This window comes from Bidens hawaiensis, unplaced genomic scaffold (assembly GCF_021521415.1).
Source record: "Bidens hawaiensis isolate Kalapana, Puna unplaced genomic scaffold, B.hawaiensis_p1.1 tig00024469_1, whole genome shotgun sequence".
Taxonomy (NCBI): domain Eukaryota; kingdom Viridiplantae; phylum Streptophyta; class Magnoliopsida; order Asterales; family Asteraceae; genus Bidens; species Bidens hawaiensis.
In genome coordinates, this window is record NW_027493868.1 from 202390 (window position 1) to 274478 (window position 72089).

A 72089-nucleotide genomic window follows, 5' to 3' on the forward strand; every position below is an offset into this window, starting at 1 on the left:
ATTTGCTGTGTAGCAAGGTGCACCAAGAAGGACATAGACATTGCATGGGGGGTTGTCAAATATGCAAAGTATCCAAGAATAATGATGTTTATAGCAACAAGTGAGATTCATATGAAGTACAAGCTAAATATGACGAAAGTTGAAGTGCTTGAAAAGGCTAAAGGTATGGTGCAATATGCCAAGAGTTTAGGTTGTCATGACATTCAATTTTGCATTGAAGATGCTACAAAGTACGTGCATTATTATATTTACTTCACTTATTTTATTAATTAACTTCACTTATAATAATTTGAATTTTGAACTATGATCCATTTGTCAATAATAATTCGTACCGACAATTTAAGCAGTCACTCTTAATTTTCACTTTCATTGGATAATATAACTCACGTAATAATCATAGATTTACACTCCATTTACACTTGATTTCAACAGAATTTTACTCATAAGAATGATTATGAACGAATCTGAGTGGTTAGCTATGAAAACATTGGAAATTTAATTGTACGTTTACTTATTTGCATGATCCTAAAAAGTATAAACTTTTATTGGCAGATCTGAAAAAGAATTTTTATATGAGATTCTTGGCGAGGTTATTAACGCAGGTGCAACGACTGTTGCCATTGGGGATACTGTCGGCTACAACTTGCCAGGCGAGTTTGGGCAGCTCATTGCTGACATAAGAGCCAATATCCCTAGGATTGAGGATGTTATCGTTTCTACCCACTGTCATAATGATCTTGGACTTGCTACTGCGAATACTTTACTCGTAATATATTGCATGCATGCATATGTGTCTTTGTGTTCTAGTAATTTATGTGCCTTCTATCAATTCCAGGGGGCTTCTAATGGTGCAAGGCAATTAGAAGTAACAACCAACGGAATTGGAGAGAGAGCCGGTAATGCTTCATTGGAAGAGGTAGGTCGATCGGTTAATATTCTTGTTCTTCAAAGATAATTTAACCAAATCCATGCATGCGAACTTTAAAACTATTAGATATAATATATCAGTTAGTGTTTATTTAACAATATTCAGTCTAACTAGAAGATATGATTTAATTAATTAGGTATATAATTATCCTCATTGTAATTTATTAAATAGTTGATCAATATAATAAAATGTAAGACCTTGTATTATTCTATAAAAATTATACTAACCTTGTTAAGTGTATATGTATAGGTAGTGATGGCTATAAAATGTAAAAGAGAGTTATTGGATCAACTCTACACTGGAATAAATACAAAACACATCATCATAGCTAGCAAAATGGTATGTGGTGTGTGTGCGGTGATAGATTTAGAAGAAAAGGTTAGGGGTATCCCAAAAAATTTTTGAGACCTCGGGTCGGGGTATCACAAGATTTGCTTAGGGGTGTCCATAAAATAAAGAAGAAAAAAATAGCACTAATTTTACACTTTGCCATGAAAGTTGAAAGGTATCCCGGACACCCCTTAGATCCGCCCCAGTGTGTATGTATAGTCTAGCTGTGCATGTGTCAACATTAACTAACTATATCTTTGTGCCTTTGGTTATTATAATTACTTAGGTGGAAGAGTACACTGGGATGCAGGTGCAACCACATAAGGCTATTGTTGGTGCTAATGCTTTTGCTCATCAAAGTGGGATCCATCAGGTCTTTCTTTGGTCATTCACAATTCAAATAATTAAGCTTCCATTATTTGTATAATTAATCACCCACGCATCATGCTTTCGGTGTATATAGGATGGTGTCTTAAAGAACAAAAGCACCTATGAACTCATTTCTCCTGAAGATATTGGACTTCACAGATCCAACGAGTTCGGACTTACACTCGGAAAACTTAGGTTATAATTTACTTGATCTCTTCTTAATGACTTTGTTCTATGACCCAACTTCTTAATGCTAGCTAGCACTTGCCTTTTATTTTATATACTTATATATAATTTCAAATATATATTGTTATATGCATGCAGTGGAAGCCATGCTTTAAAAATGAAACTCTTTGAGGTAGTATGCAATGCTCGACCCATTTTGATCCATTAGGTAACCTATATTAATCTTTAATGTTTCTTTTATTTTATTTTTTTTGGCTGTAGCCTGGTTATAACTATGACGGGAAGGAACTTAGTGATATCTTTGCACGCTTTAAATTATTAGCCGAAACAAACAAGGTAGTCACAGTTTCTTTCTTATGGTGATCGATATTGTGTTTAGAATGTATACCTTTAGCATCCATGCAAGATTTTAAGGCATCCACTTATTGGGTCCTTAACTTATATATGTCTCTACAGGTTATCACTGATGATGATCTAATAGCGTTGGCGTCAAACTAAGATATTAATCGGGGTACGACACGCACATCTCTCTAAGCCTAGAAGAATAGATGCGAAGGTCGAGTTCTTTGTCATTTTTTTACCTATTTAATTAATTTGTATTTGATATTGAGACCACTAGCAAACCGTCTTTATTTAATATTTTTATTTAATTGTCTTCATGGAGCATAAAGGCCAGTTCAATCTCATCCCCCGGGTTAAGCATGCGACCACACTTCCTTATTAGTTATATCAAACGTAATTAGTCGGCAACTTAATTAAGATGATTAATTAAGTTAACAAGGGCAAAATGGTTTTGTTAATTCTTCTGTGGACTTAAATGATTCTTTTCGGCCAATGAGGTTTAAGCTCAACTGACGTTGGAGGGAAAATGAATATTTGGATTGGAGGATGTAAAGTCTTAAGTTTGAATCTGGTCATAACCGGGTTTTATTATAGGGGGCTTGGGGGGGGGGGGTGTTCTAGAACTAGGGGTGTTCAGTGATCGGTTTAAAACCGTGAAACCGCCCAAACGGTCATCGGTTTGGCTTCGCGGTCGGGTTTTTTTTGCGTACGATCGGTCGGCTTCAAAATTTTAAAACCGTAATGAACGGTTTGGCTTACGGTTTTTATTGAAAACCGGCCGTAAAAAACCGGACCGGACCGTAGTCTTGGTTTAAAAAAGCGCACTTAAGGGGATGCGAGGTGAGAAGCGACCCAAGGCGAGCACCTCAACGCTTTTGCCTACCCAAGGCGAAGTCTGTTAAAAAAGCGAACGCTTTTTGCGGTTTTGTGCGAAGCGAAAAAGCAAGGAGGCGAAGGCTTTATATACAAAAAGCGACCAGTTAACCCATTTTCAATTTAATCTTTATAATTAGCCATTTCTGGACTTTTCACATTTGGTAATAAACTTTTGAAAGTTGAAACAAATTTGAATAATGTTATTTTGGAAACACTTTCAAGTAATTTGGTACTCGATAACTTGAATTTTTATGCTACTTTGATATTTTGGGCGAGTAATATGGTACTCGAAAAAATGTTATATACTACTTTTGGAATTTTGGGATATATATACGTTGATATTTTAGACGTTTAATATATATTATAATGTGGTTTGTATATAATATGTGGCTTATACATAATTAAATATTTTTTTTAAAATAAGGTCGCCTCACGTTCAAAAAGCGTTCGCTTTTGCGCTTTTTGCTTTTCACCTCGGCTGAGTACCTCTTCGCTTTTGTTCGCCTCAGGCTTTTTATTCCAAGACCGTAGGATTTCTTTATATATAAATTTTATTTTTTTATATTAGATTTATATAACTATTTATAATATATCATATGTTTTGAAAATTGGGCTTCTTATCTTAACCAACTATAAGAAGCTAATGTGTACTTTAGCCAACTTTACTAAAAGTCCAGTATCCGTCATGTTCTAGGCTTAAATTCTAGACAATATGATTAATTATGGAAAAATTGCATTTTGGTTATTTTATTTTTGGACAACTTGAAATATGAAGTTGTGAATTAGAGTTTAAGTTTTTGATAGCAGCATATTAAAGCCTAAACCGTGAAACCGGCCGGAGCCAAACCGTTAGTAACGGTTTGGTTCGGTTTGGTTTTTATTTTCAACGGTTTGGCTTCGGTTTTTTATTAGCAAAAACCGTACTAACGGTTTGGCTTACGGTTTAACCCAAAAAACGTCAAAACCGGGCCGTGAACACTCCTATCTAGAACAGGAGATGGTGGGCTTGGTCTACCCACACTGGCTCCCTTCGCGACCGTCTGGGGTTGCCTTTTGCATTGGATTACCCTGGGTAGTAGTCGCGGCTTTATTCGTTGGTTGTTAAAAAAGTTTCTTCGTAGTGTTTCGATGACATCCAAGGTAGTTCAAAATACCTTGTAAGATCTGCAAGACTGCGCAAAGTAAAAATTTGTTCAATTTGAATTATTATGACTTAGAGTACTAATTAGTATGGGAGATACGGAACACTATTATATTTATCTTTTTATGTAACAAAATACGATGAACGTACAAACATAATAAAGTTGAGACTTAAATTTATAGTTTCGTATATATCTTGAATTAAGTTTTTTATGAAATAAGAGATAATTATAAATTTTAAATATTTGAAAAAATAAACAAAAAGCAAATATTAAATTAACAATTTTGAAGCATATATTTTAGCAATGGTACTATTGTTATAAGTTTATTAAAAAGACTAAGGAACAACATGAGAGCGGTATATAGTCTTTATGTATTTTATCAGTAGGTATTTGTATCTACTTCTATTTGTGTAGCATGAGTACCGAAGTGACTCCCGGATTTGCGAAAGATGCAAACTTATTATGTTGATGCTCAAGAAATATTTTTAATTATAAGAATTAAATCAAAGTTTTATTATATATATAGTGTTAAGTGTAAATTGCATCCCTTAGTCAATGCCCAAGTGTTATGAATCCTATGAAAACACCCTTATACCATTGCACTTTGTGTCCATATGGTTGTGTAATATTTATATTTTGAATCCCATTTGTTTTATACTTCCTTCCAGAACTAAAACAAACCGATTTTTGACTTTATAATCGACTTTCGTTGTTTTTCATTCTAAGATGCATAGCAACTGATCAACAAACCTACCAAGCTGCATACTAACATGATTAAGTAACTTATGTTAGTTATTTAATATAATAAAAAACGGTATGGGTTTATATATTATCTAATTAGTATAATTTAGAATTTTGGTGTTACAAAGTAGTTTCCCTATTTTTATGTAAGATATAGTTGTAGATTCAAGTCGTGAATTAACTATTTGGTAGCATGGCATTTATGCAGGGGCGGATGTACTTAATATTGAGGGGTAGCATCCGCTACCCCTTAACTTTCCGTCGACAGTGTAAATTCTTTTCTTTTTGGATCGGTTTTCGTATTTCGCTACCCCTGAAAAAAATTACGTTACCCCTATTTGTTTAAAGACCAACCAGTTTAAAAGTTCAAATTAAATAAAGCTCAAACAAATTTATAGCCCAAAGCAAATAAAAACAACTAATCATTTTTTTTTTGTGTGAATGAGAAACATTAAACAGAAAAAGGCTCAACGAAATTATCGTTTTTTTTAAAGTTCAAATCAAGTAAAGCCCAAACAATGTTTATAGCCCAAAGCAAAGACAAAACATTAACTTTTTTTCCTTTTGTTTGAACAGAAACACGTTCAACATAATCATCATTTTGAGGTTGAAATTTTTAATACGGTTTTGGATATACAGATTGAAGAACTTGAAAATACATTTAGTGAGGTCTTAACTAGTTTGAAGAACTTGATATTTGTTTTCCAAGTTTGACATATCTAAGATAGTGGCATTTTTGGAAATGTGTCCGATTGATTTTAGTAATGAAGAAAGATGGTGTATTTTGGTGACCGTACGGCTTTTTATCACACTTTTAATGAAGATGATAAATTTTCAAAATTGGGCGAATGTGTAACCTTGCTCGTGTTGTGACATTCGTCAATTTCGGGTCTTGTTTGTATTCGTTTTTGTATTTGTTTATTATGTAAACCGACCCGATTTGTAAACCGAAGCTTATGTTATAATCAAAATGATGGATTTATGTTACAATATTGTTTCACACTTGTTGGGTCTTGAAAACATTCTATTTTTATTTTTATTATTATTTATTTATTATTTATTTATTTATTTTTTGTTGTTTTGTGTTTTTGTCTTGATCCATTTTGCATGAAAACTCTTGTGTCTCACACCCATATTTGACCACCAACATTACCCTATATATACACCACATTTCCTCTTCATTTTCCCTTGCTACAACTCCAAAAAAAAAAAAAACTCTCTCAAATATCAAAGATTCAAGGTTTTCTTCTTAAGTGTTCTTGAAGGTTTTTAGTCTTTCATCTTAATTAGTTTATGTAGCCTTATTAATACTTGTTTATGGTTGTGCAACATATATATAATACACACCCCTTGTTTACCTTTGGTAGTTAGTTCTCCGATTCCGGTTGGTGAGGTTTCGGACCTCATAAGGCAAGGCTTCATGGAGGACTTCGTGTCCTTGATATATATACATCTATATAACTTGTTCATACATATTAATCTTGCTTATTTTAGTTTGTTGGTCATGTGACAAGTTCCATGGTTATGGGTTTTTAAAAGTCTATGCTTCGGTTTAACCGTAAATAGCTCTAAACCGTAAACCGAACTTTGTTACTAGTTTTGTTAAATAATTGTTTAAACATACTTATTGTTAGATCTAAGTTTTTAAAATCATTTTTACAAATTCTATGGTTATGGGTTTGTAGAATCTTACCTCGGTCTTAACCCGAAACACGATCCGAACCGAAAACCGTACTTTTGTTTAAAGACTTTATTGTTAACTTTTGGTATTTTTTATTTGTACATTATTATCAAGTTCTTTAGTGTTTGGACATGTGGAAACCATCTATGAACTTGTTGTGAGATGAAAACCGAACCAAACCGATTCTTGCTAGCTTAAGACACACAGGTGTATTTTTTTAGCCATCAAGACTTGTATATTTCTTTAAAAATAGTTACAAATTGATTTTTAAATATTTTCTTAAGTACTTGGAATTGTTGGATCCAACTTGATCTCATAACAAAGTTTGGACCGACAAAACCGAACACTCGCTTAACGTGCGTTGTTAGTTCTAAAAAAATGGAACTACATACTTGGTTAAGTCTTATTAAATTTTATTGAGTTATCTTATAACATTCAATATTTTGGAAAGTTGACTTTGGATTTGACCAATTATCAAGACCCGAACCGACAACCCGAACACTCGATAAAAAAAACCCGTTTTAGTATCTTTATTCCAAAGGGATTTGCATTCTTGCATTTTATCCACCTTATTACTTAACATAGGTTGAGTAAATATTAAGGTTAGATATTTTAACCCTGTTTCGAGCAAACTTACATTTTTAAAGGGTTATTATTATAAATTCTTAAATAGTTACATTTTAAAACCTTGAACTTTAATTATTTACATTTCACAACATTTATTTTGTTTAAAGACCTTCAAGACAACCTTTCTAAATTCAAGACTTCTTTTCTTTTTAGGCATTGTGCGTTAAACTCGTCGTTCCGACAAATCTCCAAATTATCATCTTTCAAGTTTACTACTTGAAGGTGAGTACTTCATACCCCATTTTCCATCTTTTATTTTGGGGGTGACATTTCATACTTATTCAACAAAATGCTTTATATTTGAATCTTAAACCACAAACGTAGTTGTATACTTTACCTAAATAATTGCTCGATTTAGTGTTCTATGCTTATATGCCTATGTGTTTATCGCTTTTGGTTGGTGGAACTATAAAATCCTAGACTATTTGGCATCCCCTTATAGCAAGGTGTCGTTAACGTAATGCAATTAACGATAACTATAAAATCCTAGACTATTTTGTGACATTCGTCAATTTCGGGTCTTGTTTGTATTCGTTTTTGTATTTGTTTATTATGTAAACCGACCCAATTTGTAAATCAACCCGATTTGTAAACCGAAGCTTATGTTATAATCAAAATGATGGATTTATGTTACAATATTGTTTCACACTTGTTGGGTCTTGAAAACATCCTATTTTTATTTTTATTTTTATTTATTTATTATTTAATTACTTTTTTGTTGTTTTGTGTTTTTGTCTTGATACATTTTGCATGAAAACTCTTGTGTCTCACACCCATATTTGACCACCAACATTACCCTATATGTACATCACATTTCCTCTTCATTTTCCCTTGCTACAACTCCAAAAAAAAAAAAACTCTCTCAAACATCAAAGATTCATGGTTATCTTCTTAAGTGTTTTTGAAGGATTTTGGTATTTCATCTTAATTAGTTTATGTAGACTTATTAATACTTGTTTATGGTTGTGCAACATATATATAATACACACCCCTTGTTTACCTTTGGTAGTTACTTCTCCGATTCCGGTCGGTGAGGTTTCGGACTCCATAAGGCAAGGCTTCATGGAGGACTTCGTGTCCTTGATATATATACATCTATATAACTTGTTCATACATATTAATCTTGCTTATTTTAGTTTGTTGGTCATGTTTACAAGTTCCATGGTTATGGGTTTTTAAAAGTCTATGCTTCGGTTTAACCGTAAATAGCTCTAAACCGTAAACCGAACTTTGTTACTAGTTTTGTTTATTTAAACATACTTAGTGTTAGATCTAAGTTTCTAAAATCATTTTTACAAATTCTATTGTTATGGGTTTGTAGAATCTTACCTCGGTCTTAACCCGAAACACGATCCGAACCGAAAACCAAACTTTTGTTTAAAGACTTTATTGTTAAAATTTGGTATTTTTTTATTTGTACATTATTATACAAGTTCTTTAGTGTTTGGACATGTGGAAACCATCTATGAACTTGTTGTGAGATGGAAACCGAACCAAACCGATTCTTGCTCGCTTAAGACACACAAGTGTGTTTTTTTTAGCCATCAAGACTTGTATAGTTCTTTAAAAATAGTTACAAATTGATTTTTAAATATTTTCTTAAGTACTTGGAAATGTTGGATCCAACTTGATCTCATAAAAAAGTTTGGACCGACAAAACCGAACACTCGTTTAACGTGCGTTGTTAGTTCTAAAACAATGGAACTACATACTTGCTTAAGTCTTATTAAATTTTATTGAGTTATCTCATAACATTCAATATTTTGGAAAGTTGACTTTGGGTTTGACCAATTATCAAGACCCGAACCGACAACCCGAACACTCGATAAAAAAAACCCGTTTTAGTATCTTTATTCCAAAGGAATTTGCATTCTTGCATTTTACCCACCTTATTACTTAACATAGGTTGAGTAAATATTAAGGTTAGATATTTTAACCCGGTTTTGAGCAAACTTACATTTTTAAAGGGTTATTATTATAAATTCTTAAATAGTCACATTTTAAACCTTGAACTTTAATTATTTACATTTCTCAACATTTATTTTGTTTAAAGACCTTCAAGACAACCTTTCTAAATTCAAGACTTCTTTTCTTTTTAGGCATTGTGCGTTAAACTCGTCGTTCCGACAAATCTCCAAATTATCATCTTTCAAGTTTACTACTTGAAGGTGAGTACTTCATACCCCATTTTCCATCTTTTATTTTGGGGGTGACATTTCATACTTATTCAACAAAATGCTTTATATTTGAATCTTAAGCAACAAACGTAGTTGTATACTTTACCTAAATAATTGCTCGATTTGGTGTTCTATGCTTATATGCCTATGTGTTTATCGCTTTTGGTTAGTGGAACTATAAAATCCTAGACTATTTGGCATCCCCTTATAGCAAGGTGTCGTTAACGTAATGCAATTAACGATAACTATAAAATCCTAGACTGTTTGGCATCTCCTTATAGCTAGGTGTCGCTAATGTGTTTAGCGATATCTATTTATCAAAATTACCACTTTTATTTATCGTTTCGTATGCAAGTGTTGTGGCTATCTTTATTATATACTAATATGATTAAACTTATGAATTGCTCACCGACCTTTGTGTTGACAAACTTTATTTTATGAAATGTTGCAGGTTTGCATCTTGGTTGATTTATGATTGTGAAGAAAACGACATCAAAGACCTTAGGATATTAGTAAAAATGAACAATATCAATTTGCCATATTTTGTGATATCTTGTTTATGATTATTTTATGGATAATTGTTATGTGACATTTTCGATGTTGTGAAATGAAATGAGTTTATTAAATACTGTCACTTTAATTAGTGTCATGTGCTTATGGACAATCGTTACACCTCGGCATGTTCCGCCGCCTTTGGTCGGGGTGTGACACGTGTAATAGTGGAAACCGGAAAGCACACCACCTTTTATTTTGTTTATCAAATACTAAAGTTGGCGTTGGTTTTATCGATTGCAACAGCAACCGTTGAAATATGTTTTTCTAAAATGAAACTTATCAATACGGGTTTACGTAAGCGAATGGGTGATGAGTATTTAAACAATGCTTTAATTTGTGCAGTCGAAAAAGAAAGGTTCGATAAAGTAAAAGAACATGGTGCATTGGTTCAATTTCAAGCTTTCAAAAACTGAATAGGAGAAATTTGCACCCCCTGTATTATGTTTCTATTTTTGTTTCGTTTACATAGTATGAAATACCGTAAAAAAAGAAAATTTTAAACGTTACCCCTGAGATTTTTGTCTAAATCCGTCACTGCATTTATGGATTTCATTAAGTATGTTGTGTCCGAAGTTGCTACAAAGGTTCAATTCCCCTTCCATACTTACCATGGGAAATTTTTAATATTATTTTCATTGTAGTGCAAACTTAAATAAGAACTTTAGGATTTTGTTTTTTGTTTGTTTATTTTTTTAGTTTATGTACCAGAACGAATGTGACATAAATTGACAGAATTTGCGTACGCTCACTGTATCAACGTCCGGATTTTACAAATGCTCGAGTTTTACCATTTTACACCACCACACTTTTCCACCTCAATTTTAACATTTATTTTGTTTTAGTTGCGGTACCATCAATCAAGTAACCGAAACCGACCAAACTCGCGTCGGCTAATCACCCTGCAACCGACAACGCTTGGGTAAAACACTGGTTTATATGTATTTTAGTTTTTAGTAAATGACGAAAGTACCCTCCCATTCTGTTAAGTTTTTAACGGATGATTAGACCAAATACTCAACTTTGTTAGGAAATTGAAAGTTGAATACCTACAAGTGACTTTTAAATGTTAATACCCAATGTTTTACTTTCATGAAACGTTTAAAAATAAAGAGATAATAATAAAAAAACAAATTCATATTATGGCAGGTGTCCTTTTATATTCCTTCTTCCCGCCTAACCTATCATCATCATCTTGTAGTTGTAATTACTATTACAAACCCAGTTCCTTTTCATATCAGTCGCAACCACCACAGAAATCGTCCGCCATCAATTAGGGTTTCAGAGTTGTTTACCGTTCCACTGTTCATCGATTAGGGTTTTCAATCGCACAGCATTCTTCGTCTGGATCTTGATTCTCATCGAGGTATCTTTGATTTATACTACTCCTTTGTAAACAAATTTTCATCAATTAGGGTTTTCAATCGCGAATCAAGAAACAAACCAGTTTGTTTGTCGATTCTTTGTTGTTGATTATTATTCACTTCACAATTCTTGTTCGAAAGCTGATTGACATGTGTTATTGTAAGTCATTCTTGTTTGACATTGTTCACCGGTCATGTGCTAATAATTAATAATTGTTTAGGATTCAATCAAAGATATTCATTCCAAAAATGTAAATCTGACTGGAGTTAGTTTTGACTTTGACTGTATTTGACTACTGGTGGATGTGGAATGAACTGTTGTTTATTGTTTAAGATTTATCAATCACAGATTCTAATTCCAAAAATGAAAATGATTGCTTTGACTGTTGGTGTGGAATGAACTGTTTGTTTATTGTTTAGGTTTTAATCACAGCACAGATCATCCTAATATTAGTGAACTACTGTTACATTTACATAGAATTTTCTATTCAATAGTTTCCTATAATGTTGTTATTTGACAGGATTGTGATTGGTGTTTATTTGCACATAGTATTGTTAATGAAAAAAAAAATCAATCTGTTGCCTTTTCATACCTAATTCCAAAAATGAATTTGACTGGAATACTTTATTTATTTCGACAGATGGAAGAGGGACTATTAGAAACCTATGAGTCCATTCTCCTTAAAAACCAACAATCTCTTAGGGACCTCAATATCTACAAGAAGCAGCTCTGCGGGAGACTCATTTGGGGAAGTTTCTACGGATATGTTATCCTTTCAAGTCATCTAAACAAAGATAGATGGCATCTGTGGAACCCGAACACCTTTCAGATGACTTCTCTTCCTCAGCAGCATCATAAAGGAGAGTACAGTGACTGTTGCTTGTCGGGTCCGCCTCATCAACCAGGCGCGGTTATTATGCTGTTTAGGCACGATTTCCCGGCCTTGGTTTATTGTAGGCTGGATAGGCTAGTGACCTGGGTCGAGGTGAAGTATGCTGCACAGATTAGGCGCCTACCCGGCTGCTATGAAACAAATTCCATCCTAGAACGCCCCGCTTCCTGCAGCGGTAACAAAGTATTCGCCTTGTGTGTTGATTCTGTTGTGGACGTTAATATTCGAGTTCGAGACGACAAGTTAGAGATAAATATTCTACCTTTTGAGAAACTACCTCACCTACTCGGTTGTGATAGTCCAAGTTCAACATGGTACACCTTTCTAAAAGGATCCGGTATGGATCTGTATTTTATTGGTGTGCGTTTTGTTAATCAAAGCCGTAGTATTAAAAATATAAGTTTGCACAAGCTGGATACAAACTGGGGAGCTGGGGGGTGGGAGGAATTGAAAGATATCAATGATTCTATGTTTTCTGTTGAATTTGCTCCTGACCATCTCAAGTCTGATGCGAACCGGGAGGATAGGGTAGATCTAGACTTAATTCTCAAAGAATATACCTCAGATCCACTTCTTTTTACCGTGTCCCTCTACAAGGCCCCGGTTCCCAAACTTGAGGGTTCTGTGCATGTTATGCTTCAACAGCTGTACCAGTTGTTATATTCTTACAAGCTTGGTGGTAAATCCATTATGATAAGCGATGTGATGTTTTAAGAGAATGGCAACAGTTGATGGATGTATTGTTTGAATGCAACTCAAGCACTGAGAAAATTGCTGGTATATTTAAGATACACTTTCTTCATTTTAGCTGCAAAATTTTTTACTTATCATAATGCTTTGTGTATCGTGAAGGGAGACAGAGTGCTTTAACGTCATCATCATCCCGGAGGGTGGTTTTGCTATAGACTGCTTGCTGGTACTTATTTCTTTTTTATTTTAGCTGCATTTTTTGTTTACTTATTATAATGCTTTGTGTAGGTTATCAGGAGGGAGAGGATGCTGCTTAATTTTTGCTGATGTGGAGAGATTGACCCCTAGTCTATTCTGTTTTGACTTTAACAAGTCTTTTCTGTTTGACCTACATTTCATATAAAACTGCTGTATTCACTCTACTCTACTGTTTTGACCTACTACATTTTGGATTGTTGTGTTTTGACTTGGTTAAAACCAGTGTACTATATTTGACTGTAACTTTGAAGAATCATCTATGTGTTTTGACTTGGTTAAAGCTTGTACATGATGTAACAATTTAGATGGGTGGATAGGTTATCTTGAATTTTATGATCACTTGAATGTGGTGAGTTTGTTTACTATCCATTGAATAATAGTGGAGGAACAATAATCCAGAAGACTTCTGGAGATTATGCTAGGGCACCAGTTAACTTTTGATCATGTAGCACTGCAGCAGACGCATCATCAACACAGGCAAGTTGATCATCGTTACCTTTCGGTTTATGTCTCTGTAAAATGTATCAGATTTTATGATTATTGCTCAAATTCGTGTTTCAGATTGATATATTCCAGCTTATGGGTGCTCCTCTTGTTGAAAATTGTCTTGCTGGATTTTGCAGCTCATTGTTCACGTATGGGCGGGCAGGTATAAATGAATGCAATTTTATCGCCATTATTTTATATGGTTTTTGACTTTTTTTGTTAGTTTAATACTTTTTAATTTGATTTTTCTAGATTCGGAGTGGTAAGACCTACAGGATATTGGGACTGGCCAATACATTGTTAGAAGAGTTCTCAAACAGAAATATTATTGAACAAGGATTGACATCTCGTGTTTTTGCAACATTATTTTTTCGCATAAACGGGGTATTTTTTTTAGTTTTTTATATCATCTGTCTCATAGTTTCAGTTTGTGAATTTGTCTCATGAATTACTTGGGGTTTGCTTATTTCTTGTAGGAACAAAATCTCCATGCTGGCTGGCTGATAAACAGCTTACATATGAGTGTCGATGTTCTTTTCTCGAGGTAACATCATGGGCTTTTATCATCAATAACTGAACTTTAGGTTGTCACTTTTTTATTGATACCAAAACATATTACATACAGATCTGTAATGAACAAATCACTGAATCTATCTCAAAGAAATCTTCATTTAAAAGAGGATAGCAAAACCGTGGTTTATGTTGAAAGTTTGACCGAGGAGACTGCTTGCAGTATGAAAAATGTGACTCAAAATGGTTTCTTTTGTATGACTATCTCTTGCATTTGACTAATAGTTAAAACAGATGTATTAAACTATGGGATTATATTATTTGATAGGTTTTTAACAAATATGCAGGGTTCATCAAATCTGAGGACCGGATCTACAAGTTTAAACTCCGAGAGTTCTTGCTCGCTCAACATGTTTACATGTGTTGTGGAGTCGAGTTGCAAGGATATATATTATAACAGAAGCTAATAAATATTATGGTTACTAAAGGAATGCCACAATTTTGAATTCACAATTCTATGAAGTGTCGATGGTCTGAGATGCTTTAAAAAAGGAGTCAAATGAATCTTGTTGACCTTGCGGGGTCAGAACGACAAGAGTCAACTGGTGCAGCCAGAGAGCGTTTGAAAGAAGCTGGTAATATTAACCGTTCACTTTGGGTAAGCCATTTCATTTTCTTACATATTTATTATTTGATCGCATTCATAAAATGTTACTCTTGTTGTTATTGGATTTGCAGAAACTTGATTAACATTTTATTTGAAGTCTCGCAAATCGGAAAGCCAAGGCATATTCCCTACAGAGACTCCAAATTGACATTTTGTTGTAGGAATACCTTGGTGGAAATGCCAAGCTGACAATGATTTGTGCCATTTCTCCCTCTCAAAGGTATTTGCCTTTTTTTGTAACGGGTCAAAATGGTTAAAACACAGCAACTAAAAAGAAAATAAACGGTCCGGCGAGTAAAAAGTTGGCTAAAGCGTATCTTTGTTAGATCACAGCTCCAAAATCATTTTATTCAAATACATGGATTATTATTGGACTACTATAATTTTCATAATCACATATGGCATGCTAATTGTTTATAAACAGTTTAGGCAAAAAGGTTCTTGAGTCAAAGTCAAACCGGCCCCGCCGACTCATTTCAAAAATGGCCCATTAATAAACAAAAACTCACCTATTTCAATCAGTCATACATCATAAAAAGAATTTAACAAATATACAAGCTAAAACATCTTGTTGGCGCCCTGGCAAGTTTCTTCATGGTTAACATTTTGTTTAGCCACCGAGCACCTCCTGTAACAATTTATGGAAACTTGAAGTTTTGTAAGTAGAATTTTGCATAGGAAACTTTTAAGAGTGCAGTTAGAGTTATTTTGTTGGAAACACCATCATCTTTTACCAGTCCATTTGACTCCCAAATGTCAAACCGTACATTTTAAAAAAAAATATATATTCTTGCATGTGCACTTTTAGCAACAGTTGTGTTTACAAAATACCTAGTATTAAATAAAAACAATCAACAATCAATTGTAAACGCAACTGTAAACGATCGCCAAAAGCCTATTTCCGAACAATACAATATTATTTTTGCCATCTGAATCTTTTGACTAATAAACACCAGATTCTATAATCCAAATGTCATAGTACATGGTATTCATCCAAAACAAAGTCACTCATAACATAAAACTAAGAATATGAGCTAAACTTATTTCTTGAGCTACACCCCAATATGTGTGTTTTACAAATGCATAAAGGAGTTGGTTTTGGTATTGAGACGGGTAAAAATTTGATCCACTTATGCATATTGCACTTGTGAAGAAACACTAAATTGACCCCGGGGCAGATTACGGATAATCTGGGGGTTAAATAGATGTTTCTCACGAGGATGAGGTCCAACAAAGAGAATTGTTCTTCAGGTGACCTGCAAAACAGATACCGTAAGCTCGTCACTGAGAAGGGGGGGGGGGGGGTTCCTCCTTGTGACCACCCTCCGGTGTGAGAATCAGACTAGATTGCTCTGAATATAAGTGTATATTAAGAGATTGCTAGAGAAGATAAGATAATGAGGTATCAGATCATGTCCTTACCATCCCAAGGTGTTAGAGTATTTATAGCCAAAGGTAGGTTTCCAAGAAGGTACAGCCGGCTGAATAGTATTCCTGTTCTACCAACAGTGGGTTACGCACAAGCCATGCTGGTTGGTGGATATGCTGCGGCTGATAGTGACAAGGCCGGCTGTATACTGTTTCTTTACTGCCGGCTATGCACTGTTCCACCAACTGTAGGCTACGCACGTCCCACAGTGAGGGTTGGTGAGTAGGCAGCGGCAAATAGTGACAGTACTAGAGAGTGCTCCTCGTACTGTTGTCGGTGAGTTGTCACCCTGTGATTGGTTCAAGGGCTGTTTTGGTCAGATCTTGTCTATTTTGCCCATACCTTGGCAGGTATAGTACAAAAAATCTTCCAGAAGCATACAGACTGGCTCATTTGGGCGGGAGTATTCCCGCCTTGCTCATTCTTTCAGGTGACTACTGAAGTATCAAGAGTTAGTGCCTTGTGCGTGTAGGCTTGCTATTAGTGCGGGTAGCCTTCCCTGATGGCTTGTATCCGCAGCTGCGGGAACAGGCGGGGTACTTCACCATTGGGAGGCTTTCCCTGCGGGAACAGCTGGCGTACTGCGCGTAAGGTTTTCATCTCTGGGCATGGTGGGTCCTGCGGAAGCAGTTGGTCCTTGCGCAGACGTCCCTCTTCAAGGTGAGTCTTGCGGGTCCAACCGGGCTCTGCTGGGACCTACCTCTTCAACTTGTTTTTGGCAAATTCTTGAAGCAAGAACCTTCTTTCCTGGTCTTGAAAGAAACGTGACTACAAAATAATTTAGAACATCAATAACCTCATAATTATAAAGATTTTCTCAAAGATAAAAACGGTAGAACCGAATTATAACACAATATAGCATATCTGTGTATAAAAAAGTATATTTTGAAGTATGGTTACACCAACTTTGATGCATGCATAAACTTTTTAAATCTTTTTCAGACTGAGATCGAGCTTAAAACAAAAACTCATGAGCCGAGCTCGAGCTCTTGAAAATAACTCTATATGAGCAAAACTCGAGCCTAGTTAAGCTCAAGCCCTAAGTCCTTAAGTTTTTACAAATTTAAGGTCTCTTACATAAATTAGCCTCTTGAGTACACCTAGCCTTAAATTGCTTCCAAGTTCTAACTTTCCAATCATCTCCGGTTTTCATGGAATCCAGTGTGCACCAAGTATCCGATCAAATTGAGCCCATATCCTATGGTTAATAACTTAGTACCAATCATCTAGTACTCAACAAACCAACTAATTTCTTTAGATTTTTATAATCCAACAAAAATCACATTACATAAAAGCAACATGACCATCTGAGATGAAGTAAACTAATGAACTTGGCTAATCACTTTATATTCCTATAGATATTTACAAAGTAGCTGTTTACAATGAATCTTACAATTAAACACAATCGAGCGTAAGAAAAGGTTGTTTACTTCTATGTGAACGGATCCTGATAAAACTGAATGAATTGCAAACAAGTATATTATTAATTTTAAAAATCTAAAACGCCTACAACTAAAGGAAAAATGATATATACTTTGAAAATATGAAAAACAAATCTAGTAGTTCACGTAAGATAAGAAACTAATGTAACTTTGACTGTACATGCACTTTTCATCGTTTGTCGTACTCAGTAAATCTCACCATATTTGAATTAATGTAAATTAAATCCTGTATCTAGACTAGCAAACAACATAACAAAATGTTGGCAAGCTTGTTTGACAACTCAATTAGAAAAACCATGTGTTAACTTTCAATATGATAACATTTTTGAATAATTTACATGAACTACAATTTCTTAATCTTGACAACAATATACTATTGATTTATTTTTACTTAATAGCTTAGTTCAGACATGTGCTAAACGTACATAGGGGTGAAAACAAACCGAGCTCGAGCTCAAATCGATTTAAAAGAAAAAAAATCAAAACAAGCTAAGCTTTTTCAAGCTTGAGCCGAGCCCGAACTCGAGGCTTGTATGGGAAGCTCGTTTAAGCTTGTCGAGCCTTAATGAGTCTATGTAAAAAAACTAGGATTGTAAAAGGTTAGGCTAAACGTGCCCCCCATTGTGTACTTGTCATACCCCCTCCCATAGACTTTTATTTGGCATATTACTGCCCTCTAATATTTTTTGTAAAGCTTATTATATTGATAATATATATTTATTATCATTATAAAATATATTTAAAGAATTAATGATATAATCTCTTTATAAAAATGACAAAACGATTTGTATATTTTTATCATATTATATGTCTTCCGCCTGACAAAAGAATCCTTTGAATCTATTTTATAAGGTTCGGGCGTATAAGATTATTGTCAAATTAGAAAAGAGCCAACTTGTTGATCAAGTCGATGTTGTTTAATCTCTTTTATTGATTAAAAAATAATACGATTTTTTTTAAAAAAATGTAAGCTATCACTAAAAACTATTAAAAAAACATACTCTAAAAATATTAAAACGATTATCAATCAATTTTTTTTCTTTTTAGATAAAAAATGTTTTTTACATAACTAAATTTTTTTTCATTAAAAAAGGTTTTATAATATGAAGAAAAAAAAAGAGGAAAGGAAAAACTCTTCAAAGAATATTTTTTTTTAAATAATCTTTATCTTACAATACTAATAAAAGAAAATGTTAAAGCTTAGGTGTCAAGCCCACATTTCATCTAATTTCTAATCTCTCATCTCATTCATTCTAGCTATTCATGGGTCATGGGTCAAAACCATTTTATCAAATGGGTTATAACATAATGTGGATTATATTCATTATTGAATCAAGTGTCATTTTCATATCTAAGGTTTGACCAACTACACAACTTTAATATTTTTTTTTAAATTTCTTGCAAATTAACACCTGGTGTTTCCAAAATCATGTTATTTTAATATTTTTCGTTAACCCTGTTTGTTTTTTTCATTAAGTCTACATTAAATTAATTCACAAGTATTTTGAGAATCACAACTGAAATAACAGACCTTATTTATCTTTGTTATTTGATAAAACCCGTGTAATACACGGGTTCAAAAGCTAGTAATGATAATAAAAGATAATAAAATGGTAACGGAAAAACAAAAAGGATTAAATCATATTAATGCAAAACTTAAAGGATGGGGTACGTTTAATAAAAATGAAGGGGAGAGGGGTATGTTTAACAACACCCATTGTAAATTTAAAAATTAAAATATTGGTGCTATTTTCTATATATTGCCATCACTTTATTTGTCACCCCATCAAAATAGAAATCATGTTCGTTGGATTACATCGAAACAGAAGGTAAATGGACAACAAGCTGCGCCGCTACCCCTCTCCCATCAAAATAGAAATCATGTTCATTGCCATTATATCATAATAACATAATACTTTGCCTAAATTACCTACAAACGACACCAATCAATGTTAAACGACTTAATTAACATAATACAATGATTTTAGTAACTTACTTGGCTAACCCATTAAGAACTACATTATCCCTATCGCTATTGACAATGAATTATTGGCTTACAAGAAACTTTTAGAACAAATTTGAAACTGAAAATTATCAATAAAAACCCTAATTAAGAACTAAAATCACACACAAAAGCAGACAATAGAAGAAATCGATTGAAGATAAGCATCCAACAGTGAAGAAAACCCCCACCTGGTCTCGCTTGTATAATTAGAAGAGGCTAGGGTTATGGGCTGAATTTGAAGATGATTTCAGGGGTAGCGAGACATATTCGTCGGTTTCAGTTCGTTCAGTTAAGATGGATTGTAACGGTTGAAGATTGTTAATAACAATGTTTTGAAATCCGGACCGGACCGGCTGGTCGGACCGGTTTGACCGGGACCCGCTATGCATACCGGTCTGGTTCACACTATATAACCTATTTTCTAACAACCCGGCCGGGTTTGGCGGGTTGCAGTTCAACCGGAACCAGTGAACCGGCAAGCTCTTGTTTTTCATTAAATAAAATGTAAATTTCGTCTTCAGGGATTCGAACTTGTGCATTTCCGAGATGAAAGTCTTTATGAACACATCAAGAGAACCAACGAACCATTTATGACGTCTTTCTAGATCAAAAATAAGTCCTACATATTTAATTTGAAGCGCATAAAGCATAAATGGACATTGAGGAGGTTATTATTAATATTTTTGGTTATACGTTTTTTATATATGCATATAATTTTTTTATAAATATACATATAAATATTTATATTATTTATGACGTCATCCGGGTCGATGTCCAGGCCGACCTCCCGGGTCGGTCCAACCTGTGACCCGGTAAGACGTCCGGGTCGATGTCCGGTCCGGGTCTGAAAACATTGGTTAATAGCAATGAATGAAGTCGTCGGAGTAAACTGAAGTCACCGGAAACCGAAGTACTGAAGTCGCCGGTGTGAAGTCCTCATAAATATACCGGCGTCTGATGGAGAGAGAGTGTTGGAAGGTAAAAGGGTATCTATCTATATTATAATCTACCTATATACCAATAAAAGAAAATAATTTTGAACACATGGCATTCTGGTGTTAATTCTCACTATTAAATTCCCGCCTAAATCACTTCTCTTCTATTGATGGAAAGAAGAAAAAAATATCTTGGTTATAAATATAGTGTTGATTATAAATTTAACATATCGTGTTAATTGGTCAATCTCCATTGATTGAATTATTAATGTTTTAAATTATGTTGTAAACATACTTAATATAAAAAAAATTAATATATATAATAATTACGTGTCATAAAGATATTTATTTAAAATTAAAATGTATATAAAAGAGTTTATGTTTAAAGAGTACACCAACATTTAATTTTTGAGACATCTTCGTATTGAAGAAAACTATAATAATTTTGTTTATTTTTTACAAATATTCAATGTTTAATAAGTATTAAAAATCATAGATATATTTAGTATAAGAGACATCATGAAAGCTGTTTAAAAAGGAAGATCTGGTGTCTTTTTTGATTTATGGTTTAGTTTTTAGGGTATGGAGTGAAAAATATTTTTGTGAAAAACTTTAACTACATCTTTTAGATACGAGGTCTCATTGTTTTAAATGTTGCTTTCAGTGGCATTGCTTCATTATTGTATACTGATGGTAGAACAACCCATTCTCGATTTAAAATTGAAATGCATTTGGTGATATAAAGCGACTATATTTGTAATACGTTTTTTACATAATATAAAGAGACTTAATTATCTTTTATTTTATTTGTTTTAAATTATTCATTGTAATTTATACCGTGTAATACACAGGTTTCTAAAACTATCTACCTATTCTAATAAAGTAAAATAAATGTGGACTGATGGTAGAACAACCCATTCTCGATTTAAAATTGAAATGCATTTGGTGATATAAAACGACTATATTTGTAATACGTTTTTTACATAATATAAAGAGACTTAATTATCTTTTATTTTATTTGTTTTAAATTATTCATTGTAATTTATACATTAACTTATACCGTGTAATACACGGGTTTCTAAAACTATTTACCTATTCTAATAAAGTAAAATAAATGTGGACACTTGTCATGTTTTGGTTAATTCTTACAATTTTTCCCTCCAAAACTAATATACTTAATACATGTAATAAATCAATAATTATTTACTTTCCTTTTACACTATATTTATATAATATCCATATATTTTTATAAATATAAATATTAACATATTATTTTACTATATATTTCAAAATACTTTGTGAATTTCAAAAATCAACAACAAATCATGTTTCTCAAATGAAATTTGTTTCGGGTTTTTTTTGGGAATTTAAATTTGATTTTATAGGTCAAAAGTTGGTAAATAGATTATTTGATACAAGTTAACTATATTTGGGTCAAAATTTGTTATAGATCAAAAATGAAAATTTTGAGTATTTTTAAACGTTTGAGAATCCAAAATAGATTTATCATCAAATTTATTATGGGTTCAAAGTGTTGACTTTAAAATGTCAAAAATATGAAAGTTGGAATTTTAAACATGATTCGGGTTTCAAATTTATTTTTAAGTGTATTTTTTGAAATAATCAAAGGGTTCAAGATTTGGCAAACTGACTATTTTTCTCTCAACTATTAAAAATTAAGAAAAGATTGCAAACACTTTCGACATGTCACCCGCATACCTATCAATGCTTAACTTTTATCAAATTTGAAATATTTATGTCAACATTAATTTTTCCTTCAATGGTGATCAGAACGTTGTATGGGAAGCACGTCATGCAAAACTATGCTTAAATAAAACAAAATAATCACAAAACTGAATGGGTTAACATGTTATTTTTTATGTTGTCATTATGACAAAGTCGAGAAGCCATCTGAAACTTATTAAAATCTTTTTCATGGTGTAGCTCAGAAAAATATAGTTTTTGAAGAACATCAATTGTTACAATTTAATGTTCTACTTTGCTTTGACGAGTGGTAAATTGATAAATATATCAATATAGATAACGCTCATTTTGTATTTAGGCTGAGTGGTTAGAACTACTATCGTTTGAGAAGCCTTATTTTTGGTTCATAACCAAAATTCTTTCAATTATACATATATGACACCGAGAATGAATTTTTCAATAGAAAGAAGCATTATCGGGTACGTTTTTGCACGTGTATTTTTTTATTAAGTTCGTTTAAAAAAATCATTTTGTGATATAAATAAAATCAATTTATGTACACATTGTATAGATACAAGCATAGATGTAATACATTTTTTTTCATATACGTTATGCAATTATTTGCTTTACTTCTGATTTTATAATTTGAATTATCCCGTGTGTGACACGGGCTCTAAAACTAATTATTATAATAATGTGATATAGATAATATTTGATTGGAATTTGTTATGAAATCGAGAATTGCGGGCCAAGTTTGATGGGCTTTGACATCCTTATAAATATTATTATTATGATTATTATCTTGGCAGTTGAAAATAATAATACTGAGTCACGAATTAGGTTTATTTGATCTATCTGCTATAAAATCAACCGCTGGGATTCGGAGGATCTCTTAGTCTTCTTCTCTGCCATTGCCATCGGGTTGCTTTTCTATTATTTATATATCTCGTTACTGTTTCATATCTGAATTGAAAACGATTACAAGTAATAATAATAATAATTATTATTTTAATGAACATCTTAGATTAGATGGAGATGGAGGCAAAGCAGATATCGTTTATTGCCGAGGAACTGGAATCTTATAATATCAACTTGAAGTTTTGTCTGCCATCTCCTCCTCCTGATATTTTGGTTAAAGGTAAATAATTAGTCCACCAAGGATAGATCGAATTTGTTTAGAAACAAACAGGTGCTTAATCCATAAAAGTCACATTCACTAAATTATTATTAATTAGCCATATATCTATTTTAAAGAGTATATGACCTATCTAGACACCACACCACACCACACCACCTGATGATGATTAACACATCAAACCCGTTCCCTACGGCAGGGGCGGAGGTTGATGGGTAGCCCGCGCTACTTCTCAACTTGTAAAAGCTTTTTTTCCCCTTAGTTTTTTCGCCAGTGCTACCCCTCAATTTTTCTTATAGATCCACCACTTAGCGTGCCGCTGCTTCTCCTTTTACTTCTCACACACTCTATTCCTTTTTGTTAGGATGTTCTAAAGAATTGTTCTACATTGAATTACATGCTCATAATGGAACGAGAATTGCTGAGGTGCATTTGTTGAAACCGGATATGACTCGTATTATGATATGTGAGGTTAAACTGGCCGACATGACTGGTATGATATTGGAGAAAATGGAGAATCTGAAAAATGCAATATTTTTCATGAAATTATCTAGTGATTACTCACACTCGGTGTTATTCTGCAAGTCCGCGAGTGCCTCACAGATTGAGGGCTGTGCTCATATTCTTGGTGGGATGGGCAGCTCCTTCCATGTCAAGGATAGAACCATGCCTATATCTCCAATGATTGACTGCAGGTATTGTTTGTGTTTATTTAAGTTGCATTTTTTTTTGCAGGCATATGTTTACTTATTGTGATATTTTGTATAGGTTAGAAGCCGACTATCTTATAGCTAAACATGACAAGGACATTGAGATAATCACAGCATCCACTAACAGTGATGAGACTGAATTTGATAGCACAAATGAGGTGCACCTGCTCAGTATTCCCTTTCATATTTTGGAAACGATTATGGAGAGTTGTTTTGGTGTTGAATACATGAACTTCCGTGCCACATGCAAGCGTTGTTATTTAGCGGCACCCTTAACGAGATGGCAAACTTATTCACCATGGCTGATGCTGTTAGACACATCCCGAGGCAAGATCACTTTTATAGATCCGATATGCGGTGACAAATATTTTATAGAAACACCTCAAGAACTCAATGGTAGTTGCGAGATATTATGTTCTAGGTTTGGTTGGTTGATGATTAATGTTAATGATTGCGAGCTGTTGTTATTTAACCCATTTACAAGTAATATCTGCAAGCTTCCAGCGGCACCTTATTACTTTGAAAGCCTTTGTTTTTCAGCACCACCTACTTCCACCGAATGTATGGTTGTTGGATGTGCATCACATTTTGTTTGTGTCCACTTTGTGTCTCAGGAAGCATCATCATGGCACACTTACCGTTTCGATATACCACCATATTGTTTTCGCTTTCCAGCATTTAGTGGCCGAGATATTTGGGCTTTGTGTAACAATGATAAAATTCTTACTCTTAGAGACATTGGTGAAGGTTATTCTTTGGATGTTGTTAAACACAAAGTCCCTAGAGTTCGCGGATCTCACACAGAGTACTATCTATCAAAATGTGGTGAACATCTTTTACTTATTATCGTGAATGATCTTGGAGAATCTGTTGAGGTGTTCAAACTAAATGAGTCAACAAAAGAGTGGGAGAAAATAGATGATTTAGGAAAGCATATGATATATATTTCTGAAGATTCATGCATCTGCCTTGAAGCCAAAGCGTCACAAATGGGAAACAAGATCTACTTTCCAAGGTTATTACGGAGCAAGGGCACCAAGATAGTGTTCTATTCTCTCGAAACACGCAAGTTTCACACATTTGATGACAAAAATGTCCAAGAAAGTTTCGGTTTTGATTTATCTGTAACTTATTGGTATAATTTGCCTTACACATGGATTGAACCAAATTGCTCCTAATTAAGAAACTGGTATGTGGCAGGTTAGTTATTTAATTTTTTGTTATGCATCTATTTGTACTAAATTATATTAGTAAATTACATATGAGTTTTTGTTCTTTTGAATTTTTATTCCTTGGTAATGCATCTTTTTGTAGTAAATTGTAATAACAGATTACACTGTCTCCTTTTAGTAAATTACGTGTTGCCCTGTGCTCGTTAAAAGATACCCCGAATCATATACTATATACTGGTGTCTTGTTCTTTCTATGTATCTGATTGTTTTCATTTTGTATTCAACATTTATGTCCACATCTGATTAAAATTAGGCCTCCTTTGCTTTGTGATCTTGTCCAACCCAGTTAGAATCTAACTCAAGCGATACATAAGGTGGAGACCGACTCGTGATATCCAAATTGGAAATTTAATGTCTATAAACTCAAACCGGCTTCCAGTTTTATATTTTAACATAAAGAGGAATGCTATTGAATATACATACAATTTATGTGCATAAGCCAATTTGGGCCATTTGGCAGTGTTCACCAATTTCACGCACAATAGGAGGCCAAATTTCAATCCCCTGTTCTAACATGTGTGGATAAAGGATATCTGACCTGAGCTGAACTTGTACCTTCAACCCAAACGTCCCAATCCCCTGTAGAGGTGGGCAACCGGGTTTTTTTTAGGAACCGGTTCCAGGTATGGTTGGGTCTTTGTCCAGGTTTTGACTGGTTTTGTTGGGTTTTGACCGGATCAGGCCTGGGTAGAGGTGGAACTGGAACCGGGTTTGTACCCACAGGTCTGGTAGAATGTATTTTGAGGTTGATGATTATGTAAGCAGTGAGTGTTACTGAATTGTGGTGATATGGAAATCAGAAAAGTATATAAAGATGGTAGGTTTGGTTGTTCAGTTGGATCAACTGTCACTTGGTTTATTGGTTTGAAATCCCTTCATCTTACTAGAAAGCAACATTTAGTTGGTCTACTACATATAATTTTTTAATTGATTCTAGCTTTCTGATTCCATTCCTGTTTACTTGCATCTGGTAGTTTATTTGTCCTGCACTGAATATGATCCAATTTTCTTACTGATTAGCCAAAGGGTTTTTTCAATCATGAGAACCAATCATATGGTTTCAGTTGATGGTTTGGGTGAGGTAAATTGAATTTTGAATTAATAAAATATATTCCAAAGATTATGTTTACAGTCATTTTGCTTTAGTTGTAGTATTTTTATGTCATCATATCTTGATTAATTAAATGCTTTATTTATAATATAAGCGGGCATTTACATATTTTCTAGTGTTGTTAAGCTCCTCAATTACGTCTTTACTCCCAAGTAAAAAAAAATCAATTACATATTTCACATTCATAAGATTCTTAATTATGTATTTCTCAAAACTAAAAAATCAATTGCATATTCCCTTCCTAAAATATATATATTACATATTTATCCATTTTATTAAAATTAAGTTACTGAATGACCATTTTACCTTTATTTTTTCATAGAAGATTTTTATCGACTTTGAACGCGTTTAACCAGCACTGTACGCGTTGACCGGTTTTGGACGCTGGACACGTTTACCAACTTCGAACACGTTAACCAGCGTCTGATGCGTTAACTGACATCTGACACGTTGTCGGATTCGGACGCATTAACCAACAATAGATGCATATTGTAATAAAAATATAAAACACATATAATGAAAAAGGTAAATAATAAAAAATGAGGATTGAAAAATTTTATGAACCTATACCGAGTTTACAAGTGTCGGATAATGTATATCAGTAATGATTAATATTTAGTTTATTATAAAAATATTTTTTTTTGCAATATTATGTTTTTTAATAAAATTTATATTTGTGTGTTTACAAAAAAAGCTAAACAATACTGTGTTTTTAGATTTTTTTAAATACTTATTTATTAAAAGTTATTAAGAAAAAACAATTTTAGTGTTAAAATTAATTAGTATGTAAACAAAAGAAAAAATAACTTATAATTTGAACCAATGCATGAATGACATGTGGGTACGGTGAAAGATAGCAAACTAGATTGTGGTAGCAAATGGTTTGGCTATTTATGATGAATTTTATAATATTTTTTTTTAAATAGTGTTTCAAACCAAATTAGTTTACTGGTTAAGGATGATGCATTTCCTAAAAGAAATCTATTTTTATTTGATTTATTTAATTACATTAAAAAAAAAATCTCTTCCTTAACGCGGAAACTCTTCCAAACACAGTCCACAAAGTCCCAGTGGAAGTACATCCTTCCTTAAAGTCACCACATTACTTTATGTTCTGAAACTCTTAACAATCTCCTCTGTCATCTTACAATGTCAAGTCTCCACAGAAAGACTCTACGAATCACAGTTCATGACCTCTGTAATCCTAAAGATGACTGCCACGATGATCATCATGAACACCGCTCCTTTTCGCTGCTCAAAGTCTTCACCATATGTGCTCTTGTTGCAACTTTCGGCTTCGTTTGCTACATCTTCGTGTCCAAAATATGCGGTGCCAGACGACGTAGGAGAATTATTATTATTAACACCCAACCGAATGCGAATGCAACTCCTCATCAAGATATGATCCATGAGGAACATGAACCAGACGTCGTGTTTCACCCGATTTGGTTGATTAACACGGTCGGTCTGGAGGAGTCCGTGATCGACTCACTGGAGATATTTAAATACAGAAAAGACGACGGTTTGATCGACTCCGACTGTCCTGTTTGTTTGGGCGTCTTTCAAGACGACGATCGCCTTCGGCTTTTGCCCAAGTGCGGTCACGCTTTTCACGTTGAATGTATCGGTACGTGGCTGCGATCGCACAAAAACTGCCCTTTGTGTCGAGCACCCGTGGTCAGTGTCGGTCAGACTGACCGAAATTCGGTTGAATCAAGTGCGGAGGAAGAAATCGGTACAAATGGTGGGGTTAGGGTGGAGCGTGATTTGGCAAACAATTGTAGCCGAAAACTAGAACCAATGAGGAGATCGGTTTCGATGGGGCCGGCTTGCTTTGTGGATCCGAGTGTCGAGCGTAGAGGATCGGGATCGAGTGCAAGCGTATATGGTCGAGGAATGAAGAGCTCTTCGTTCGGGCCGAGAATTGAACTAGAGGGAGTTTGAATTGAGTATACATGTTTATGTTAGCTATAGATTGATCAAAACAAACTAAGTGTACCTAAAGTGAAGTCAGAAAGTTATACTACTTTGGAAACATGTGTCATATTGTTTCCTATGATATATCTGGTCTCAACCATGAATTGGTATATACAAACAAAATGATTAATACTAAGTAAAAACATGTAAGCATTTAAGCCAACTAGCCAAGTGTTTTCTTATGAAGGAATAGTGCAAACATGAAGTTTGGAAACATGTGTCATATTATTTTCATTGATTGAGTAATTTGGGGCTTTCTTAGAATAATAATTAAAAATGTTTTGTGTACTTATGATTTATGATCCTATCACATGGTACATTATCATATATGTATTCAAATTAGAAATTTGAAAAACTAAGCGGAATGATAGCAAATTTGCTAATAAGAACAATTCCAGTCTAACAGAAAAGTAGTTTTGCCTAGCTAATGAACAGTTGAATGCGATTGCCATACACCAATAAGAATTTTATAAATTATTTTGAAACAACATAAATGAAAGTAAAATTACTTGGATTGTCATTCACAATGAATTCAAAACTACAAATGTTATTGGTGAAACAACATAGATGAAAGTTAGTAAAGTTACTTATATGTTAAAATGAAATTGCATAAAGTAAAAGTACAAGTATTTTTATTGGTTGCAATAAAAATAAGTTATTTTGTTCTTTGCTTCTTCTTCTTCTTGTCTACTTTTTGGATTCAAAAAATGCAATTGTTTAATTAGGAAACAGAGGTTGCTTCATGGTTGGATTTCAATTTCATGGTGTTTTCGGATTAACTAAGATTTAAGCAAAGAACCAATAACAGATTCTTCTCCATCTTTAAGGTACCAAAATTCTTGAAATTTTGTCACCATCAACTTTCATGGAATTCATTTTATGCAAATCAGTATTTGTTTTCTCACTCTCGGTCTGGTTGATCGTCTCTATTGCTTACTCAGGTTTGCTCTTTTGGCTCGTCATAGTTTTTCAAAATCGGGCTTGACTTGTTATTCTTTATTAATTATTTTTACTTGTATGTATACTTATTTTTGTATATATTTATACTGTGAAGTTGAAGGATTACGCAGGAACTCAAAGGTACGAGGAGTGAATTTGGGAGGATGGTTGGTTATAGAAGGTTGGATTAAGCCCTCACTGTTTGATGAAATTCCTAACACAGATATGATTGTGAGTTCCACTTAAGATTTCATTTCATAATTTTTTTCGAAAAGACATTATAACTATTTATTCAGGATGGTACAGAGGTCCAATTTAGATCAGTGACATTGCACAAGTACATTTCTGCGGAAAAGGGTGATGGCATGAAGCTTACCGTCGACAGAGATTCTCCGTCTTCATGGGAAACCTTTCGGGTATATTTGCACTCATTAAATACACGAATAATAAATTTAGACAAACTTACAGAAAACATCATTTACGTTTATACAAAATTTATGTTAAGCTTTTGTAGCATATTACGTTCTTTACACTAATTGTCATTTTCAAAAAAAAAAGTGACAGACTTTTTAATGACAGTTAGTGTAAAGGAGGTAATATGTTAGAAAAAGTTAGCATAAAGGATGTTAAGCATGATTTTTAAAGGTAAAACATAACGAACGTTTTTGAAAATGTGTCAAAATTTTATGAAATAATCTCAACATATGTTAATATCGATTTAATTGTTTGTGCAGTTATGGAGAGTTTCTAGTACAGAGTTTCATCTCCGAACATCTCAAGGAAATTTCATTACCTACGACACCAAAAACAACATCGTCTCCGCAACTGCAAGTACACCATCATTAACCGAAACATTCTACCTTGAAAGAAATGAAAGAGACAGAGTTCATATAAAACATGTAGCAAGTGGAAGCTATCTACAGGTTCATTCTCATCCTCATACAGTCATACATTTCTTTAGTTTAAATATTTAGCAATATTTTCTTTTATTTTTATTGTATTTGTGTTTAGGTTTCAACAACAAATGATATCACTGCAGACTATCATGGGGTTCCAGGGTGGGATGATAATGCAGCCACATTTGAGATGATAATTGTATCTAATGTAATCCATGGAGATTACCAGCTTGCTAACGGACTAGGCCACAATAAAGCCAAACAAGTTCTTACGGTAACATATGTTGTAACAAGCGTATATTTTTACAACCTTTTCATCATTAAACATCATCAGTATATTATTAGTTTGTGATAACTTCAGAGGCATAGAAACAGCTTTGTCACTTCACAAGACTTCAAGTTTCTGAACAAGCATGGGATAAATATGGTTAGAATCCCGGTTGGATGGTGGATAGCCTTCGATCCCGATCCTCCCGCCCCTTTCATTGGTGGGAGTTTAGAAGCTTTGGATAACGCATTCTCGTGGGCTCAGTAGGTCTTATTTTCACTTTCTCCTTTTTACAAGAGTGTTAAATTTTGTTAGTTTGTGTTCTATTAAGGAACATATATATAAAGAGTTGGCAGACTCTTACATGGACCAGCTTTGCAGAAGAAGCCAATATAGCAGAAAATGCTCAAAACTTCAAACTTAAAAAGGGCATAACGTGGGGCCGTGGGCTACAAATAGAGTTACGAGGACTTTGTAATCGTTTTAGGCATTCAGAATTTAATCAGTTTCTTCTTATTTGAGAATCATTTCTCTGTTTTTTGTTTCTTGCTAACGCTCTACGTTAGGTTCTCATTGGGCTTGTGTTAGTGTAGGTTATATGATATTAAGTGCATCATTGACCTACACGCGGCTCCAGGGTCTCAAAATGGCATGGAACATAGTGCTAATAGAGACGGTTCCACATCATGGCCAATGTATATTTCACAGACGTTGTATGCCATCGATATTTTAGCTTCCAGGTGCATGTGTTTATTTAATAAGTGAATGATCATGTACATAATTTTTTGTTCATTAATTTAGTTAAACAAACAAACATGAACACATGTCTCGTTCATTCATTTACGCTCCTTTATGTTCATTTCTTTATGTTTTTTGAGTTTGTTCATTTATATGTTCATTTAAAGTTTTTTTTTTGACCCGTTACAATTTAGTCTAGTTTTATGAATTAACATATCACCCGCTACAATTTATCTAGTTTTATTTTTTATTTTCTTTACCCTCTGTTATGCTTGTTCATCTATGTTCATTTCATTCATTCATTTGTGTTCATGATGCTTCTGTTTATACTATTAACAAGCGAACATAAACGAACATGAAGACACTTATTTTCTTAACAAGTGAACACAAACAAGAAAACCGCGTTCGTTTAATTGCTTGTATTTAACTGTTTATCTGTTAAAGTTAAATGAATGAACAAGAACATGCCCCGTTCATGTTTGTTCTGTTCATTTACAAGCAGCGTACGTAGGCGAATCTTGTTAATGGTAAAAGTATTGAACATGATTACAAAAACTATACATATCAAGATAATAATGCAAAAATAAAAAAGCATTTGCCTGCACAGGTATGCCAGACATCCAGCTATGCTAGGAATCGAGCTTCTAAACGAGCCATCGGCTGCAACTGTTCCACTCGTTGCCTTAATTTCATATTACAAACAAGGCTACCAAATCATCAGAAAATATTCTTCAACTGCTTATGTCATCATTTGTCAAAGAATCGGCAACGCAGATCCTCTTGAACTTTACGAAGCCGACATTGGCCCATCAAACCTAGTACTAGATTTGCATTACTATAATCTTTTTGACAACTACTTTGTTAACAAAACGGCTGCCGAAAACATCCAGTTTATTTTCAAGAACAGACAACCGCAGCTGCAAGCGTTCAATGATTCAAACGGGCCTCTTTTTTTATTGGTAAGTTTGTTCTCTCGCTCGTTATTATTGCGAATCTTAACTTTTATTATTACATATGTGAATGGGTTGTAGGCGAGTGGGTAAATGAGTGGAATGCAACCAACAGTACACAGTCAGATTATCAAGAATTTGGTGAAGCACAGTTACAAGTATATGATGATGCTTCATTTGGATGAGCTTATTGGACACTTAAAAATCCTGAGCTTCATTGGGATTTTGAGTGGAATATCCACAACAACTACTTAAAACTAAGTAAGATGTTCGTTTGTAAATTGTTAGTATTTATCAGAAATTGGACGGGTTGGGTTGGGTAACAGGTCATATCAGGTAATTTTTGTTCGAGTCAGAACCGGTCAGATTGGCTTGAATTCCTTTTGTCCAAATTTATATCAGTATTATTTTGTCATATATGATTACAGATATATTATAATTAATCATTTTTTGGATAACATGATTTAAGAGATTCTATGCATTAATAATAATACTTCTTCTTTTCCTATTTATTATTTATGCATAAGTAAATGAGTCGAAATTGTCACTGGCACTGAATGTGTTATCATGTTAAGCACATGCAACATGGATACAAAGTTTATAATTTTGGTACCTCATGCAACATGTTTGAAGATTTTAATGTTGTTTGATGTAGGTTACTCTCAGAAGACATCGTTATCTATGGGCTTATTGTGGCTGGGATTCGCTTGCAGCTTCTACCTTTATAGCATGTTATAGCCTTGGGCCACATGAGTAATTTTTTCTGTTGTATGGCTACGTTCCATCATGATCGAGTAATTTTTTAGCATGTTAAATATTTACAGAAAAGTAAAACTTTAAACAATCGAAAGTATAAAGTTACAATAAGGTGTTGAGACCCAACGGATTTTTAAGATAAAGTTACAATAAGGTATTGAGTATACATTCAATTCTAATATTTACAAATAGAATTGGTGTTTATGTACGAGTTAATTTTGCCTGATATGAAAAAATTAATGTTAACTTAAGTTTAGAGAGTTAGAGGTCAGTTTTTACCATCTATGTTAATTCAGCTTTAAGTCTGATCACCAACTGTTGATCAATGTGTTTGCATAAGCAATACTGCACTAGTTTGTGTTTGCTTCTTTAGTGTTTATAAGGTAAATTTTGGGTGATAAATACAAAATAACTAAGTCAATTACCAAAAAAAAAACCCCGAAAAGAATATGCATACATAACATATTTAGAACTAGGGATAATTACCCTGAAAACGAGTTCTGATAACTCGAAAGAATCCCATTTGACAATTTTTTTTAATTAATCAACGAAAAAATATTTAATTTTCTTTTCACACGACTCGACTTTTTGCATAGGTATAATGAACATTTACCTAACTACGCAAGTATTTGTAAATTTTACTATGCATGTTGTAATGCAAACGGTTGTTACGTCTATTTTAAAAGTCGAACGAAAGTTGCCATTGGGGACACTGTTAGCTACAGCTTGCCCGAGGAGGTTGGGCAACTTATTGCTGCTATAAGAGCCAATACCTAGGATTGGGGATGTTATCTTTTCTGGCTTTCAGCCCACAAGGCGACAATCATAACGATCTTGGACTTGCTACTTTGAATACTTTACATGAAATATATTGCATGCCTGCATTTGTGTTATCTATTTTCTAGCCATTTAGTTTCTATCAATTCCAGGGGGCTTCTTATGGTGCAAGACAATTAGAAGTAACAATGAACGAAATAGGAGAGAGAGCCTGTAATGCTTCTTTAGAAGAAGTGGGTCGATCGGTCTAGCCAAGTAATGTTCTTGTTCTTCATCGATAATTTTACAAGATCAACGCATTTATGCGACATTTAAAACTATTAGATATAATATACTAGTTAATTTTTATTTAACAATCTTTACTCTAACTAGAAGATATGATTTAATTAGGTTTCTATACAATTATCCTAGCTCATTGTACTTCATGCAAAGATGAGAAGATGCTTATTGGGCCATGTCTATTGAAATTTGAAACCCACAAATGAAGTAAAGCTCATGAAAGTTGGCCCACGTATCTCGAGTCCATAACAAATTGGGAATAGTATTTTATCATTATGAACCAAAATCGAATCATTAAAATTTATAATCGAACCGAGTAGGATGTTCATCATATTTTTTTAACATAAACGGACACAAATAGATTGTTGATGACAGATACTAGAAGTTAACAATTTATAAGACAATTTATTGAGACCGGTTTTCACACAAAAAGGAATGTTGTAAAGATAAATACGAAATCCTGTCTGAACTTCCATCAGGGGGCTTTTGTGCGCTTCTGTTGGCTCAATTGTTGTTTGGCCCAAGTGAAAAGCCCAACCCAAGAATTATTAGGGTTTTATTATATATGGTAATGTCTTGACTAGCAAGTTGTGTTAGTCTATATAAAACGAGTTATGGTTAGACATTAGAATATGAAGTTGATGCAACCAAGTTAGGGTTAATCAAGAGTCAAACCGAGTTAGGGTTTGAGAGTTGTAATTAGTTTTTTGAGTTAGATTTTCTGATTAATATAAACGAGAGTTAGTCGTTTGATTATCGATCTGGGACTTGAATTGGTATCAGAGCCAAGTTCAAGAAATCGATAATCGACTAAACCGACGCTGACGAAGAAGATCCTACCGCTGTTGTGTGAGTCAGGCACAACCTTGACGGGAAGAAGACCGCCACTACCTACACCGGGAAGAAACAGTGACGACGACCAAGTTCATAGGGTCGCCGTCCTCGCTTGCGTCACTGGGTTCTCATCACCAGTTCTAATTCAAGATTGAACAAGAAGATCTCATTCAGGTCCTCATCTAATCAAGCATAAAGTGTTGTTTGGTTTGCTTTTGTTCAAAGGAATAAGCGCAACCAAGTTTGGGTTGCTAAGGTTTTATTCTGGTTTACGTATTATGTGATTTTCTTTAATAAAGAATTGGTAAACGAGTACAAAAGTCAAGGATTAAAAAAAAAAGGGGTTGTTGGGACTTGAACAGGTTATATGAAAATAATTTAGAGAAAAGAAATAAAAATAAAGTGTGTTGCAATTAAAGTTGTACTTGGACACAATTATTTTTCCAATAGTTATTTGTGAACCAGTTTTGTGAGCAAGTTGGTTCGGTTCCGAAAAGTTGTTCGGAATCTTGTATTTGTTCCAAAAAAGTGGAGCAAGGGGGTTCGACGTCAATGGCAGGTGACGAAGAAAGACCGATAATCCAACCCAAAGCAAGTGGGGGGATATCACTGCAAGTTCTAAAGTTAAATGGAACAAACTACATCACATAGGCGATTTTGGTGGAAGCGATTTTGGACGATCAAGACCTATGGGAAGTTGTTCAACCAGAAGAGGGTGCGATTATTGATGCGAAGAAGAATAAAACGGCAAGATCGTTTTTGTTTCAAGTAGTGGATGGTGATATTCTTCTTCAGATCTCTCAATACAAGAATGCCAGAGAAATATGGACGGTTTTGAAGGCACGGTATGTCGGGGCCGAGCGAGTTCAAAAGGCTTGACTGCTAACTTTGAAAAGTGAATTTGAAAAACTCAAGATGGCGGAAAACGAGACTGTTGACGAGTTTGTAGGAAAAATAACAAGTATGGTTTCAAAGGCAACGAGTCTAGATCATGTGTTCGAGCAAGATGTCTTGGTGAAGAAGTTACTGGATACGGTTCCAAGGACAAATACTTCCAGCTCGTAGCCTCAATCGAGTAAAGCGTTGATCTTGATAGTTTGATGTTTGAAAATGCTATTGGAAGACTTAAGGCATTTGAGGAACGTCTACGAGGGAGAGAACGCACTTCAAATTCACAAGGTCAGTTACTTTTCAATCGATCGGAAAGTAGTTACAAAGGCAAGTCGTATGACAGTCCGGTAGTAGAGGTAAGGGTTGGCCGAGTTCACAGGGGCGTGGAAGAGGCTGTGAAACCGGAGGTCAAGATCGAGATGATGAGGATTAAGATGGTTGTGACAACCGAGATGGTCAACATCGTGGGTCAAGGTATACGGGTCAAAGAAGAACGAATGATTGTCAAAGGGGAAGAAAGGATAGATCACAGGTTCAGTGTTACCGTTGTGATGAGTTTGGTCACTTTGCGTCTATGTGTCCGAAACGTATGAAGAAAAAGGAAGAATCTAACTTGAACAAAGTTGATGATTTTGATCTATCTTTATTTATGATAAAAGGTGATCAAAAGACGGTTTTACTGAATGAAGATGGTGCGATTCCAAAGCGTTTCGAAACCGAGCCGATGGAGAAAGATGTTTGGTATCTCGACAACGGAGCATCGAATCACATGATGGGTAATAAAGCGTAATTTTATGAATTGAATGACCAAGAAACGGGAACGGTGAAGTTCAGAGATGAATCTTGTATTGATATTCGGGGAAAATGGTCGGTCTTAATTGAAGGGAAAACGGGGGAGCAGCGCCTGTTGACCGATGTCTACTACATCCCGAGCCTACAGTGCAATATCATAAGTCTTGGTCAAGCAACGGAAGGTGGATGCGAGATTCACATGAAACATGATTTGCTAACCATTAAAGATGATATAGGTAAGCTTCTGATGAAGGTGACAAGGACCAAGAACCGATTGTACAAGATTAGCCTCAAGATAACAAGTCCCGGTAAACGAGCTATCATTGGAATGAAGAATTTTGTAGGTCGGGATCTTCAAAGTATTGGACTAAAAGAAGACAAGCCGGTTATGAGTCAGACTCCAAAAGATCCAAGTTCCAAAATTCAAAGTCCAAAGAAGAGTGTTCAAGAAACTAAACACGTGGTCAAGAAAGTGATTCAAGCCCAAAAGAAGGCGTTGAATGATCAAACGAAGCAAGTGTTACTTCAAGCTAATTAAGTGGAGCACAAAGATCATTGCATGAGATCAAGACAAGCCTCGGGAGAATCAAGAAAAGGATGACAAGCGTGAAGCTAAAGATCCGCCAATTTCAAGTAGGAAACTAGGGGTGAGTCGGATACAACAATTGGGGGGGTGATTGTTGGCTCAATTGTTGTTTGGCCCAAGTGTAAAGCCCAGCCCAAGAATTATTAGGGTTTTATTATATTTGGTAATGTCTTGACTAGCAAGTTAGGTTAGTCTATATAAAACGAATTATGGTTAGACATTAGAATATGAAGTTGATGCAACCAGGTTAGGGTTCATCAAGAGTCAAACCAAGTTAGGGTTTGAGAGTTGTAATAAGTTGTTTGAGTTAGATTTTCTGATTAATATAAACGAGAGTTAGTCGTTTTATTCGTGTTGATTATCGATCTGGGACTTGATGTATTTGTATGTTGTATTTCTAAACTTTGTTTTTGTGTTATCTTTTTTGAGTTGTGTTATTTGCGATTTCGATACTAAATGTCTATCAGCACTACCGGTTAGATACTTACGGTACCGGTACCAAAAGTATAAATACCGAACTCAGTTTCAAATGTCTATTGGTACGGTACTGGTCGGATATGGTACCGGTATCAATATATACCAAATACTACCTTGCTATTCACCCTTTTTGCTTTGTTATATGTATAACTAGCTTTTATCTCCCGTATTACAAGGTTAATTTACATTATTCGTTTCTAATATTTATATATTATTTTGGATTTTAATTTTATTTATTGATTTGATGATAAAAAGGTTTCGCAAATATATGAGATGTTATAACCCGGTTTAAAAGCTTTCTGGTTTGATGAGACCCATGACCCGCTTATTTTTTTTTACTATAAAATTGTTTGTTAATTATAAATAATATCTTTTTAAAAAAATCAAATATTAACTTTTAGTATATCGAATTTTATAGGATTTTCATATCAAATATTTAGTGATATTGACTTTTAATTTAATGAGATGTTATAACCTTTTTAAGGGCTATCTGGGTTTGCTAAGACTCATACCCGTAAATTCGGGTCAAATAAATAAGAAACCTCCATTTATAAATAAAACAATATTTTTTTTAAGAAAGAAGACTTTCATATGACATACCGCACATGGATTATCCTTGCATGCGTGCTAGATACCAATCTAACCAAACTGTCATATAATATATATTTTGTTTTTAGGATAACCTTTAGATGTGATCTCATATTCTCATTCATAATGTCTGGCCTTTAAAATTAAATATTGGATCGATCGGTCAGGTTGATCATGAGAAAGCTATACAACAAACATGCGAGTCTGCCAATGTTTTCTGTGCATCTTTAGTTAGGTTGTGCTGTACAAAGAAACAATACATATATAGTAAATTAATATTAGATTTAAGTATTTAAATCAAATATTAGGTTTGGGTTATAGTAGTGAGCTTAAGTTATTTTGCCGATGCTAATGTCCTCAATTCGCTCACCACCAAGCCCCCAGCACCCGACCAGTAGGGTTTCGAAGTCGTCCCACCATCCAACCTACATCCCTAACCACATATCGGACCCTAAGTACGTTCGCATTCTTGACACCACTCTTCGTGATGGGGAGCAATCGCCGGGTGTCACATTGACACCAGAAGAAAAACTTGATATCGCTCGCCAACTTGCCAAATTGGGTGTAGATATCATTGAAGCAGGGTTCCCAGCAGCATCCAGATCCGAGGGTGAAGTTGATAGCGCAGGAGGTTGGAAATGTGACCACCACCGAAGAAGAAGAAGAAGGTGGTCATGTGCCTGTGATTTGTTGTCTAGCAAGGTGTACCAAGAAGGACATTGACATGGCATGGCAGGCTGTAAAATATGCAAAATATCCAAGGATATTGATGTTTATAGCTACAAGTGAGATTCATATGAAGTATAAGCTCAACATGACCAAAGTTGAAGTGCTTGAAAAGGCTAAATGTATGGTGCAATATGCCAAGAGTACTTTAGGGTGTAATGACATTCAATTTTGTGTAGAAGATGCTACAAGGTACATACATTATTATGGTTCCGAGTAGATCGATCCGGCCCTATATATATCGGGTCAAGAAAATACCAGAAATTTCAATACATTGTTTACTCATTTGCATTATCCTAAAAGTTAAAAGTTCTATTTAGATCCGAAAAAGAATTTTTATATGAGATCCTAGGCGAGGTTATTAAAGTAGGTGCAACAACTGTCGGTCTTGGTGATACCGTAGGCTACAACTTGCCTAGTGAGTATGGTCAACTCATTGCTGACATAAGAGCCAATACCCCTGGGGTTGAGGATGTTATTGTTTCTGCACATTGTCATAATGATCTAGGACTTGCTACTGCCAATACTTTAATGGTACGTAATTGCATATCTTATGCAGCTCATGTTGTGTTTTACCTTTGTGTATGTTTTACTTGATTAATTACTAGCTACGTGCTTGATTTCCAAGGGGGCTTCTTGTGGTGCAAGACAATTAGAAGTAACGATTAATGGAATCGGAGAAAGAGCTGGTAATGCTTCTTTGGAAGAGGTGGGTGCATCGATAAGTAATATTATTGTTCTTGATCGTTAATTTAACAAAAGCCATGCATGTCTCTATAATAAATAGTTGATTAATAGCACAAATGATATTAATGTACAAAAATTATTCTAATTGTACATTTGTTGAACGATTACAGGTGGTAATGGCTATAAAATGTAAAGGAGAGTTATTGGATCATCTTTACACAGGAATTAATACAAGACACATGATGATGACTAGCAAGATGGGTATGTGTGTGTTTATATATCGGAAAATTGGACCTAATGGTGTGTTTGGGATTCCTTATTTAAGGTAAAAAAGCCTTTTTGTGATAAATTGAAAAGGTCTTATGCTTTCTAATAAGGAGTTTCCAAAAAAGTGTTTGGATTAATATAAGACAATAAGTTGTTTTTTAAAAAGTGTTTGGTTTAACTTATTGATATAAAGGACTAAAAAGGATATTTTTCTATAAGTGAATAAGTTGGGTGGAATGGAACTTGGAAGGGTGTAATGGATATTCTAATCTTATAAGGAGATAAGTTATCAAACTCCAACTTATTGAAAACTCTTATTTTGACTTTGTTGATAAGGAGATTTGGAAAAAGTCTTATGTGTTCTCAAACACTTTTTTAATACAAAAATGACTTATTCAACCATCATAAGTCATAAGGAGAGGAAAATAAGGAATCCCAAACACACCCTAAATAGTCCAAACTATTAACAACCAATCAATATTAATCTCTACTAACCATCTAACCGGTTAAATCACAACTTTCAATTTGTTACCAGTATATAACAATCTCATACTAACAGATTGTTAACTCCATTTATTTCTGATGACGTGGCGTATGATGTGGCAACGTTTACTTAGGTGGAAGAACACACTGGGATGCAAGTTCAGCCACACAAGGCTATTGTTGGTGCTAACGCTTTTGCTCATCAAAGCGGAATTCATCAGGTGTTTGGTCATTAACACTTAAACGAGCTTCAATTATATATACTTACCAATGCATGCATGCATGCTTAATGCTTTCTGATATATATTTATAGGATGGTATCCTAAAGAACAAAAGCACATATGAATTCATGTCTCCAGAAGATATTGGACTTCATCGATCTAACGAGTTTGGACTTACATTTGGAAAGCTTAGGCTATTTGTTCTATTGATCAATTTAAATTGTTTTTATCCAAAGATAATGCATTTGTTTGTCACCTAGCTAGCTAGCCCTTGCCCTTCAATAGAAAAATTATTTTTATCTATTCAATATCGTTATACATGCAGCGGAAGTCATGCTTTGAAAGTGAAACTTTTTGAGGTAACCAACTCATTGATCCACAAGTGATAAGGCAACCAACATTTTAATGTTTCTTCTTTTTCGTTGTACACACATGCAGCTTGGTTATGACTATGACGGGGAGGAACTTAACGATCTCTTTTCACGCTTTAAATCATTAGCTGAAACAAAGAAGGTATCTATAGTTGTGTTTTTGGTATCAAGTGTTTAACCTTATCCATGCAAGAACTTTTGGGCATCCTTAATAATCTATGTATGCCCTTGCAGGTTATCACTAATGATGATCTAATAACGTTGGCTTCAAACTAAGATATCACGCATGTGTATTCTCCTTCGCTGCTTGTATGTCTATGTTCATACTAATAATGTTTGGCATCTTTAATCCATGGAGTTAATAAAAATACACATAAATACGTAATGACGTTTGAGGGTAAGGAAGGATTGTATGGGATGTTTGGTGGCAAACGGTTTAGAACTTAAATTAAATTGTTTCAATGAGTCTTTTCGGTATAATTTACTGAATGGAAACCTAGATAACATTTCGAGGCATTGAATAAACTCACATGCTAGATTTCTGGCCATGGACTCAAGAATCGTATTCTGTTTTTTGGTGGTCACCCCCTTTTTGCGACAATAAAGCATTAGGTCCATAGTATATACTCTTTTAAAGATGCTCATCAAGTTGGGAACTAATTAAGTTGATAATGAAAAGAATCTTGCCGTTCAAATGGCCACTCAATTAACATAGCATATAAATAGGCAGCTTTATTCATGGCAAAAGACAACATAGCTTGAAGGGTGGTTCTTAGATGAAGAGAAGTCTTCTTGTTTGGTAGCCAAGGGCGACATGCTACACTTGCCAGTCAGCCCATGACCGGCTTACTTGACGTACATGATCTTCTTGCTCATGGTTAGGTCTTTTCTTCTAAGATTTTCAGTTCTAGATTACTAGCCAGAAGATACTTGAAACATGTGTTTGTAGGTTCAAAGATTTTATTTAGTGTGTACATAATTAGCTATGAGACTAGGGTATAGTACCACCAATTTCCCACTTAATATTTGTTCTTCTCATTTCTTTTTCTTTATGTACGTTCTTTTCCACGGAAACCGTCTAGGGATCCATTGATGTAGTCTCCGAGGGCAAATTATGGATTTCGTTCCTTAACTTTAAAAGTTGTAGATTTACTCCCCAAGTTACCAAGTACCTTTTTTCTGTTTAATTTAGTACTCTTTTTGTTCTATATATTATTTGTATTTATTTGGTATTGTTAAACATGAAATGGAAGCCATGCATTGAAAGTGAAGCTTTTGAGGTAACCAAACTTATTAATCAGCAATTGATCAGGTAACCAGCACTTTAACGCTTCTTGTTTCTCGGTGTTCACGCCGCTTGTTGTGACTATGATGGGGAAGGTACCTATAGCAATGTTTTTCATGGTATCGAGTGTTTAGCGGCAATATATAACAGCCTTTACCGTCCACAAAAGAATTTCGGACATCCTTAACTAATCTATGTCCCTGCAAGTTATCACTGACTATGATCTAATAGCATTGGTTTCAAACTAAGATAGCACAAATGTGTATCTATGTTCATACCAATGTTTGGTATTCTAATCCCTAAAGATAACAAAAATAATAAACATAATTAAATACCTAATGATATGTAAGGGTAACAAGAACAAAAATTAATTGTTCCAATGCTTGGGGAAGTAAAACAAAACTGAAATGATTTTTGACTGAATTAACTTTTAACTAATGTGAAATTAATGAGCATATAATTGCGATTGTGACAATGAGTGATTTAGCTAATGCATGTGAAATTGAGGAGCAAATACTTGTGGTTGCGACTACGAGTGATTTGGCCGAACTAATTAAGAACTTAAAGATGAGAAAGGATTGGGGGTGGTGGGAATGCTCTCGGGTGGGATTGTGGGTGGGTTCGGCCCCGCCAGGGACACCACCCGAGTTGGCTCTGCCTGAAGAAAAGCCACCCCGTTCGGCATGGTTACCAATCCCGGAATCTAGTAAGAACAAAGAATAAACTGGTCCTAGCGAGGTGGAGCAGGAAGGATGGTGAAAGATGTGTGTGAATAGCATCCCGTGGGCCCAATGAAAAGAGCACTTCGAGCACTCTTATACTGAGAAAGGATGGACAAAAATTAATTTCCATGTTTAAAATGTAACAAAATGTGTTATGCTGAAATACCACAAGTTATGCAACTACTTATTTTACATGGTTGTGTATTTGTTGTGGAGTTACATAGTAATGCAATTTGTTGTTTGGATATCTTGAAGTCAGTTAAAAGAGGGGTGTAACTCTGGTCATTAAGATTTATACCATTACCCGCATCACTTACTTTTTCCTTTTTTTTATTTTTCTTTTAAATTTAAACAATAATATTAATTAAATTAGATGAGCAGAACTAGTTTCAATTGTGTCGCGTTGACGGATTGTGGTTGAAATGTGCAACCCGAACCCTCGTCATACCATTATTCGTGTCAAAGATTTTAACCTTAACCTGTACACATAAATATTCGGATCGACCCGGAAACGACCCAATTTACTCATTTATAAAAAAATTAATTTTTTTTTAAAACAAAGTGGTTATGATTTAGAGTTGATAGAGTAAACGAGTAATATGAATTCATTTTTTATAAAAATAATAAAAATCTTGAAAATTGATTGAAAATTGCGATAGTATATTCAGAAAAATGAAAATAGGAAGAAAAAAAAAGAAAAATATAAATAACGAATTTTCTTTTTAATACTTAAACAGGTCAACGAGACAACTCTTTTTTATATGGGTCAACCCGAACCCGGCTCATTTATAAATGGGTCGTGTTAGTCAATCCAAAACCTGCTTTTTCCTTGTCGAGTTCAGGTCACGTCAACAGTTGTCGCCCCTACGTAACAGTGACCTGACCAGATGTTCACCTATGTAATAGTGACCTATCGAGTTCAGGTCATGTTACACGCCATTTTTGTGGGGCATACAACAAAGACAAGCATATTTGTGGTTACGCACAATGATTTATCGAATTAGACAGAGATTTCAGCATTGGAATTGAGATTTAAAGAACTGTGAATGTACCGATGGTGTTTATTTTAATCGCCTCCATTGTTTCTGTATATTCGATCGAGAGAGCCCCGGACAGGGAAAACATTGGCCAATATATTAAAAGCCAATTCCTACATGAACCCAAGTAATAATCACATTTACCTTTACACTTGAGCCCAAGCAAATAATTAGTTAAAACCAAGCATAAAATCCAATACAGGGCCCACTTTTTTTATTCGATTTAAAATTCGATCTTTTTAATAACAACCAATGAATATAACCCAACTATCTTGGCAACTAGAGGTGCACAAAATACCCGGTTTTGGACCCCACACAGAACCGGTTCCTACCCGTGCCCGACTCGTGGGTAGGACCTGGCATAGGATCTCTCCCCAAAGCCGTACCCGGAACCAGAAATACCCGGTCAATACCCGACCCTACCCAGAAAACCCAGTCAAATACCCGACTATACCTGGAACTGGTTCCTACCCAACCCGGGTTTGAGTTTTGTTGACCATACCCAGTTCCGGTTCCTGAAAATACCCGGTTTGTGCACCTCTAATTGGTAACCCTATGGCAAAAGCGCTCGCGTTTGTATTTAGCATTGTTGGATAGTCCAAGCCCATCAATTCTTCTAATTCCATGGTGATAAACACGATTGAGATCGGATTCAAACAAGCAATGTAAGCCCAAATCTTTACTTGCTAGTTGAGTTAAAGCTCCAGCTTCCAACTCATTTAAAACCCAACACAATTTTGGGTAAGAAACGGAATCCACAGCAGCCAGATTCAACGAGAATCTTAAATTTTCAAGATTAAGTGCTGAAAACAGTGAGCCCATCTCATATCTCAACTGTTATTCATAGTCAACATCGTAATTGAACATGTTTGGTTCCATAAAAAGGTTAATATTATGAAATGTGCATCTTATATATTTTAACAAGTTAGAAATAATTGGTGATTGCTTAATATAATTATCTATTTTTGAATGCCTGGGGCTGTAAACGATCCGAACCGATCTGGACAAGGCCATGTTCAATCTCATTCGTTAAGCTTTTATCGGACAAGTTAACGGTTCACAAAAACCTAACCGAATGAAATTTTTTGGTCCCTTTTGTTCATGAACGGTATACGAACACAAACAATGTTTTATTTGATTTGTTAAGCGAGAATGGTCATTGGCAATGGTTCAGTCCGGCTACCAAGTTCGTGCTTTTCTTTTTGGCACTCATATGCATATGTTAAGTTGCATATGAATTAATTACATAATACTCATGTATTATGTATATTTTTGTAAATCAGTTATCAGTTTTGTGTAAATCTATACGTTAAGTTAGAAAAGTCATTAAAAGGTTTTGAAAATCTTTAATGAGCAAACACAATTGAAGAACATGGCTTTTATTCGTGCTTGTTCATTTACTTAATTGAACGAAAATCCTCGTTTATGTTCGTTCGTTTATGAATGCCAATCATGAAGATTCAGTTTGTCTAGGTTACATTAAATGCCAATCTGGTTACTTAACTCAAAAAATATAAATATAACAGAACCAATTTTGCCCGTTATCTTAAGATTATATATCTTTGTTTTTACTTTGGAGGATACCAAATAAGGGTTGAATCTGATATTTCGTAGGCTTTGTTAAAAGCGCAAGGGCATTTTGGTCATTTTACAATTTTCAAGCAAGTTTGCCCTGTTCTTCGAGCGCTCGATCAGTCATCGGTGAGCTATTACGTGGCAGTAATCAGCATAAACGTAATCAAATTGACACTTGGGTGGCCTAAAATGTTGTTTAGAAATTTAATCAAGTCAAAAGATTTTAATATGAAATGGGATGTCATCACTCATCAGAACTGCTTTGACTTATTGGAAGAAGTTCAAGATATTAGAAGCCAATATCTATATATTAAAAGAAAATGTACATTAATGACTCCTTATGTGTAGGAATTTTACAAAGAACTATCTTGGAGAGTGTGGGTTGTATATGGTTCAATCGTTCAGAAGCAAAAGATCATGCGAATGTAGCTAAAAAAGTATGTCAAATATTACGGGTCGATTTTTATTATGCCCTTGTATTCTCTAAAGTGCTGTAACATACAGCAGCTTGCAATTTTTAGATTAAGAGAGCATGTTGAAGGGAACTTACGTGAATAATCATTACGCTGTTATGTTCAGAAAGGTACATAATTTCTTGAATATCACACGCATTATAAGTATGTTGTGTATGGATATTATTTAAATATGTAAATTACCATTCAGTAAACAAACAGAAAAAATTTATCGACCCAAATTTAGTTTATATTAGTTAGCCAAAAACCACTTAGACATTACATTTGGGTAAATAGCTTTAATCTATTTATTTATCGAATGGTAATTTAGATGTTAAACAGTATCCTTACATCGAACTTAAATTGTGTGCATATTTAGAAAATTATGTACATTTTTGGAATTAATAGTGTATTAATTATTCATGCAAGTTCCTTCAAGAAATACGAGATAATTCTCTTAACCTGTAATTTGAAAGCCGTGTATGTTACAACATTTAGAGAATATACTGACAATAAATATTTAAAAACCAACTCCTAAATATTTTACATGCTTTTTAGCTGCAGTTTCACAATCTTATGCTTCAGAATTTTTGAATCATATTGATGTATCTAAGAACCATTCATTGTGAAAATAATGTATGCATAGCCACCAAAGTATTAAAAACCCAAATTTCAAAACCTCAGTTTAGGCCCCTTATGTATCAACTTGATTTGGTTTATGCCACAAACTTGCTTGAGAATTGTAAAATGACCAAAATGCCCCCCTCTCCACACACTTACACTTTTAGAAAAGCCTTAGCTTTGGCCTTTGGGTTTACAAACAATTTTTCAACCTATATCAAGAGCATTTATGTCATTATGCTTTTTGAGGGTATTTTCATCATCCCACAATTTTTTGGCCAGAAATATAGAAACCACATATGATACTTGGGTGTCCTATAATACTATTTTGATGGTTAGGCACTTAGGCGATTTTAATATAACCTTTTGAATACTCGGGTAGATGATATACACATCATCCTTAGCTTTCTATATCATAGTCTGCCTCCATAATGGCCCTCCTATTATTTGCTTAATTTTAGCATATATCATATGAACTAAGGGGGTGTTTGGTAGAGGGATTTGATTGGGGAAAATTAAATTAGAAATATTTCTTTTGTTTGTTTTCCACTTTTCATTTCTATTTCTCTTTCTATTTCTCTAAAACTAGAGAATTCCATTTCTCTTTAAAACAAAGAGAAATCCATTTCTTAGCAGCCTCCTCATAGCATGTCACCACCTCGTCTCCGGCCACCACCTCGTCTCCGACCACCACCCCGTCTCCGGCCACCACCTCGTCTCCGACCACCACCCCGTCTCCGGCCACCACCCCGTCTCCAGCCGCCACCTCGTCTCCAAGTCTGCAACCGCCACCCCGTCTCCGCCGTTCGCAGTGGTGAACACAGAGATGGTAACCGGTTGTAGGTTGCAGGTGGTACGGGTGAACGGAGATTAGGGTTTCAAGTGGTGGTTCGTGGTAGGTTAGGGTTTTCAGATGGTCGGGTGATTGTGGTCGCAGGTGGGTGACAGTGGTGGTGGAAATCGGCGGTGGTCGCAGGTGGCTTCTGATTATCATCATCATCATCGCCACCACAACCACCACCACAAAATCTCCAAAGAGGCAGTGATAACAGATCTGAGCCTCCCTTTTCTATATCTTATGTTCCAAAAATTTGAATCTTTTTAATTTCTTGTGTACTGTGGTTGAAGAAGGGGATTTGGTGGCGGCAGCCGGTGGTGGTGGGCTGTGGTTGAAGAAAGGCCTGTGGTGGTGGTGCTGGTGGTGTGGGGCTGTGGTGGTGGGGCTGGTGGTGGTGGTGGGGCTGCGGTGGTGAGTGGTGTCAGGTTGGGTGGAGGTGGGGTTGGGTATGGAAGAGCTCTCTGTTTATTTTCTCGTGTACCAAACAAGAGAAATGATTCTCATTCTCCATACCAATTCTCTTTCTCTACAATTCCATTTCCATTTCTATTTTCTCTCATTTTCCATTCTCTGTACCAAACACCCCCTAACATTAATGTTCTGTCTAACTAACATTCATGCATTATAAATGTGCAAGCATAGATGCACCGTATGACTTTCGGCCCGTTTCACTTTAGACATGTTTTATTAGAAAAAACAATAGTACTGCCACCTATACATTTACATGAAACAATCGAAACGACCCAAGTCATATCATCCTTGTAGCTTTGTTACAAGGTTGGTCTATTTCATATCAATATAAGGCCATTAAACAAATAGCTTTGACATTGTCTTCCTTGATAAACATCTCTCTCCAACTTTTGGACCAGAGGATAGGAACAAACACAGTAGGTATCAGTCCAAACCATTCAATTTTTTAATATAAGATAATCCCATTTTCATTCTTTTTTTTTTCAATATCTTTTTTATGAAAAAAATAGTGGGATTTTAAGAAAACATCACTGCCAGCACTCTAGACAGGAAATGGGCCATGATGGTAACTTGTGAAGTCTGACTAGTTACAAGGTTTTTTTTTTTTTTTTTTTTTTGGCATATTAGTTTGGCAACATGCGTTTAATACATAACACATATAGTTTTGTCAACTATTGTGATTAGTTTGTCATGTATGAAAAAGTTGTCACTTGTGAAAAATTGTGTTAATTTGTAGCTCAAAATTAGCATAAAACAGTTTGTGTTTTGTGAGAAATGTGTTGAAGTGTGCAGATTGGTTGCTTGTTTTGTGGTGGAAGGGATGCTTGCACATCAAGTAATATCATTATGCTTTGCTTTAATACACATTACATGTGAATTGTGGATTCGAATTTATCATTTTACCCTTGGTGTTCAAATGGTAATCTAATCATAGATGTAAGCATCTGGTGGATCTAGTCTGTGAGAGATCTAAGTTGGTAGGATCCAATATTTTGCACTCATTATTTATTGGTGCAATATCTATGTATGCATATAATAAGGGTGTTCATAAACCGTTAAACCAGACCGAGATTTATGCGATTTGGCCAATGTGATAATAGAAGGCAGAGAAGGATGCTTGTTAAGGTGAAAGAAAAAGACATAAAGTGAGGAAAGAGAGTGATTTGTACCTATATGAACTATGATAATTATTGACAGCTGGTAAATGGACCATTCATAATCATATCATAATTGATTATAAACAAATGAAACCCCACATGAAAACATCTTCAATCAATCTGCCCTAACTATTCCCTTTTTTTATACCTTTTGTTTTTCTTTCTTTTCTTCTCACTTAATCATGGAAACATCTACAATCAATCTTCCCTAATTCAATGTCGGATACCTTACCTTCTATCAGTTAGAGAAACCAAGATGGATAATCGTGTATGAATCTTCGATCTAGAGGATTGCATGTTTAACGACCATGTTTGGCGGTCGTTTGATATTTTCTACCGAATTATTAACTTTAGATCAATTTAATGTCAATGTCACATTTCTTTTATTATTATTATTATTATTATTATTATTTAAAAGTGTTACTAAATACTAACTACCAATCTACCATATTGTAGATAATAAATCAAAGGGGGCCAATAGGCAATAACCCTCCTCTCTAGTTACATTCCCTTGACCCTACTTCAAAAGTACTATCTTGATTGAATAAACAGTAAGTGTTGGAGGAGGAAGGTCAACTCATCATGTTTAAATAGTGGGAATTCTAACAGCATAATCCCGTGGTGAACACGACTTCTTGGTCGAGATCAATGTAGAGTTCTTTTCACTACTGACATCTAACTTATGTTTTTCTGAAGAAAAAAAAAGTCACTTTTTACAAGGGAAATTTTAATGAATTATGTTAGTCATCTAGTCTGAGGATCAACACACCTTGGCCCCCTTATTCGGTGATGGCATAACCTAAAGATTCTGAATTTGAATGCCACGTTTGTATATTGTATGTAGACGATCTCAAAACGTTAAACTCTAAACATCTTTCGTACCATTTTAAAACATCAAAACATACATAATTGTTGGCAAGTTTACTTGATGATGAATGAAGAAAAAGGAAAGAAATTGGGGGGTGGGGGGTGAGGGGGGGAGGTGATAAAGGATTATAATGTTGATGGTTGCAAAAGAATTTGTGAGCCAAGCTTTCATGCAAAGTTTGGCTGTCTATCTCTCAAGGGTATCTTTCTACATCTAAACACCACTCCTTTAAACATTCTACTTATCCAAAAAGATTTTCTTTTCATGAGTTTCAAAAGCAAGTGAATGCCAATTAAAAAGGTCTTTGATTCCTTGGCAAAGTCATATCTTCACTATGGCCAACATAGGATTTTGATTCCTTTTCTCCCTTGTTTTGTAATAATATCTTGACATACATGCATACATACATATACAGACATACATATAGAGAAAGAGGGGTACCGGATATCGACCACTATCGAATCTTCTCAAGAACGGTAGTTTTATTCCTTGCAACTTTACATATCGTCTTCATGAAGCACATAGATTACTAGTGTATATCATTTTATCATGTGCGTGTACGTACACATGAAAAGGATACATACATATGTACATACGGATAGTACACATGTATGCATGTGAGTGGAGATTATATATAGACGTCTTACAAAAATAGGATAGTTGGAACCTCGTTTATCAAGAAAGAAATCATTGCATTTCATTTTATATCATTTTCTAGAACAAAAGTTACAAATAAGTAATTATACAATCTAAAGTATCTATCACCTTTTGAACATATAACATGTAACAAGTAAACCTTTAGTGTCAAGTTTCTATTGTATTATAATATTTGTAGTTGACCTTAAACTCTATGGAACAACCTTTATTGCATAAAGTAAAAGTAACTAAAACATTTTTGGGAAAAAGATTCACCCCCTAATTGCTGTCATATTCTTCCAAGGTAGAAAAACAAGATTGGAATCAAAGGTTGTCAATATTGGATTACAGAATGGAGTTGTTGTTTAATGTCCCCACTAACAGCTGGTTAACAATATCTAATCTTAATTCTAAAGGTACCATTTTTCTTATTTTTAGGTCTATATATTGAAAATCAATTTTCTTGTCACTGATAATGACAACTCCAAAAGAAAGATTACCATCAAGAATTTAAAAAAAAAAATCTTTTTATTTTTATTTTTTATGGGATGGCCCAGAAAGTTGAGAAAAATGTGCATTTTTTTAATGAAACATTAAAAAAGTATCTCACTTATTTTCTAAATTATTCGCATAACCAACGGTAGAGTATTGTTTTGCATCGAACGTATTGTGGATCAATCATTAAAAATCCAAACGTTAAAACCCCTGGCCCACACAAAGGTGGTTATATACCTATATACCGCGTACTGAAAGATAAAAAAATTAAAAAATAAAAGTTGTTGAGATAAACAAAAAATAGTGATTAGATGTATGATATAGTTAAGTACATATGGTTGCACCCTTGCAGGCTCTTCCCATCAACCTTTGAACAATGTTACACAACATTTTACATAGTTTAGTACATTTCCCACCTCACAAACTTTATAGGAATTAAATCTAGGATTATACAAACATAAGATATCAAGTGAAGATATGTTTCTTCCTTTCTCTATACAAATGTTCTTCTTACTTTAATGGCCTGAGTAATTGTGTCAACAAATTCAGTATCATAGCTCAACTTTCATTTGACCCGCGCCCATTAGTCCTGAATCAAATTAAAGAGTTCCCACATAAGATAAAAATTAAACCACTATCTTAGATGTTTGTTGACTTTTTGATAAAAAGTCAACTCACCTTGGAAGATTGATCCTTGGTTTTGTCCAAATCCCATCTGTACAACACTCTGAAGATCATTTTCCCAGAGCACGGAAGCCTGAAATGTTTGGTTTAACATAAGTTAACAATGTCTTGCGCAGTAAGAAAGCTTTTTATTTGAAAAAGTATATCAGCTTACATCACCAAAGCCATCAGTTTGTGATGACTTCATGTTTGAACCACGGTGCATCATTGATGTCAATGGATTATGCGGTCCGTCATGAACCAAACCATAAAATGGCTGAGATGATGCATCCAAGTGGTTCATGGGATTTAACATCGAAGCACAAGTCTGGAAACGGGTCAAAAGTGAAGAAAGTTACTTGGAAGTTCAAAGTTTGCACGCTGTAAAGAAATGTTATAAAAAGCTTACATCTTTAGATAAAAGTGCTTTGATGTTCATATCGGTCCTTGGATTAATAGTTGCTAGTTTCATTGACAAGAACTACACAAACAAAAACAATAGTGAGTAAATCATTTAGATAATCAAGAAAGTTAATATTTTTAATCTTCTTTTATACTATAAGAACTGTTTATGTATATTTAGTATATACCTCCACTTGTCTTTGCAGCGACTGCACGTAGTTTATAATCTCGTCGAGCATCACCGCCTTTCCAGTCACCTTTAAACAAGAATCCCATCTCAAGTTAACAACCAAAATTACATAAACTGATGTAAAAAAGTTAAAAAATAAAAATTTACTAATTTACATTTTTTAGTATACCTTATTACAACCAGGGACAAGATCTTGAAGGAACTTCATTCTCTCACTAATCTTTTCTCTTCTGACCTGAAAAAAACCAATAATAAGATGAATAATGGAATGGAATTAAGAAGAAGAGAACTAAAATAGAATGGAATGGAATTGACATACTCTTTCTGCAAGACTATGGCTATCAGTAGCTTGACCTCTTCTTGCTCTAACATGAATGTAATCCTTTGGAGGCTCTGCTTGTTTTGCATTTTCCTTACTTTGTTTCGGATTCGTATTCTGATTCCCTTCTTCCTTTTCCTTTTCAATTCCATTCCCTTCTTCACCTGACTTGCTTCTTTTAGCATCTGATTCCTCTTTCTCTTGTTCTCCTACAGTCTGCCACAGTAAAAAGATCTTTATTATCATAAAAATTTTAAAAATATCAAATTTTCAAAAATAACTGAATTAACTAACCTTACTGTCTGCAACAGGTAAAGTACTGAATTGGGATTCCTTTCCCTTTCCCTTGGGAACTGCCTTCCTCTTTCTACCATTGGAATTGGAATTAGGGATCTGTTCAGACAGTGATGATTCCTCCATGGAATTATCCAACTTCTTATCCGAACCCGGAATTGGAATCGACACTCTTGACAACTTTCCTGATTCCACCATTCGAGGGAATTCAGATTCATTTATCCCCAAACAAGAGAATCTTGCAGCCCTCTCCACAAATCCAGGATCTGCAAGAAATGGCACAGGTGGGAGTTGATGATTCCTGGGAATTGAATTCCCAGGAATCTGATGGTGATGATCCATGATTGATAACTTAAGCTTAGGTGGTGAATTCAATGGAGTATTATAACATGATGTGTTGGTACTATTGGTTCCTCTAACACAAGATTCCGGTGATATCTCACCGGAATTACAAATGCTTCCTAATCTACCAATCAGTTCCCTGAGAACCACATTCTCTCCGGCCGGAACTGGAATTGGAATTCCAGTTCCGGCATGGGAATTGATTGGTGATGACACAATGGAACTCAATGCAGATTCAAAGGGATCGCTCTGATCCATTGAATGATCCCAATTCACTTGGTTCTCCATTTCCATTTCCATTTCCATTCCAAGAATTGAATTCCAGGGTTGTGGGATTTGAATTCCAGTGCTAAAGAATCCATCTTTTTCCATTCTTGAAACAACTATTAATCAAAATCCCCAGATGGGTGTCTGTTTTTGGGGGTATTAAGGAAGAAAGACTGGAACTTGATGATGAATATGACAATCTTGTTGGTTCTTGAAAGTGTTGAGCAGTTGGGTGATAACAGAAAAGCAGAAAGAAAAAGAGAGGAAGAAAGTTGGGTTGGAAGTGAAGAGGAAGCAATGCAGAAAATATTTAAAAAAGAAACAAGATGTTCTTTTGAACTTTTTTAATATAAAATTGATTAAATAATTAGGTTATTAGGTTGCTGTAAAGTACTTTATAATTGTATTTTGTAGTTTATTAATCATTTAGTTATTTGTCATTTCAATTTTAATAAATGTTACATGTGGCATTTGAGTATTGGACCTCCTAACCAAGGTCACAAGTTGAAGGAAGGAAAAACTTATTTTCTAATCTTTTTAGAAATAAAATGTGTCGTGTTATCTCTAGACCATATAAATTTTGGTGTAGATTATTTTGGAATTAATACACTAAGGTTTTGTTTGTTTTTGCTTAAAATATCTGCAAGAGGCTTATGTCTGCGGGCGCGCAGACATAAGTTTCTGAAGACTGTTTGTTTTTTTTTTAAATAAGATCTGCAAACTGCTTTTATGGTCTTAAAAAATAAGCTATTGTTTAACTTCTTCACATTTCTTAACATCTTACCAACACCCAATGTCCAACACCACCAAGTCACTCCGTACGGAATACGCAATTCTCTTTTTGTCAGTCGTTCAAAGAAAAAATAATAAAGTAAATGCTTCTTTTAATTTTCTTTTTACATGTATGTGTTTGTTTAGACTATGCTTTGTGGCAAGCGAGCGACCGGCCACGCCGGCCATGAACACCGCAACACTCTCGCTTCACCACTTGCCACGAGCGGGCATCCCGACCCCGGTGAGCATCCTCGCTTAGGCTAAAGGAAGAAAATTGATGGGTTGGCTCGTGAATGGATGAATTCAGCAGCGCGAATGACAACGGGTTGAATTCACCAGTGACGCGATCGACAAGGGTTGAAGAGTTGATTCCAGTCAGCATCACGTGGTACAATATGATTGGATAGATTAGATGAATTCATATGCATGCTTCAACGAAACACATAGTATTAGAAAAAATTGTTGAGATAAAAATGATCGGCAAATGAGAAGTGTTTGGTGCCGCTTAATTCATAAAATATTGGTTTTTTTCAGTTTCGAGGCAAAGCGAATAATAGTAGAGATTTATGCGGGTCCAATGAAATAAACGAAGATCATTTAAAGATGGTTTTTGGTATACCAGAATATCTCTGAATGATTATATCTAAAATGATTGGTTTCTGAATGAATATGATTCAATAATATATATATATGTGTTCTTTTCAGTTGTTCTTTTTTAGTATTAACATCTTTGGACTGCTCATCAAATTATAGAAATGCGTAAAGTGTAAGGGATAGCCTCCAACCAAAAATTTTCTTGATTTAATAACGTGAATAAAAGAATAAACTTCTAAATACAAAAATAAAGGAGAGAAAAATGCAATGCATTGCTAATAATATAAATGTGACGGTTCAAAAATGATTCGATATTACAAGTCATTAAGATCAGAAGGAAACAGTTTTTGACTTGATCGTCAATTACTCTTTTTTATGGTTTGTGAATAGAAATCGAAAGTCTAACATTAGTCGGATAGAGTGACTTTAAACCTGCTAATACGTTTGTATTTTTTTTTTCCATTCGACTAGGTTTCATATTGAAAGTCTAACATTAGCTAGTCACTTTTTTTTTCTTTTTCTTTTTAATCTTATTTTTGAAAACGAATATACATTGTATAGTAGACGGAAGTCGTGTTTTATATGAATGGAAAAAATAACAAAATTTGGAAATATGATACATAACCGGGGTTTAAGCATGTAACAAAATTTACATCCCTTTCATCATTTTCTACTCTATAATTTATAAAAAGATATTGCACCAGCTTTTTATATATAAAATCCTATTATATATTCATCATCCATCAAATAATTGTGAGTGTATAAAAAGAGAAATATAATAAAATAAGTATCTGTGAGTAAGATAAAAATAGTGGAGGGAATTAGAGGTTTTTTAAAATAAGAGATAAAATTAGAAAATGGAGTGAGTTTATGGTAGATTTTAAAAAAATAATAATAATAATAATAATAATAATAATAATAATAATAATAAAGATAAGGGAGAGAATGATGAATAGCTTGGAACATTTATGATATTATCTAACACCCGTCCGATTATCCGAACCTATTTACCCACATCGAAGACCAATATATTTAATATAACATATATGATTATAAAAAAATCATAACAAATAATAGAGTAAAGTGCCAATTTTGGCCTTGTGGTTTCGCAAATAATGCGAATTTAGTCTAAAAAATTTATTTTTTGCATATGGACCCTCCACGTTTCTCAATTCTTGCCAATTACATCTAAATCACTAACCTCGTTAAATTTAATCGTCAAGTCAGGGGTAGACATGTCTTTCCACTATTTCTTTATTATATGAGTAAAGTGCCAAAATTGTCCCTGAGGTTCGGTCATATTTACGAATTTCGTCCAAAAATATTTTTTTCGCAAGTAGACCCTCGATTTTTCTCAACCGTTGCCAATTTCGTCCAAATTGTTAACTCGGTCTAAATTCAACGTTAACTTATGTGTGTTACTGTCCTTTTACATGTTTGTTTACATTATTCTTATTATGTGTTTGTTTGATGACATATATTAGAGATGAGCTCGGTACCGTACCGGTATCGGCACCGAAAATCCCGATCCCGAAAATCGCAAATGTTTGGTAACGGGTACTGAAATGTTCGGTTCGGCACCGGTACGGTACCGGTATTTGAGGTAAAATTCGGGAAACACCGATACCATACCGTACCGGTCCCGAAAACTCAAAACATTGGTACCGATGATACCAAATCGGAATCGGCTTGGTACCGGTACCGATTTTGCTCATCCCTAACATATATAACATTTCACGATTGAATCCAACATATTATCATTTTGTTTATTCTTATTTATTTTTAGTCATATAAGGGGTTTAGCTCAGCATAATAATAATAGCAATGTAAACAAATATGTAAAAGGATAGTAACATTCCTGAGTTAACGTTAAATTTAGACCGAGTTAACAAATTGGATGAAATTGGCAACATTTGAGAAACATTGAGGGTCTAACTGCGAAAAAAATATTTTTGGACGAAATTAGCAAATGTGACCAAACTTCAGGGACAATTTTGGCACTGTACTCATGTAATAAAGATATAGTGAAAAGACATGTCTACCCCTGACTTAACGATTAAATTTAACGACGTTAGTGATTTAGATGTAATTGGCAAGAATTGAGAAACGTGGAGGGTCCATATGCAAAAATAAACTTTTTGAACTAAATTTGCATTATTTGCCAAACCACAAGAACGAAAATGGCACTTTACTCCAAATAATATGTTAATGGTGTTAAAAAGTAAGAATTAATAAAGTTTTAGAATTGCTAGAAATGTAGTTAGTTTTTTACATGCTAAATTAGTTTTTTAAGTGAGGTTTAAATCGGATACCCAACATGTACTTTTTAAAGGCATAAGACGATTAATAAGTATACTTAATATTCAGGTTATATTCATGGATTCCCATGAGCAATGAAGTAACAAGATACTAACATCATATGAGACACGAATTTATAATTACTATAACGAATTATTGTCAAATATGTACCCCACGCACCTCTAACGTTTATGAATGAGATAGATATTACGTCTAATTTTATTTCAGTCAGCCTTACATTGTATAAAACAAAATTTTGAAAGAAATAAATGAATACTCTTAGTTAACATAGGGTTCCATATTCATATTTAGTCGCAGCATCTTTAGTCCTTGGATTAAACATAATATTTTATACATATCATTAATAATTTAAAGATATAGTTTAGTTATAAGATTGTTGATAATTAAAAATTAAATACAATAACAATCTAGAACATTTAGTAAAAATAAAGTCGATTTACAATATTAAATATATATACTAAACTCAAATATTTTGTATTAAACTAAAGATACTAAATGCTAGATTAAATTATTATATAGAGTTTAAATAGTAAGTTAACTTACAAGGGACATGCTATTGTATAAAAGCCGCTTAACATGCTAAGCGTGTAAAATTCTTTCACGTCATAATTACACATGAAGTAAATAATTTTGCATAAAAGTTTGATAGTTACGCAATATATATAACTAATTACGCAATATGTAAAAATACCCACGCAACAAAAAAAATACATAACTTATAAAATAATCACGCAACCAACATATAACAAAAATAATTATTGGTACTGGTCAAGTAGTTGTAAAGCATATCATTAGAGGTTTCTAACGTACTGCTATATGCCTACTTATTTTTCTCCTTTTCACTTTGGTTGCATGCATTTTTAGTTTTTCTTTTCCTACTTTTTGTTAACCAAGAAGTTTCTTTTATTCAGAATTTCAAAAAAACGGTAACCTAAATCTATTCTAAAAAGTAATATGAGATATATGGCTACAGTTTGAAGTTAGTTAGGATTTAGTTTTGTACCTTATATTAATAACGGGTCGGAAGTGAAACCTGTATTTATTCATAACGTATTGTAAAATAACGACAAACTAATAGTAATAACATGTGATGAAGTTTATAAAAACCAACTTATACGTTTTATAAATTCTACAATAGTGATAACACTTCAAAATATTAGTATACATAGTGTATGTAACGTGTTCGTCAATGATTGAAGCAACCCTAATTATTGTTTTAGAACATTTATTTGACCAATTATTTAATTGATTAATTAACTTATGTAATCCCTTAGAACGTGATCATTCTTTATTTTTTTTATCTTTGTCAATGAGAGGCGCAGATATCTAGGCAACTTTATATAAAAAATGTATTAAAAAATTAAAATAAATTTCTGAACGTATTAAGATGTTTTTAAATTAAGATGTTTTTGTAATTAAAATAATGCACTAAGCAACGAAGTTTCTTCCAATCCAAGATTGCAAGTGTGAAGGAATCAAATGATTTTATAATTTATGTACATACGCATTATTCGGTTATAGTCTATTTAAAATATTAAAAACAAATATGTATAACTAACATTAACATCAGCAAAACAATCACAAACAGTAAACGAATTTTAATGACACAATTATTTTGTTAAAATCAATATAGACGGTAGACATCTCGTTTCAGAAAAGCCTGCTCGGGTATTAAAAGTGGTTTAAAATGTTGTTTAAAAAAATGTGTGCTTATATTTATTTAAGAGAAAGATAAAACTTTATTTTAATGTGGATTTTTATACTATAGGATCAAATTTGAGCATAGGCCTTTCTTGTTAGGTTAAGCTCAGATCCGTATAGTAGTGTACAACTGTACATGCGGTTGAAAACCTATTATTCTCTAATAAATTCAACATTAAAATTTAGTATAAAATGTGAATACAAAATAAGAATACAATTCTTTGATTGCCTGTAAATTACACCTCTATGACTAAAAAATGAAGAACATGTGGTCCAAATTCATTAGACTTGCTACTTCAATATTGGTTTTATATAAAGAATCTGGTTCTTAGACTTGCATTGTTTTCAAGTTTGGAGGATTAAAAGTTGATGATTAAGTAGTAAAATTAATAATTTAATATTATTAGGTTAGTTACAACACCAAACAAACTATATCTACAGCTCCCTCGGACCCCCTCACAATGTGCAGCTCTAGAATTTTAATATATGTACTGACGAGCTATAGCAATTGCATCAATTAGCGCAATAAAAGAGTTATTGAAAAAATTTTAACAAAGGAAAAATCTGTTGATATATGAATCCAGTTTATTGAATTTACTAATAAGATGCTACCCAATAACTTGATTTGCTTTTGTATTTCAAATAATCCCGTATCATAATGTACTAGGAATAATAGTAATTAGTTATTACAAAAAGACTTGTACAGACCATGGAAGTTACCCACGGTCCAAAAATGAAAATCTTTGGAATATTGTGAACCATTTATGAATATCACAACAAAATTGATTAAAACATTTATAGCTCCTACGTAAATAAGGAGCCATACTCTATTATAGTGATACACACTAGCTAATAATCCGCCCAATGCTACACCATAGGCACACTGAGATAATTATAACCATATACTTACAAAATGACAACAATGAAATGCTAGTCCCATTTTTTCTTTAGTCTCTATTTTGTGGCAAACAAAGCCCAAAGATATATGAATTCGTGCATGTTTAACTAGCCATGCAGATAAATTACATTGCATCTTTTTTTATCTTTCTTGCATTTTTTTGTATAAGCATTTCAGATTTTCTACAAAATTTTGAAAGATTGAGCGACAACTTTTTATTTTGTGCAAATGAATGCTATCTAATTTACTAAAATAGTGGGAAGATACTGAACTTTTGTATTTAAAAATGTTTCAAAAGGAATTTCTGAGGTAGATGTCAGTTGATAAAAGGAATCTTTTATCATAATTTCCATTTACCAATATGAATAATATGTCGAGCTTGAAACTTGTGATTGGTAGTAAAACACTTATTATCTCGTCGAGACATATTTTATTCGGATAAACTTTTCAAGATATTTTTCTTACAAAGTTCTGTGTATAGCATCTATACTTGCTTCTGGTTTAGACGGACATATCAATAATTAGACATTCATATAAATTAGCTTATCGACTCCACGAACAATTTTATAAGAATCAGCAGTGAACATCCCCTGCAATGTACATGCTCCCTTAGCAATAACATATTTTGGTTTAGGCATTTGCTCATATAATCTCACTAAGAGCCAAGAGGCCATTTTCATTGTTATTTTTCCGACTGTTAAAATTAGTTACTTGTCTAGGGCTCGATCTTGGTAAAAACACATTTCACTTCAATCGACCGAATTGATTTTTTTCTAGTTGTGGATAAACAAACCAGTTTTTCCTCGTTACTCTTCGTAGGAAATTCCATATGAATGTTCCCTTTTCTCTTGTCCATAATCAACAGGTTAATTAAACTACCGTAATTGACAAAGTATAGTTGTGGCCTGAACACCCCCCCCCCCCCCCCCGGCGCGATGCACATTTTCGTTCAAACGTCACCACTGACCATCGTTCTTTGGCATATCCCAAGTATAGTTAAAAACTTTAACCTAACCCAACCCAAAATATAGCCCACAAATCTGATAGTAATTTGGTATTTGTAAACAAATTAAAGAGGATGATGCAATTTTGCAAAAGACTGTAAATTATTTATTTATTTATTTTGTCAGTTATACCATTTTATTAGCGTAGCAAATTTTTTTATATGAAATTAGTTTCTTTAAAAAAGAAAGATTACACTAGAAATTGTGTATTTTTTAAGCTTTAATGTAAGTATAATATTACTGTATTTAAATAAAACGATATTTTTTATAATTTGTATATAACTAAAAAAATATGTTGACATACGGTCGGCATAAACCATAAATATGGTTTTTGCGTCGAGATGTTGTCTCCGTCCGTAAAATAAAGACAGAATTATAGAAATTGTCCTTTATCTTTTACTCAAATTTCACTAATTGTCCCTCATCTTCAAAATTGATCTTTTTTGTCATTTACGTTTCAAAATCTTTAAGCATTTGTCTTTTTCGTCTAACCAGGTTAGATTTTCACGTTAAGTCAAGTCATGTGCCTTGCACATTAGGACAAATTGGCATTTTACCTATTAAGCTAAAATAATATTTTAATAAATAAAGAAAATAAATAAAAAACTTAAAATATATTTAATTCTCTCTCCTCCTCCTCCTCACTACCAATCTCCCGCACCGTCTTCTTCAACAAAGAAAACCGCCGTCTTCTTCGACATAACCCAGCCTTCTAGAACCACTGTCCAACTTCTACCACCTCCGGCAGCCACCATCTCACCCTCTTTATCGCCGCCGGCGGTAGCGGCTGCAGTCCGGTGCCACAATCTGAGACAACTGATCGAGTAATCGGTCATACCCAGATCCCATCAGGAACTCTGAAATCATCGGCGGTAGCGGCTGCAGTCCCTTGCCGGCGCCGGCGGTTAAACCCAGATCCCATCAGGAACTCAAACCTTCGTCTTCGGCGCCGGAATTAACATCGCCGCCGCGGAGAACGATAACCGGATTAAACAGAGCTCTGTCGGATCTATTTCGGGCTGATGGTGGCCGGCGGTGATAAAGGGGGCGAGATGGTGGCTACCGGAGGTGGTGGAAGTTGGACGGTGGTACTTGAAGGCTGTGTTATGTCGGAGAAGACGGCGGTTTTCTTTGTTGCATAAGGCGGCGGCGGTGGTGGCTGCCGGAGATTGGTAGTGGAGGAGGAGGAGGAAGAAGAAGAAGAGAGAGAATTAGATATATTTTAAGTTTTTATTTTTTTTCTTTATTTATTAAAATATTATTTTAACTTAATAGGTAAAATGACCAATTTGCCTTCATGTGCAAGGCACATAACCTAACTTAACGAGAAAATCTAACCGGATTAGGCGAAAAGGACGAACGCTGAAGGATTTTGAACGTAAAGGACAAAAAAGATCAATTTCGAAGATGAAGGACAACAATTGAAATTTAGATAAAAGATAAAGGACAATTTCTGTAATTCTGTCTAAAATAAAATATTCGAGAAAAAACACCGACTTTTTTCCGAGTAGTGTGGTGGTTGTCTCTTGGGGTTTAAAAAAGTGTCCTTAAAGTAATATATTTAGTGATAAAAAATAGTGATTTTAAAAAACTGTTTCATAAACATTGGTACATAAACATAAAAAAAATCATATATTACATTGTATTTACACAAAAACTAAATATTCAAACTACATTTTTGTTGGTGTATGTGTATCAAATACCCTTTAAACTTATACCTAGTAAAAATGTAATAAATTATATGAGGAAGGTTAATATGCATTTTAGTCTTAACATGAAAACGTATGAAATAATACCAATGTATAAAAAAACGAGAACATAAGAAACAATATCAACTATAATATCAATCTACATAAACAATTATTTATAATAACAAAGAAAAAACCTAAAAATTACAACAAAATAATAACAGCAAATACTTATATCAGCAAAAGAAGAAATCTAATAATAACAACAAAATATAAATAAACAAAAATACTTATAACGTCTCATAATCGAAAATTAGCAACTACAAACAAAAAATAACAGCAAACACTTATAAAAATAAACCTAATAATAACATCAAATTGGTTCTCACTGTTTTTTCATGTTAACAATAAAATGTATTTGATCCTGTTTCTAAATTATATAACTACAAAAATATGTATAAAATATAGTTATGTATTTATGTTGAGTTATTTATATATGAACTTATGAAGGTTCGAAAAAAGGAAACATGAGTTACTTCGTAGATTAGAGATGTTCTCCGGTTACTTTTTCAAGTTTCAGGTTATTTATTATAGTGTACATTATGTTATTTCAAGCCCTTTAGTGATAAAAGTAAAACTTTCTTGAGCATGGCTTGATTTGATTCTTATGTTCATGTGTATGTGTTGATTTTAATTCACGTTGAAACTAATTAGAATTTAAAATTCTATTATGAGTTTCAACTCGAATACAGACCTATATTATATAACCCGAACCGAACTGTCCGTTTAAGATTTGATCATGTCGTTCAAAAAAAGGATCTGTCATGCCTGATAACCGCTCAGTCACATTCATTTCATGTTTTCAAACTGCAAAATATAATATGCATACTGGTTTCATAACAATTAATGCAAAAAACCTAAAACATTTGCATTTAGCCAACAAAGTTGAAGGGTATAAACTATAAACCCTTAGTAGATCTGCCCCTGCGTGATATAGCATAATCTGGTGGTTTTGGTAAATATCATGTATTTAATATATTTTTTTAATTGTATTAACTAGTGAAATGGTTCTTTTCTATGTAAGTTAAATTACTTTGTTATATAAAAAGTCAGTTTAAAAACTTAACTGTGTGATCATGAAATTACATTTCTTTTTCTAGATTTTACTCTTATATTAGATTTATACGCGTAATATCAACGTATTTTGGGTTAATTATCATACACATTTACATTATATAGAATATAACATATTGAACTTTTATTTGTTTTAAGAGCTTTGACGTAAATACTTTATAATGATGCATAATGAAATCTCAAAATAGACTTATTTTAAAAGGCAATAGGGCTTAGTGGGACAACATTCCTGAACCCACGCCTTAAGTCCAATTATTTTTATTTTTATACCATTTAAATCTTAAGTACTTATTGCGTATGTACTTACGTAATAGAGATCTACACGTTATACATACACTGATGATTTTTTTAATAAAATAATCAACTTATTCATGAAATGAAGAAAATATTGCAAAATGTGGGATCTATGATTTTATTCTTTTTCATCAAACGTGATATCTTATAAGTATAATTTCTAACACGCTATAAAACAATCACAATATTCAGCATTTGAATACCGCTTTGGCTAACATGTTGTATTCAGGTCACATGTTTAGCTTGTTTAATTAAAGCTACCCTGTTAATTACATCCACACCAAACAGTTAAACATGTTTACAACCCGAAAACTCGTTGGTTTGCGTGTTTAGCTCGTTTAATTAAACAAGTCAAGGCCAAACCCGTTTATGGCCCGGTTAACCCATTAATTACAACATACCAATAGGTTAAACATGTTTACAACCCCGTAACTAGCATGTTTAGCTCATTAATTAATTAACCTGTTGATGCCAAGCCCATTTATGGCTTGGTTAACCCACTAATTACAACAAACCAATTGGTTAAACATGCTTACATCCTACCCAATAAACCAATTGGTTAAACATGCTTACACCCTACCCTGACAACTCGAATAACTCGTCTATATAAATAGTTAAAATCTATTATATTTTTATTTTCTCATACCAACAAAACATCCTTCACAAAAGGGTTTTCTTGTAAGTTTTGAGGCATCTAATAATATGATAATTTGTCTATAAATACACAGGTGTGAGCATATTTGTGTAATTTTATATGTGCAAACATAAACGCACGCGACATAACCCCAAAAAAACAGGTTTACAATACGTCACCCATTTAACTCATTTAGATAAACGAAATGTTCTAACTATACGAATCAAACGCCAGTCATAAAAAACTTACCTTGTAAGCTTTAAGGCATTGAGTATTTATAACGCGTACGTACACACATAACCACCAGTAACAACAATGGGCAACTGGCAACAAAAACATGTAAAGAATACACCTTTTCAAATAAACAATTCTGAAAAACACAAAGGTAAAACTTATATAATATCCAAAAACAAAATAATTTAATTTCCAAAAAATAAATATGAAAGGAATAAACATTCAGTAAAATCAAGAACAACAAGAGTATTTGCTTTGATCTTGTTTAGATCCACCATCACCATTGTTTGCAAGAGTCACCCTGTGTTTAGATAACTCAGCTTTATATGAATCCGAATTCAATACTTTTCGACTCACGTTATTATAGATCTCCCGAATAACCATCTCGAAAGCCGTTTTCACATTTGTTGAATCAAGAGCCGATGTTTCCATGAAAAATAACCCGTTTTGTTCTGCAAGATTCTTGCCATCTTCCACCGATACCGCCCTGATATTCTCCAAATCACATTTGTTTCCCACTAACATCCTTGCAACTGTGGTCTCCGAATGAGCTGCATAAGTTTTATATATAAGTTAGTGCTTTTTTCAAGAAATTATGAATGGTTTACTTCATGAAGCATATTTGGCTGTACATAGAGCAATGCTTCGCATATGTGAAGCTCTCGAGCGAGTCAGAATCTGAATAAGATAATCAGATTCTATGCTAAGGGGGTGTTTAGCATCGCATAATGAAAGCGACTATGCAATATTTAATAATCTGAATAAGATAATCAGTTGTAACAAAACAGGTTATGGCAAATAAAAAACTCAAAACAAGATGAGCCGGGCCTCAAATAAAGCTCATATAGTTATCGAGTCCTCAACTAAAGCTCTTTCAGTTATCAAGCCCGAGCTCAAGCCTTGTATAGAAAGATCGTTTAGGCTCGTCGAGCCTTGTATATTTTTTAAGTTGAACTCTTTTGGACTTCTATGTATTAATTTCACACTGCACAAGTGCACGACTGAGCTCGAGCTGAGCTTTGGCTCGTTTATGGTTCTGTGCACGAGTGAGTTTAAAGATTTCCCAAAAGATATAAAAATAATTATAAATGCACATTAATTAATTAATTAATAAAAAAATAAACGAGCCTAGCTTGAGCTTGAAAAAGCAGCCCATGACCCAAGCCCGGGCTGAGCTCGAGCACTAAAAAAACGACTCATGAGTTGAGCTTGGCTTTAGTGCTCTCGTAAGTCAACACAATCCGCTTGGGCTAAGCTCGTTTACACCTCTTAAGTGCTTATAAGATAATGAGCTGTTTTAGAGTAAATTATGATTATTTGACCTCTAATTGGCTATATAATCAAAAACCAGTTTTGCCAAACCCAAACAGTGGAAATCAAAAAAGATCATCTAAGCATGTACCGACCGACCACAATCGGTACTCGGTTTTTAATGTTTTTGGTATCGGTACCATTCGGTTTTGGTATTTTCGATGCTACTGATACCAAACCAAAAAAAATCAGTACAGTCTTTGATATATCCTAGATCTATCTAATCCAACCCGACCCGACCCGACCCAACACAACCTAAACCCCAAACTCAACAAACAAAACAAAACTAAAATCAAATTGAACCAGCCGAACAACAACAACTCACTGTTAAGCTCCTCGAGCCACCTGGCGACGTTATCAAACGTGGTACTCCTAGAAATATCATAAACAATGAGAGCACCAACAGCACCACGATAATAAGCAGACGTGACAGCACGGAAGCGTTCTTGGCCAGCAGTGTCCCAAATCTGAGCCTTGACTTCTTTCCCATCAATCTCCATGCTCTGGGTCTGGAACTCAACTCCGATGGTGGCCTTTGAATGCGGGTTGAACTCGTTACGGGCGTACCGAGATAAGAGGTTTGATTTGCCCACGGCGGAGTCGCCGATGATGACCACTTTGAAGAGGTACTCTTCTCCTTCATCGTCTGATGAATCCATGTGTGATCTGTTTGGGGTTTGATTGTATTTGTTGATATGGGATGGTGGACAGCAGGAAACGGTTGAAGTAAAGGCTGGCAGGCAGGCAGAAGACAGACAGAGGTTGTGCTTTATTAGTGGACCATTATTGACCGACCGATGTTGTACTAAATAGTTAAAAACCTTAAATTATGTAATAAAGTGGATGTGTTTCAACAAAATAAGTTAGTGTTAAGGTTTGAACTTTTTTGCTTTTTCAACGGCCCTCTGCTGGACTTAAACAAGTATTCATCGTTACAAAAAAGGAAAGCAAAGGTGCTTTATGCGGTTTGTGTCCATGTCCACAAGTGAATGGTGTGGAAGGTGAAATAAAAGCACTTAGTTTCTTGGGGGTTCATAATAGATCCAAGAGTCTTGGCCTAACTTTTTTAGATTTTGGATTATTCGGGTTGGACCGTTCAGGTTTTGGCTTGCTGATAATCAACACGCAAACCAGCCTGATATAATAATTGATTCACAAAGCTTCAGTCAGGTTCGGGCTTCTCATTCTTTCGGTTGGGTCTTTTTAGTTCTTTCAAGCTTCTCATTCCTCATGTCACCTCAGGTAAGGTAAGGCTTCTCATTCTTTTGGGTTGGGTGAGACCGAACCTCGGGTTAGGTTCGGTCTTCGGGTGCGATAAAAAAACCACCCCTAATATAAATCATATGGCTCTCTTATCCTTAGAGTGAACATTGTTATGTGTGTATGACTCTTTGGTAGATTACATGTTGCGCATGTCAATTTTGTGCTAGTCTAACACATTATCCGACTCATTTGAGTATATTGAACAAAATTTACGACTTCTATGGAACATTATGACTTACATTGTATAGCGTGTTATTACAACACATCATACAAACTTTATAATCATTTTTCGTCTATCATACAACCCTTATAACTGTATGTAAAGATAGTAGTGTTTGCATAATGTGTTTGGATGTATCATTGTTTCCTTATTATTATTTATCCATATAAATTGAAATTGCTTTCTATTTAGAAATGAAAATTTCAAAATATCTATTTTGTTTAGTATATAATTTTCTTTCTTAAAACGTGTTAAGTTGATATACTTAGAAAATTAATTAAGATCCATAAATATAAAGTAAAGACATAAAGTCTTGCCTGGTATGAACATTCTCTTACAAATATGCCTAAATATTTGTTATTCTCGTGATTTTCTTTAAAATTTATACCATTAGTTCTATTTTATAATGATTTAGTATCCATATATTATTGATTTCCATAATCTTAGTTTAATCATGTAGCAATCGATATATTTAGTATCATAAATTTATAGGCGTTTTAATAAGTAAGATAATTTTATTTTTTAAAAAACTAGTTAAAAGGATCCAATTTAACAAACCCAATAATCATTATTCATTTAACAGGAAATGACTTGATTTGAGTAAAAATAATTTGTTTAGGGGTTCATTCAACAAAACTTTAAATGAATCAATACGGGTACCACTTTTATAAAACTTAATAATATATAACATCTCACCACCATTGTCACGTTGTTACCACTATCAATGTTGTTGCCACCTCCACGGCCAATGCAACCACCAGGGACGACCCGGTTACTGTTCGAAAACTTTTATAAGTATTGAGCACGGTCATTCTTCAGGCATTGGGTCCGTGACTTCGGTCATCGCTGTGACTAAGTGCAAGCTTCGTCACTGGCAACCATCATTTGTGGTGGTAGCCACAAAGCAAATAAAACAGACTAATTTTCAATGTGAATCGTTTCCGTTACTTATCCTAGCTCCTCCATTTTTATATATAGCTTAAGATTTATATGACATTTCATATTGTTTCATTCAAAATATGGAATCATATATTTATTATGCTTTTCATATGGTATACTATGCTATTTAAAAAGGAAATATTCATTAGAGAGCGATGCATGTCATTAGTTGCACGCATGAGGGAGATCTTATATAAATATCAAATTTAAACGGTTGGAAATATAAATTTATTCTCGTTTTGTCTTTGTTGCATACTTGCATCTAACCTAGTTGTTATTTAACTAATATTAAGCCTCCCACATTGCGATGGTCTCTATCTCGGAAAAGTGTCCTCTCACGTTGCGACATTCATATTGGATTTTAGTAACATCAGGACAATCGGATAACATATTGTTAGCATTTAACCTTAAATATTAAGGCTAACTTATGTAAAAAAAGCTTTGTTCAACATGTAAAGTAATACTACAAATTATTTAAAGTTATTCATACCACTAAAAGTACCATCAAATAAGTTTTGTCAATCAATACCAAAACTAAATCAACATAATAGCTTTAGGCCAATTTTAGTTGTTTATTGCGTAGACGGGTTGTATATTTTAATTTTGGAAAAGTTAAAAATGGAAGCAAAAAGCGTGTTGGCAAATAAGGGACTTTTACCTGCAAAATTCCAATTTGTAATTACTTTATTTTTCGAGAGGTCAATTTTATTAAATCCACCCCACAAGAGAGGGCAAAACGAACACGCTAACGATTACAACATAATTACAAAATATTAAAATTTACTCCAATCTAACCAATAAACCATTTTCTTTCTTGAATCTATTATTGGACCAAAGATAGTTAAGGGTCTTGATATCTTCCAAAATCCTCCTAAGATTAGCATCCTTGACTCCTTGTTTGAAAAGTGAAGCTGGTGCCTAACCAACTAAATACGCCAACATCCTATCACCAAAATTTCTTGAATAATGCCATTGAGGTAGTTGCCATTCGGAATATGTTTATCAAGTTCCAAGCTGTCACGGACAAATAAAACCAAAATAGGTCTCATTTTACACCAAGACTAAAGTAACTCCAAACAATCAAGGTCGTGTAGCAAGCAGTGAATAAATGGTCATTGTCTCTAATATAACTTACTGTTTGGTGAACATTTTTTTAGTTTAATTTTCTTATTAATTGCTCTTCTGCATTTTGGTTTTTTCGGACTGATGTTATGACAATGTTTAATGTTTTATTGTTTTTGAGATGTATGTTTTGAACATCTATGAATGAATATTTCTGACATGAACCCTTAATTCTTTTGCATTCTATCAATAGTTATTGATAGAAATTCGGCATTTTTAGTCACCAACGGGCCAATGGCCAAACTTGAAAATATGTGTGAAAAATGATTCTTGAATTATTGAGAGAATTGGTTGTAGATCTCATTAGTGATATCATTTCTTCGCATTATCAAACGGTTTTTATTTATATATCTTACCCTTTTTTTACATGTTATTAGATCTTGTTGTTTGATGGTTTCTTCTTGCTAATGTATGTTAATCATAATTGATTTTGTTATTTCAGATTTTTTTTGTACGTAGCTCCTTGTATCACACATTCACACATGTTTATAACCTGGTTTATTAATATGAAAAGGTTTGTCTAAATGTAAGGGGTTCTCTTTTATCTTAGCAACTTGTTCTTGTCGTCTAGAGATTGCCATGTCATCTAACTGGTTCGGATTACTCATAATATGAGGTAATGGAATTGGAGTGTGAAATCAAACTCAAATGCATCTGATCTTCGATAAACAATGACTAAGAAAATATGTATCACACACACACACATATAATAGTAGAATCCGTATATGGAATTTTCAGTTTGATCTAAAAGTTGATGGCCCTTTTCTTGATAGGAAACAAACGCATTGAAATTAAACAATATACAAGAACAATCGATTAGAACGAATGAATATTGTATTATGCATATTGATGAATTCATGAAGAACATATATTTACAAATGGCTGCCGCTGATGGTATTTATACCCACCGGCGCTTACAATCCTACTGCCGCGATTGTTCGATGAAAGAACGCAAAACTTTGTTTATTTTCTAACTAGTTACAACATTTACACAAACTATTAACTAATTGTAATTTGTACTCAAACTTTGCTAACTGAATTTTCTAACAAAGTTTAACTAAATTAGAATAAACTAATGGGATCGGTATTATTTTCAACAAAAAATATTCTTTCAAAACTTTTCTTGTAACTTTAAATGTTTTAACTAGTGAACACTTCTAGCATTTTTATGACTTCAAATGAACTATGATAATATTCATTATGCATGAAATCGTGAATAGTCTATCTTATAAATTGTTAATACTAATATAGATAAACATATATAAGCAAGTTGTTTCATGATCCCCAATAGGCTAACACATCGAGGTATATGATCTTCAAAACATTAATCATGTAAGTTATATTTTAATAACATATCATTCTAGACATGATGATATATTTTATTGAAGTCTCATTTTTATTATTGTTAAGTTGATAATCTCTTCTGGAAATGTATAGTCATACTCGGTGTAATTGTCAAGTCTCTTCTAAGGTCTTTATTTTCTTGTACGTGTTGACCTTTTAATTCGTTAGAAAATATGTTATGTTTTGTTTGTATTAGAACAATTGATTTATCAAACCTTAGGGTATGTTTGGTACGGGGTAATAGAATAAATGAGGGAATGGAATGGATGTGGAATTGAATGGATAAAGGAATGAAATAGATCATTATCATTCCATTGTCATGTTTGGTTACCATTTAAGAATGGAATGATTAATCACTTTATTATTATTATTAATACTCTTATTAGTAATAATAATAATAATAATAATAAATAAATAAATAAAAATAAATAATATTAATAATAAATGAATATTCATAATAACTATTTTTAGGACTCTCGTACTGTAACGAGATCGTTAAACCGTATTACGTTGTGAATGTTAACTTATCAAATTTAAAATAATATATATTTATTAATAATGTAATAATGGTTCTAATATAATAATAGTTATAATATACAAAACAATAATGATGATTATATAATAATAATAATAATAATAATAATAATAATAATAATATAATAACTATAATTGGAAAATAATAATAATTATAATATAATTATAACTTTATAATAGTAATAATGATTGTTGACTCTTTTGACTTTTTAGTTACTTGAAGGAATGAAAAAAAAACATCTATATTCAAATGAATGAAAATCCTAAAAATGGAAGGAGTTTCCTTTCATGTGAAATGATCCATTCCATTCATACATGATAACCAAACATGCTTTTTTTTCATTCATTTAAAATGACTTATTACATTCCACCTTTCATTCCTTCCTAACAAACGCTACGTTAGACGTGTCATTGCCTCATTGT

General features: G+C 33.8%; 5 protein-coding genes and 2 pseudogenes across 7 annotated transcripts in view; 5 read left to right on the forward strand and 2 right to left on the reverse strand.

Moving 5' to 3' along the window:
• LOC143569410 (2-isopropylmalate synthase A-like) overlaps positions 1–2311 on the forward strand; it is a 2605-nt gene extending 294 nt beyond the window's left edge. The window contains exons 1-9 of the mRNA XM_077055334.1: positions 1–230; positions 553–766; positions 836–916; positions 1178–1267; positions 1545–1631; positions 1722–1822; positions 1952–1985; positions 2075–2149; positions 2270–2311. The exon at positions 1–230 is cut by the window's left edge and continues 294 nt beyond it. Of these exons, the coding sequence (XP_076911449.1) occupies positions 1–230; positions 553–766; positions 836–916; positions 1178–1267; positions 1545–1631; positions 1722–1822; positions 1952–1985; positions 2075–2149; positions 2270–2311 (954 nt within the window). The remainder of the gene's footprint in view (positions 231–552; positions 767–835; positions 917–1177; positions 1268–1544; positions 1632–1721; positions 1823–1951; positions 1986–2074; positions 2150–2269) is intronic.
• Positions 2312–23363: 21052 nt separating this feature from the next.
• Positions 23364–25357, forward strand: LOC143569411 (F-box/kelch-repeat protein At1g57790-like). The gene is made up of 3 exons (XM_077055335.1): positions 23364–23472; positions 23834–24164; positions 24238–25357. Exons 1-3 carry the CDS (start codon positions 23364–23366, stop codon positions 25355–25357), a joined length of 1560 nt encoding a protein of 519 aa, XP_076911450.1.
• Positions 25358–27671: 2314 nt separating this feature from the next.
• LOC143569412 (E3 ubiquitin-protein ligase RING1-like) lies at positions 27672–28466 on the forward strand. Its single transcript, XM_077055336.1, has one exon. It carries the CDS (start codon positions 27672–27674, stop codon positions 28464–28466), a length of 795 nt encoding a protein of 264 aa, XP_076911451.1.
• Positions 28467–29364: 898 nt separating this feature from the next.
• Positions 29365–33018, forward strand: LOC143569413 (putative glucan 1,3-beta-glucosidase A; annotated as a pseudogene). Its single transcript, XR_013141732.1, has 10 exons — positions 29365–29440; positions 29554–29669; positions 29735–29854; positions 30173–30361; positions 30450–30608; positions 30696–30865; positions 31196–31342; positions 31948–32294; positions 32366–32558; positions 32946–33018. The product of XR_013141732.1 is annotated as a putative glucan 1,3-beta-glucosidase A (transcript).
• Positions 33019–38491: 5473 nt separating this feature from the next.
• Positions 38492–41301, forward strand: LOC143569393 (2-isopropylmalate synthase A-like; annotated as a pseudogene). The gene is made up of 9 exons (XR_013141730.1): positions 38492–39188; positions 39317–39530; positions 39625–39705; positions 39854–39952; positions 40568–40654; positions 40747–40847; positions 40980–41013; positions 41093–41167; positions 41260–41301. The product of XR_013141730.1 is annotated as a 2-isopropylmalate synthase A-like (transcript).
• Positions 41302–51480: 10179 nt separating this feature from the next.
• Positions 51481–53954, reverse strand: LOC143569401 (transcription factor bHLH62-like). The gene is made up of 8 exons (XM_077055327.1): positions 53051–53954; positions 52757–52972; positions 52607–52672; positions 52436–52504; positions 52255–52326; positions 52021–52173; positions 51861–51939; positions 51481–51771 (listed from the first exon to the last, which is right to left on the reverse strand). The coding sequence occupies exons 1-8, from the start codon at positions 53762–53764 to the stop codon at positions 51734–51736; spliced, it is 1407 nt and encodes a 468-aa protein (XP_076911442.1). The 5' UTR covers positions 53765–53954; the 3' UTR covers positions 51481–51733.
• An 11106-nt stretch (positions 53955–65060) lies between these two features.
• Positions 65061–66903, reverse strand: LOC143569394 (ras-related protein RABA5c-like). Its single transcript, XM_077055322.1, has 2 exons — positions 66570–66903; positions 65061–65484 (listed from the first exon to the last, which is right to left on the reverse strand). Exons 1-2 carry the CDS (start codon positions 66901–66903, stop codon positions 65165–65167), a joined length of 654 nt encoding a protein of 217 aa, XP_076911437.1. The 3' UTR covers positions 65061–65164.
• Positions 66904–72089: the final 5186 nt, after the last annotated feature.

Excerpts from the sequence above, each read along its gene's own strand:
- LOC143569411 (XM_077055335.1), top strand. The coding sequence starts at position 23,364 with ATGGAGATGGAGGCAAAGCAGATATCGTTTATTGCCGAGGAACTGGAA. Across the intron at positions 23,473-23,833 it reads TCCTGATATTTTGGTTAAAG|GATGTTCTAAAGAATTGTTC; the intron begins GTAAATAATTAG and ends CCTTTTTGTTAG. Across the intron at positions 24,165-24,237 it reads TCTCCAATGATTGACTGCAG|GTTAGAAGCCGACTATCTTA; the intron begins GTATTGTTTGTG and ends TATTTTGTATAG.
- LOC143569412 (XM_077055336.1), top strand. The coding sequence starts at position 27,672 with ATGTCAAGTCTCCACAGAAAGACTCTACGAATCACAGTTCATGACCTC.
- LOC143569401 (XM_077055327.1), bottom strand. The coding sequence starts at position 53,764 with ATGGAAAAAGATGGATTCTTTAGCACTGGAATTCAAATCCCACAACCC. Across the intron at positions 52,973-53,050 it reads TACCTGTTGCAGACAGTAAG|ACTGTAGGAGAACAAGAGAA; the intron begins GTTAGTTAATTC and ends TTACTGTGGCAG. Across the intron at positions 52,327-52,435 it reads CGCTGCAAAGACAAGTGGAG|TTCTTGTCAATGAAACTAGC; the intron begins GTATATACTAAA and ends TTGTTTGTGTAG.
- LOC143569394 (XM_077055322.1), bottom strand. The coding sequence starts at position 66,903 with ATGGATTCATCAGACGATGAAGGAGAAGAGTACCTCTTCAAAGTGGTC. Across the intron at positions 65,485-66,569 it reads GTGGCTCGAGGAGCTTAACA|CTCATTCGGAGACCACAGTT; the intron begins GTGAGTTGTTGT and ends AAACTTATGCAG.